The sequence below is a fragment of the Macaca thibetana genome, chromosome 1 (assembly GCF_024542745.1).
Source record: "Macaca thibetana thibetana isolate TM-01 chromosome 1, ASM2454274v1, whole genome shotgun sequence".
Taxonomy (NCBI): Eukaryota; Metazoa; Chordata; class Mammalia; order Primates; family Cercopithecidae; genus Macaca; species Macaca thibetana.
In genome coordinates this window covers 67699325-67771413 of record NC_065578.1, presented here as the reverse complement: position 1 = coordinate 67771413, position 72089 = coordinate 67699325, and the positions used below count along the sequence as shown (strand labels likewise).

Here is a 72089-nt window from a genome sequence, read left to right as displayed (position 1 = left end):
GGCCACTTTCAGCACATGCATAGAGAAGCAGAAAGAAAAAAGAAACACTAAACAAGGAAAAAAAATCAGAAGGTTCGTAGAACAAAGCCAAGACAGCCCATGGCATCCTATATCTACAAAGGTCTGCATCACTGCCTTGCCAGTTACTGGCTTTTCTGTTTATTTCTCATCTCTCATGAAGGCCAGTGATCTTCCTGCTCCCTGCTTGTGTAAAATATTCTGGATCCATACGTAGTAAAACATGTTTGCTCCACAACACGACTCCCTACGGTTTCTGATTCACAGGCCTGAGGTGGGGCCTGATCATTTGTATTTCTGAAAGTTTACAGGTGACTCTGATATGTGGAGAGGTAACCACACTCTGAGAATTATTACCCTAAGGTCATGTATGTGTCTTGGATTGGAGTTAGGGGGACAACGTGATTACATAGTTCAACAAATTAGGGGGGAAAAAAGGACCTCTTGTTTTCAATTCTAGATAATTCTAGTTCTGTGATGTTAATTGTCTTCTAGTTCTATGAGGTTAATTTTCCAATCATCGAAGTACCCCTTTGTAGATTAGTGTTTCTACTTCCTCTGTGGTAACACGGGACTTCAGGAACTAAGTGTCCCAAGCCATGGCTTGCAGTGGTACCACAATCCACTCAGCCTTATGGAAGAACTATCATTTCCAAGAACTATGAGAAATGGGGATATAAGATGTTGGTCCCTATTTTTATTCCCAATGAGCCATCCAATATCTGTGACACCCAAACTGAAAAACTCTACCCCATTTTCTTTCTCGGCATGGACCACTTTCATTGGAATCTTTCCCAGTCTAAAACAATCAATTTACATCACCTTGATGAGTCTAACTTTTTTTAAAAAAAGCTTCTGTTTGATATCCTGTGAGGGCAAGAGGCTAGGTTGCTGAAGAAAGATGGGAAATATCTGAATATGGAATGAAGATACTTTTACAATGCATAAGCTTCATAAAGTACAAAGTCTATCTCCCAGTCTTGGGAAAATCCACCCACAATTCTCTAACATCAGAAGCCTTTTGGCTCCAAAACTTCAGGATGCCAAGTTACCTTGGCATCAAAACTGATTCCAGACGATGCTTATTCATTCAACAAATATTTACTGAGCACACGAACTTTCAGCAGAAGACCTAGCCTTTATGACACCTTAATCTTAAACAATTTGAGAGAGAAAGAGACCCTTTAAATACATATATATAAATTATAAATGCAAAACTAGGTATAAAATATTTATTTGAAGTGAGAAAACAAATCCCAGCAAATAATACATTTTATTAAGTTGCAATCTCAAAAGCATAAAATCAGAAAAGTCACATATTTGTATTAATTAACTTTTTTATTAACTGCCAAATTACAAATTTGTCATTGGTAACAACATATAAAATTTTCAGATTGTTGTGATACTTAGAAAAACCTCTATCAAGAGAACTGTTTCACTAGGTGTTGATGAAAAACCATTTCTATACTTACATTTTACTTATCTAATATTTGGAAGAATTTTTTTTATAAATTAGCTTCTGGTTCTGAACATTTCTAACTTTGTTCTCCTCTACCAACGTACTTGAGGAACTGTGGCTGTAAGATTCACATTTATAAAGTGACTGCCTGTACTATATTTTATGTTTCAACACAAGTTGAGTCAACACAATGGGATACAGTAATATTTGAGTAAACATCCTTGTATCAGGATGGCTAACAATTATTTAACTATACAAGGAGATAACTGAAAACCACATAAATAAATCTCTCTAAATAAACTGTATTGCTAAATCAGTTTCCTCTAAGTCAGATCCAAAAACTGTCTATAGCTAGTTAAATGCTAACTCATCACATGGGGAAGTAAGACAGAGGTGAAGATGAAGTGCAAAGACTGCAGTTTGAAAAAAATCTTCCTTTTAAAAAATAATATAAAATTTGCCAGGCCGGGTGGTTCATGCCTACAGTCCCAGAGTTTGGGAAGCCAAGATGGGAGGATCAGTTGAGGCCAGCATTTGAGACCAGTTAAGGCAACATACTAAGGCTCTGTCTCTACACAACTAAAAATAAAAAATTTAGCCAGATGTAGGTGACACACTTCTGTAGTCCTAGCTACTCAGGAGGCTGGGGCAGGAGAGAGGATTGCTTGAACCCAGGAGTTCAAGGTTTCAGTAAGCTGTGATCACACCACTGCACTCCAACCTAGGTGACAGAGCAAAACCCTGTCTCTCTCTAAAAAAAAAAAAAAAAAAAAATATATATATACACACACACACACACACACACACACACACACACACGTATATATTTATGTAAATTTATATGCACATATATTTAGATTAAAATTATGTAAATTTTTATATGTATAGTATAAATTTACATGAATATATAAATACATATATACATATATTTGTGTATATGTGTATAAGTTTGCATGAATATATGAACATTATTAGGGCCACTCCAAAGACATTGGAATGGGCTTATGCTGGTAGGGGGCCTGAAACTATACTTCCTTTAATTCATGATAAATCTACCACTGCATCTTCTTACTAGCAAGAACAGGAGTTAACATGATTTTAGAAAAATGAGTAATATGTACAAGGAGTATGCACTAGAATCAATAAGGTTGAATACAACTTCTGGGCTCTTGATTAACCCCTGTATGACCATGGATAATGCACTTGACTTTAGTTTTCTCATCTCTATTATGAGACTGATGGAAATAATATCTCCCAAAAGACATAATTCAAAAGAGTACAATTTTTAAACTATAAAGCATGTTATCAAATGGTTGTGTCCCCCCAAAATTTGTATGACAAAGCCTAATTTCCATTATATGGTATTACAAAGAAGGGCCTTTAGGGGGTGATTAGGTCATGAGGGTGGAGCCCTCATGAAGGGATTAGTTCTCTTCTAAAAGGGACCCCAGTGAGCTCTCTCAACCCCTTTCCACCACTTGAAAACATAGCAAGGGCCAGGCACAGTGGCTCATGCCTGTAATGCCAGCACTTTGGGAGGCTGAGGCAGGCAGATCACTTGAGGTCAGGAGTTCAAGACCAGCCTGGCCAATATAATGACACTCCGTCTCTACTAAAAATACAAAAATTAGCCGGGCACGGTGGCAGGCACCTGTAGTCCCAGCTACTCAGGAGGCTGAGGCAGGAGAATCACATGAACCCTGGAGGCAGAGGTCGCAGTGAGCTGAGATCACACCACTGCACTCCAACCTGGGCAACAGAGCAACAGAGCAAAATTACGTCTCAAAAAAAAAAATAAAAATAGAACACAGCAAGAAGACGGCCATCTATGCACCAGGAAGCAAGCCCTCACCAGACACTGAATCTGTGTACACTTTGATCCCAGCTTCCAGAAATGTAAGAAATAAATGTTTGTTGTTTAAGCTACCCAGTCTATGGTATTTTTGTTACAGCAGCCCAAGTGACTAAGACGGAGTGCTTCGTAAGTGTTCATAATTATTTTTGTTAATAGTTTAAGCACTATCATTAGCATTATTAATAGCATTAATAAGCAACTTAAAGTTATAAAAATTGCTCTTGCCCTTCTGCACTCTTAGCTTGTAGTCTCTACAGTGTTTTCTCCACTGTGGCTAACCTAGATAAAATTTAAGCATAGCAAGATTACAGTCTTGCCATCTGTGGACTCCAAGTACACATTTATCCTTTTCCAGTGAGGAAAAGGTTTCCCTAGTAACTTGCCTTTCTAAGCCCACTCCCTATAAGCAATTGGCTGAGTTTGACAGTTGTTTCTTTAGCAATCTCTGTAAACTACCAGCAATTTTTTGAACAAGACTTCTTAAAGAGGTTCATGTCTTTTTTCCTGTTCTAGGCATTGGAATGAAGTACATTGGAACAGAATGATTTTATTATTTATATTTGTATTTTTAATAAAAATATGTAGGGATTTGCTCATATCAAGTATTCCTGTTAATATAACTAAATGTTGCTCATGGCTGATCTCTCAGGTATTATCAATCTACTTGGGAACCTAGAATGTTCCCAAATTTTCTAAGGAATTATAAAACACAGCATTCAGTACTTTTTATTAAATTGTATTCATATTTGTCTGAACAATTGAATTTAGATTTAAGTTTTCTCAGAATATATTGCTTAAAAATAAAGTATTCAGAAACTTTAAATCTTAGAAAAATAATCTGGTATTTATACAGCAGAACTCTCTAAAGAAACACAGTAATGTTTTAAATTTATCCCCACAGTTCTTATAATTGTTTAACTAATAGGTAGAAAATGAAACCAAAGCATAAAAGTATAAAAATACAGACAATAAGCACAATGGTATTAAGGGGACCAGTTTAAGAACTTTAGATGTTATAAGGTATGAAGATGATGATAGCAATTTCTCAGGGTGCACATTTCCTAGATTATGTTTTGTCTGTCTATTGTGTACCAAGGAATTTATGATCAACTTTTCTACATATTACATTTGGCTTTTCATCCCTTCATTCATTCAACAGATACTTACTGAGTATCAACCATTTTGCAGCTGCTTTGTTAGATATTGGGTATACAAAGTTAGAATGAGAAAACAATCGTCCTGTATCTCTGGTACTGATAATTTAATGGAATATAACAGAATGTTCATATGGGATTTTGTCCTGTTTTAAAAATCATTGTGGAAGCTCAAAACTAAATACAAAACATACCAAAAAATGCATCATAAGCTTAGAGAGTCACCAGGAGTTGAGGAGAGACACATACATATTTTTAGGGACTAATGAGAGGCACTAATCCAAGAATTTTTTCTACCACATCCAATGCTCATTCTTGTGACAGTCTAAACACATACAAGACTGTGAGGTAAGAGAAAAAGAATACAAAAAGAAAAAAGACAAGTCCAAAAAAAGTAAAAGAAAGAAAACTGTGAGACAGGAGAGCACATGGCCTTTTCAGAAGCCCAGTGTCCAAGCAGGAAGACTCCTCTTCCCTTCTCAACAGAAGCATACAGAAATGCTTCTCCTTCCAAATTCCATGGGGAATAGGAAGCTTCATGAAGATCACTTATGCAATAGTAGGATTTCTGCAAGAAAAGAAGAGTGTTTTGTTCTCTAGTTGTATACTTGTGGAACCAGCAGACTCACTAATCTGCCCCTTGGTCACCATGTGCTGAGAAAAGAGAAGGAAGACAAGGCTCAAAGAGAGAGAAGCAGTGGGACTGCCCTTACACACTTAAAGCTGGGGCAAGCAGACACCCCAGAGGTAGCTGAGTTTGAGCTATCTTGCAGGAACTTCTCCCAAGAGGGACCCCAGCAGCAAGATGCTGTGGAATAAGGAAGGAGCTGAGGGAAGGAGGAGGAGGAGGACAATACCAAGCCAGAACTAGATCTCCTATATCAGATAATCAAGCAGGAAACTTGACCGGGGTTCTCCTGTGCTCCATGACAGAAATGACCAGTGTGAGCTAGAGACTTCTCATCAATTAACAAGTAACCACTCCTACTCCCAGTTTAGAAAGGAGAAGTTTGACTGTTCCCTCTCCTTCCTCTCCACCTGAACCTAAGAGAGGATCTAGCACCTAGAAGATAAAGGGGGCTGGGGGAAACTCTACTCCAAGCCACTGAAGACATGAAAATTCTAACTATCCTTTGAAGAGAAAAGAGAGCTTTAAATGGAGTTTGAGGCCAAAGCCATAAAATATATAAGGGTAAAGATTAAATATTGAAACAGAGCTGCTCTAATAACTGAAAGAACCTGGAATATTAAACAGCCCATTCATGATTCCAAGAGGCAGAGTGAATGGCATTGCTTTTTCCAGAGTTTAGGCCAAGTCATGAGTAAAGCTAACAGTCACAGAAATAGAGATGAGCAGATGCATTGTTTTGAAAGATAGAGGCAGGTCTGGACCCCAAAAAAGGGATCTGAACTGAAGGTACAGACTTGGAAGCTCCCAGCTCTTCAAAATAATAACACTGATAAATAATGATATTATCAAAATATAATATTATTAACAATAACAGTTAACATCTATTAATCTCTTACTACTTGACTAGTACTTTACTGAGAGTTTTATATGAATTATATAATTTAATCTTTCAGACAATCTTATGAGGTGGGTCTGAAAAACCAACCACTTTAGGCCCATTTTACTTAGAAGGAAAGTGAAAATTTTAGAAGCAGGGTCCTCATGCTTCACTTTCCTAGCTGGTGAATAACAGAACTGGTATCTAAAATAGTTCTGACTACAATGGCCACATGCTCAATCCAATTTATTAAACTACATTCTTAACATTTTCTCTTTTTTTTTTTTTTCCTTAACTGGGTTTGTATTAGGGAAGGGAAGTGAAGAACATGAGAAATTTATTCATTTTGTTTTATTTTTTCTTCCAACTTCTATTTTAGGTTCAGGAGGTACATGTGTGGGTTTGTTATATAGGTAAATTGTGTGTCGCAGGGATGTGATATACAGATTATTTCATCACCCAGCTACTAAGCGTAATACTCAACAAATAGCTTTTCAATTCTTACTCGTCTTCCACTCTCCACCCTCATATAGACCCCAGTGCCTATTGTTCCCTTCTTAGTTGCTTTGTTAGATTGTGTATTCAACGTTTAGCTCCTACTTAGAAGTGAGAACATGTAGTATTTTGTTTTCTGTTCCTGCATTAATTCGCTTAGGATAATGGTCTCTGGCTCCACCCATGTTTCTGCAAAGGACATGATCTCATTCTTTTTTATGGATGGGTAGTATTCTATGATTTTATGTACCACATTTTCTTTATCCAGTCCATTATTGTTGGACATTTAGGTTGAATCCATGTTTTTGCTACTGTAAATAGTGCTGTAATGAACATACACATGCTTGTGTCTTCATGACAGAATGATTTACATTCCGTTAGGTATATAACCCATAAGGGATTGCTGGGTCAATTGTTAAGTTCTTTGAGAAATTTCCAAACTGCATTCCACAGTGGCTGAACTAGCTTATATTCCCACCAGCAGTGTATAAGTATTCCCTTTTCTCCACAATCTTGCCAGTATCTGTTATTTTTTTACTTTTTAATCTGACTTGTCTGAGATGGTATCTCATTGTGGTTTTTGTTTGCATTTCTCCAATGATTAGTGATGTTGAGCATTTTTTCATATGCTTGCTGGCCATGTGCATGTATTCTTTTGGGAAGTATCTGTTCACATCCTTTGCCCATTTTGTAATGTGGTTGCTTATTTTTTGCTTGTTTTAAGTTCCTTATAGATTCTGGACATTAGAACTTTGTTGAATGCATAGTTTGCAAATATTTTGTACCAGTCTATAGATTATCTGATCACATTTGATAGTTTCTTTTGCTATGCAGAAGCTCTTTCATTTAATTAGGTGCTGTTTGTCAATTTTTGTTTTTGTTGCAATTGCTTTTGTCATCTTCATCGTGAACTTTTTGCCAATGTTTATGTCCAGAATGATATTTCCTAGGTCTTCTTCTAGCGTCTTTTATGGTTTTTGAATTTACATTTAAGTCTTTAATCTATCTTGAGTTGATTTTTGCATATAATGAAGGAAGGGGTCCAGTTTCTATAATCTGCATGTGGCTAGCCAGTTAGCACGGCACCGTTTATTGAATAGAGAGTCCTTTCTCCATTACTTGTTTTTGTTGACTTCATTGAACATCAGATGATTGTAGGTATGTGGCTTTATTTCTGGGTTATCTAACCTGTTGCATTGGTCTGTGTTTGTTTTTGTACAAGTACCATGCTGTCTTGGTTACTGTAGCCTTGTAGTGTAGTTTGAAGTCAGGTAGTGTGGTACCTCTGGCTTTGTTCTTTTTGCTTAGGATTGCATTGGCTATTCCAGATCTTTTTTGGCTCCATATGAATTTTAGAAGAGTTATTTCTAATTCTGTGTAAATGTCATTAGTAGTTTGCTAGAAATAGCATGAAATCTGTAAATTGCTTAGGGCAGTGTGACCATTTTAACAATATTTATTCTACCTATTCATGAGCATGAAACGTTTTTCCATTTTTTGTGTGGTCTCTGATTTCTTTTAGCAGTATTTTATAATTCTCATTGTAGAAATCTTTCACCTCACTAGTTAGCTGTATTCCTAGGAACTTTATTTTTTGTAGCTATTGTGAATGGGATTGCATTCTTGATTTGGCTCTCAGCTTGCATATTGTTTCTATAAAGGAATGCTACTGATTTTTGTATCCTGAAACTTTACTAAAGTTTTTTGTCAAGAATAGGAGTCTTTTGGAGGGTCTTTAGGTTTACTAAGTATACAGAGACAATTTAACATCCTTTTTTCTTATTTGGATAATTTCATTTTTTTGTCTTGCCTGATTGTTCTGTCTAGGACTTCCAGTACTATGTTGAATAGGAGTAGTGAGAATGGGCAGCCTTGTCTTTTCTGGTTCTAAGATAAATGTTTCCAGCTTTTGCCCATTCAATAGGATGTTGACTGGGGGTTTGTCAGGGATAGTTCTTATTATTTTGAGGTATATTCCTTCAGTGCCTAGTTTGTTGAGAGTTTTTAACATGAAGGGATATAAAATTTTATAGAAAGCCTTTTCTTCATCTATTGAGATAATCACGTGATTTTGGTTTTTGTTTCTGTTTATGTGGCAAATCACATTTATTGATTTGTGTATATTAAATGAACTTTGCATCCCAGGAATAAAGCCTACCTGATCATGGTGGATTATCTTTTTGATATGCTGCTGGATTTTATTTGCTAGTATTTTGTTGAGGATTTTTGTACTTATGTTCATCAAATACATTGGCCCCAAGTTTTCTTTTGTTAATGTTGTTGTGTCTTTGCCAGGTTTTGGTATCAGAATGATGCTGACCTCATAGAATGAGTTAGGAAAGAGTCCTTTCTCCTCAAATTTCTGGAATATTTTTAGTAGGATTGGCACCAGCTCTTCTTTATACATCTGGTAGAATTCAGCTGTGAATCTGTCTGGTTCAGGGCTTTTTGTGTTGGTATGCTTTTCATTACTGATTCAATTTCAGAACTTATTATTGGTCTGTTCAGGCTGTCAATTTCCTCCTGGTTCAATCTTTGGAGGTTGCATGTTTCCAGGGACTTATTAATTTTTTCTAAGCTTTCTAGTTTGTGTGCAAAGAGGTGTTTGTAACAGTAACTGAGGGTTTTTTTTTTTTTAATTTCTGTGGGGCTTGACAGTAATGTCCCCTTTGTCATTTCTGATAGTGTTTATTTAGATAATCTTTTTTTCAATTTAGCTCTGATGTTGGTTATTTCTTTTCTTCTAGCTAGCTTTGAGGTTGATTTGTCTTGTTTTTCTAGTTTCTCTAGGTGTGGTGTTAGGTTGTTAGTTTGAGATTGCACTTGACTTTTCTATTAACACTGTTTTAGCTGTATCCCAGAGATTTTTTCTTTTCTTTTCTTTTCTTTTCTTTTAGACAGAGTCTCGTTCTGTCACCCAGACTGAAATGTAGTGGTATGATCTCAGGTCACTGCAACCTTTGCCTCCTGGGTTCAAGAAATTCTCATGCCCCAGCCTCTCGAATAGCTGGGATTAAGGCATGTGCCACCACACAGAGTTAATTTTTGTATTTTTAGTAGAGATGAAGTTTCACCATGTTGCCACGGCTAGTCTCAAACTCCTGGCCTCAAGTGATCTGCCCTTCTTGGCCTCCCAAACTGCTGGGATTACAGGCATGAGCCACTACAACTAGCCTATCCCAGAGATTGTTATATGTTGTATCTTTGTTTTCATTAGTTTCAAATAATGGCTTGGTTTCTGCCTTCATTTAACTGTTTACCCAAAAGTCATCCAAGGGTAGGTTAATTTCAATGTAATTGTGTGATTTTGAGAGATATTCTTGGTATTGACTTCTCTTTTTATTGCACTGTGGTCCCAGAGTGTGGCTGTTATGATTTTGGGTTTTTAAAATTTGCTGAGAATTATTTTATGGGTGACTATGTGGCCAGTTTTAGAGTATGTGCCATGTGCAGATGAGAAGGATGTATATTCTATGGTTGTTTTGTGGAGTGTTCTGTAGATATCTGTTAGATCCATGTGATGAAGTGTTGAATTCAGGTCCTGAATATCGTTGTTAGTTTTCTGTCATGATGATCTATCTAGTTCTGTCAGTGAGGTGTTGAAGTCTCTCACACTTATTGTGTGATTAACTAAGTCTCCTCATAGGCATCTAAGAACTTTTTTTAATGAATCTGGGTGCTCCAGTGTCTGGTGCATATATATTTAGAATAATGAAGTCTTCTTGTTGAATTAAACCCTTTATCATTATGTAATAACCTTCTTTGTCTTTCTTGATTGCTGTTGGTTTAAAGTCTGTTTGTCTGAAATTAGCTCCATCTCTTTACTTTGAGCATATGGGTGTCACTGCATGTGAGATGGGTCTCTTGAAGACAGCATACAATTGGGTCGTGCTTCATTATCTAGCTTGCTACTCTGTGCCTTTTAATTGGAGTATTTAGCTCATTTACATTCAAGGCTAATATTGATATGTGTGGATTTGGTCCTGTCATCAGGTTGTTAGCTGGTTGTTGTGCAGAACTGATTGTATAGTTGCTTTATAGTGTCAATAGTCTATATACTTAAGTGTGCTTTTGTGATGGCCAGCAACAGTCTTTCATTTCCATGTTTAGCACTCCCTTAAGGACCTCTTGTAAGGCTGGTCTGGTGGTAACAAATTCTCTTAGCATTTGCTTGTCTAAAAATAAAGTTATTTCTCTTCTGCTTATAAGGCTTAATTTGGCTGAATACAAAATTCTTGGTTAGAATTTCTACTTTTAAGAATGCTAAATGTAGGCCCTCAGTCTCCTCTGGCTTGTAGAATTTCTGCCTAAAGGTCCACTGTTAGCCTGATGGGGTTTCCTTGCAGGTGACCTGCCCCGTCTTTTTAGCTGCCTTTATTATTTTTTCTTTCACATTGACCTTGGTGAATCTGATGACTATGTGTCTTGGGGATGGTTGTCTTGGATAGTATCTCACAGGGATTCTCTACATTTCCTGAATTTGTCAAACTCTCTAGAAAAGTTGGGGAAATTTTCTTTCTGTTCCTCTCTTTGAGGGACACCAATAAGTCACACATTTGGTCTCTTTACATAATTCCATCTTTCTCAGTGGTTTGGTTGATTCTTTTTACTCTTTTTTCTTTATTTTTGTCTGACTGAGTTGATTTGAAGAACAAGTGTTTGAGCTCTCAGATTCTTTCCTCACTTTGGTCTATACTGCCATTAATATTTGTGATTGTATTATGAAATTCGTGTAGTGAGTTTTTCAGCTCTATCAGATCAGTTTGGTTCTTTCTTAAAATAGCTATTTTGTATTTCAGCTCTTGCATCATCTTATCAGTTTCCTTAGATTCCTAAGATTGGGTTTTGACTCTCTCCTTAATATTGATGATCATCATTTCTATCCAGATCCTGAATTCTATGTCTGTCATTGCAGCCATTGTAGTCTGGTTAAGAGCCATAGCCAAGGAACTAGTACAATCACCTGGAAGTAAGAAGATACACTGGCTTTTTGAGTTGCCAGAGTTCTTGTGCTGGTTCTTTCTCATCTGTGTAGCCTCGTGTTCCTTTAATCTTTGAAGTTGCTGTCCTTTGGGTGGGGTTTTTGCTTTTATATTATTTGAGGCCCTTGAGGATTTGACTGTGGTATAAGCTAACTTCAGTTGACTGGCTTGTTTCTGATAGATTTTCGGGGGCTCAAGGCTCACCTCAACACTCCTGGGCTTCATACTCTAACCCTGGGGGACTGGTATTAGGCCCACTGCTTTGTTCTTTGGCCCCTCAAGGTTAAGCACCTGCTGCACTGGAGGGGCTGAGGTATTCTTGGTCTGCTGACAAAAACACTCCAATGGGAGGTGCCAGCCAAAGCTTTCCATTGGCGCAGTGGCAGGGCAGCAGCATCTGCACCCAAGTGTGCATGCCAACATAGCAGCAGCTGAACATTTTCAACAGTATGAAACTAAATATTATCGTCAGGACATAAATAAAGTAAAAAGAAAGACAAACTCCAAAAAACACTTAAAGCAGAGAAGCCAGAAAGATGGGTGGAAAATCAAGAGGGGTTAATTTAGATATTTTGTAAGATGAGGCTAGCATGATGATTACAGAGATATAAAAGGCTTCTTTTTTATCTTAACTATTGTTGAGAGCCCAATTTAGGCTGAAAATAATGAATTTATAATATCACATTCCTTTGCTGGTGGTTCATATGTTTTCACAGGTAAAATGCTTGTTTTCTTTACAAAATAACACTTCATTTAACAGCTCTATTATTTGATAACAGCTGCATAAAGAAAAGTACATAATTGATAATTTCATCAGATGTATATAACTATATGGAAAAGGTACTACATTTTGTAGAACACATTCTCTAAACATGATTATTTTCATGGATTGAAGAACATTCTCTGTTTACAGTTTGATACAGAAACTGAACTAAGACTGTTGTGGTTCATTTTGTAACTAAATATCCAAAGCTATTGTATTCACTATCCCTCTTATTTTATATAGCCACACTTCATTTCACTGACATTGCTTAGGAATAAGATACTCAACATCGATCAATTTTTCAGGTAGCTGAAGCTTATCCACTATATGAGTGAACTGACTTTATTTTAATGAATTTGGTGGAAATCTAAAATATATCATACACTTTCAGTCCTTCTTACAGAAAGTATATTATATAAAATTTATCTTTTTCCTGATAGTCTTGAATCGTTGTTATAAACTTCAGTGTTTGCATTGCGCTACATGTAGCAATGCCCTGAGGGGCAAGTCGTGTGGAGTTGTTACCTTTAGACATAGATCACATCATGATTGGCATAATTATTCTGAATAAAACAAAGCAAAACTAAGAATGCCATGTGCTTTGAATCCAGCCATATGCGGTTTAAAATATTGGGTCGCTCATTTAAGGTCAGGATTACTCTTTAGGTAAGTTAGTAACCACTAATAATTCTTTGTTTTCCTATTAGTAACATGGGTATAGAATTAAAAGATAATATTTAATGTGTACTAATTGTCAGATACTGTACTACAGCATTGACTCCACAATGTTGAGAAATAATATAGTGAGATTAAAACTCAGACTTTGGAGTCAGACCACTTCCTATTTCTTTGTCCATATACAGATTATTTAACTTTCCATTTTCCTCATTGGTAAAAATGAGATCATAAAAATACCTTTCTTATGGAGTTATTGTTAGAGTTGATATATTAGTTAACACTTAGAGGAGTACCAAGATTGCAGTAAGCATTGAGTAAGTGATGATGATGATGATCTCATTTTATCCTCATGGCAGTCCTGAGAGTTCGTTAATATTATGACCTCCTTACCTAGAAATAAGGAAACTAAGGCTTAGAGATATTAAGCAACTTTTGAAGGTCACAGCACTAGTAACAAAGTACTGATTCCAGACCCAAGGACTCATAGGCCACTAAGAGGACAATCCAAGACGTATTGCTCACACTGTCCGAGATGGCTTTGTTGTTCTTCAGGGTACAACCTGCACGGCTCTGTGAAACAGCCCTGCCACTAAGATTGGCTGCCTCCTTAATTCATGCAACATTTTTTGAAGGCTAACTGAAACAAAGTGTATAGAGGCAGCCAACACAGTTTCTTGTATACAGACTTAATAAATGGCAGGTGCTTTTCACCCCTTCATGCTTCAGTTTTGTTTAACCCTTTTGACTGCATCCAATCTGGTACATTCTTCACCTAACCAGAAATGAGATAATTTGTCAATTCAATAATTAACTATAAGCTACTTTTAGGCCTGAAAAATATACTCTTATCTTCTTTTAGAAAAATTTTAAGGATATTTTGAAAGATGTTTTATTCTGGGTGTCATAGGCAGCTTCCAAAACAGCCCCCACTGATCCTTACCTCCTGTTATTTATTCCCTTGGGTGATGTCTTTTTTTTTTTTTTTTTTTTTTTTTTTTTTTTTTTTTAGTATAGGCTGAACCTAGTGACTTGCTTCTGACAAATATAATATGGCAAAAGTGATGGATGACACTTCTGAGATTGTTATAAAACTATGACTCCTTGCTTGCTTGCACTCTCTCTTGCATACTTTTACTTGCTTACCTGGGTGAAGCCAACTGCCCTGTTGTGGGCTGTCCTACAGAGAGGCACACCTGATAAAAGCTGAAGGTGGTCTCCAAACAATAGCGGCAAAAAACTAAGGCCTTCAGTCCAAGAACTTGCAAGGAACTGAATCTTGCCAACAACTACCTGAGTGTGCCTGGGAGCAGATGCAACCCAGACAAACCTTGTGATGACTACAGCCTCAAGGTTGATGAAAGCATTGTTAGTAAGAGGACCCAGCTAATCCAGGCCCAAATTCCTGGCCCGTAGAAAATGCCAACTAATAAATGGTTTTTTAGGTCACTGAATTCTGGGGTAATTTGTTATGTAGCACTAGAAAAGTAATACATTAGGGCTTTTTCCACTTAGTCTCAAATCTCTGCTTGTCTTTTATATGGTTAACCAGGATCACACTACTAAAAGGAGACATAGTACCAACAATAATTTCTAACATAACTTTTGCCACACAATATTGTCATTTTCTGATTCCTTTCTTGCCAGTCATGCTAGGCGGTGAGCTCCTCGATGGCTGAAACTGTATGTTTTATCTCTATTTTCTAAAACTATGACACTTGTTATCTACTAATTGAAATATCTGGAGCCAGAGATGAAGTACAAACTCAAAAGAAGCAAAAATGTGGGAGGATATGGGGAGAAAGAAGAAAAGACTATAATTCAAGAAGGGATTTCTAATTTTTAAATCCTAAAGAAAACAAACCAGGAGAATAAAGTGTGAAATGTGACAGTAATTTTGCTTGGCACACAAGCCATTTTTAACTAGCCTAGGAGTAGTACCTTATGATAGGCAATAACCACATGTGGAACAATTAGTGGTGGGCAAAGCTCCCTCCTTGCTTTTGAGAAACATCTAGAGTTAATTGCTAACAACCTAACCCCTCTCTAACACTTCCTGGCCTCAGAAATGAGAGCCCAGGACCAGAGCATCACATCTAGTTCTATTTCCAGATACATCATGGCAAAAGGATGGGGAAAACACCTCGACACATCACTTAGATCTGGCTGCTGGTCAACAAAACAAATTGTCTATATGGAGTCTCATGAGGAGAACTTTAAAAAGCTAATATTGCATTGCCTTAAGAAAAGCCACTTGCTTCTATTTCTCCACATCCTCTCCAACACCTGTTGTTTCCTGACTTTTTAATGATCGCCATTACACTGTTGGTGGGATTGTAAACTAGTTCAACCATTATGGAAAACAGTATGGCGATTCCTCAAGGATCTAGAACTAGATGTACCATATGACCCAGCCATCCCATTACTGGGGATATACCCAAAGGATTATAAATTATGCTGCTATAAAGACACATGCACACGTATGTTTATTGCAGCACTATTCACAATAGCAAAGACTTGGAATCAACCCAAATGTCCATCAGTGACAGATTGGATTAAGAAAATGTGGCACATATACATGGAATACTATGCAGCCATCAAAAAGGATGAATTTGTGTCCTTTGTAGGGACATGGATGCAGCTGGAAACCATCATTCTTAGCAAACTATCACAAGAACAGAAAACCAAACACCGCATGTTCTCACTCATAGGTGGGAACTGAACAATGAGATCACTTGGACTCAGGAAGGGGAACATCACACACCGGGGCCTATCATGGGGAGGGGGGGGGGGGGGAGGGATTGCATTGGGAGTTATACCTGATGTAAATGATGAGTTGATGGGTGCAGCACAGCAACATGGCACAAGTATACATATGTAACAAACCTGCACGTTATGCACATGTACCCTGCAACTTAAAGTATAATAATAATAAATAAATTTAAAAAAAAAAGAAAAAAGAAAAAAAAAAAAAAAAAAGAAAAGCCACTTGCAGGCCAGGTGTTGTGGCTCACTTCTGTAATCACAGCACTTTGGGAGGCTGAGACAGGTGGATCACTTGAGGTCAGGGGTTCAAGAACAGACTGGCCAACATGGTGAAATGCCCATCTTTACTAAAAACACAAAAATTAGCCAGGTATGGTGGTTTGCACCTGTGGTCCCAGCTACTCAGGAGGCTGAGGCAGGAGAATCGCTTGAACCCAGGAAGCCAAGATTGCAGTGAGCCAAGATCATACCACTGTACCACTCCAGCCTGGGCGACAGAGTGAGACTCTGTCTTTAAAAAAAAAAAAGGCCGGGCGCAGTGGCTCAAGCCTGTAATCCCAGCACTTTGGGAGGCCGAGACGGGCGGATCCCGAGGTCAGGAGATCGAGACCATCCTGGCTAACACGGTGAAACCCCGTCTTTACTAAAAAATACAAACAAACTAGCCGGGCGAGGTGGCGGGCGCCTGTAGTCCCAGCTACTCGGGAGGCTGAGGCAGGAGAATGGCGTAAACCCGGGAGGCGGAGCTTGCAATGAGCTGAGATCCGGCCACTGCACTCCAGCCGGGGCGACAGAGCAAGATTCCGTCTCAAAAAAAAGAATACTTGCTTAGTATACTTTATCTGACCAAGTTGACCTGATCTTTGATAAGAATTCATTTTTCCCTAATTTCTTGGGATTTGGTCATAATTGGGTTTTGTATAATTACTCTAATAGCTTAACTAGTTTGTGCTTTTAAATTAATAGTAAAATTATTAGAATTATCCATATTTTTCTAGTCTATTCCTTGTTACTTATATTATCAGGGACAAAATAGGAAAGAGAAGACATCCCCAACACAGGGGATTTGGCCTCAAGTCCCAGATATCCAGCTAATCAAATGTATCCTTAGATGATATTTAACTTCTTTATGGCTTAGTTTCTTTATTAATCCAATTATTATGGAAACTGCTATAGAAATTTTGTTGAGATAAAGTGAGATGCTCAAGGTGAAAAGCCTTTGACAAGGTTAAATGAGTTGGTCAATACAAATTAAAACATAGATGTCAATCTGTATCTATTACATCCCTCCAGAAAGAACTAACCTTCTATACGAAATTTTCTTTAATTCTAGCTTCATCAGCAATCTCCTTTCCCTAGAGTTCTTCTGTACTTTTCGCATGTTTTATATTATCATGTGCTTATTTCTAATTATAATAATTTTCATTCAAGATGACAGTACGAAAGTCAAAAATATTGTAAGATAAATATCAAAGTGAACTTCCACTTGCCCATTAGCACCAAACCAAACTAAACATGTGCCCTTGTGTAATTTTTTAACATCTCCAACATCTAGAATATTCCACAACACCTACTTCCACCACCAGCAACAGTTGGCCAATGCCTTCAGAATCACATTTTTCAGGATGCCTTATACTATTATTCTAGGATATACAAAGTATTATTTCCAGGAAGTTGGAGTTTATAGAGAACCAAATCTCCCAGTTTTAGGAAAACCCATGCCTGAGACAAGGCCCCTTAAAAATTTTTTTTTTTTTTAATTTTCATTTTGGTCCTAAGAAGCCCAGGTTACTCTCTCCAACTTTACCTGATATCTGATTGGAACCAGGTCGTGGTACACCCTTTCAACATGCAATTCCAGTACTTGTGCCTATAATTCTAGGTAAACATCAAGATAGACACTTTGCTTGCTACCCCCAGGCCAGTGAGGTAAGCCTTGCTGGATTAGAAAGCCCAATACCAGCATGCCTTGTTCTGCTGCTGCTGTAAGAGGAGCTCCTCTCCTCACCATTTCTCCAAAACCCATCTCCCTGGCATCTAGGGAGTTCCTCCACATTTGGCACAGGTAAACTGGTTATATACATGTCATAACATAATTCTTAGTTGATTAATATATCATCTCTATTTTTTCTTAGGTTCTCTACTCTCACTGCTCCATTGTACCAGATTCACTTTTCCTTGTCTTTGGGAGACTGGAGTAATGGGAAGGAAGGTGAAGAGGAGGCGTTCACTGTCTCCACAAGAGAACCTATCTGAGGGTCCTACCTGAACAAGAACATTATAGAGATGCTCAATCACCATGTCACCATGGGGTTGGTTAGCATTGCAGTCCCTCAATTATAATCATGGTGCCCTATTCTGGAGTTATTTCTGTGGCATGAAGGGATCTGCCAATGCCTTCAAAACCACCCAAACTACCAGGGTAAGCATTCTTATTTCCCAGGGTACACCAGTTATTCCTCACCATTATTCTGAATTTTAGAGAGTATATAGTCAAGAGCCCTAAACCGTGCTCTTTTATAAGCAGGAAGCTAGTCCTAGACCAAACATCACTTTCCATCCAGCTAATGTTAAGTTTCCTCTTATGTGCATGCTGTGCATGCCATTATCAAAGCACCAAACACAGCATTGTATTGAAGTTATCCCACTTTTTTGTTAAAGTGTACATTCTTTACAGAAAACCATCAGATCACAGCATTTTTTTTAGAGCTATATGTCTGCATATGTCTTTTGAATTGAATTGCATTAAGTCAGGGATGTGATCCTAGGAAATTCTGAATCTGAGTTCTCTTTGCTATATTTTATATTATCAACATAGAAAATGTTCCTAAAAACCTCATAATAAAAATTTTAAGCAATTTTCAACATGAATTTTCTAGAACATTGAACTTATAATTGTAAAAGTTATTTCTTATTCTTTAGTGTTGCTGTCATTAAATTTTTCAAAAATACATATGTCTCAATATCAATGTATATTCATATTCTAATTCTATGACTTAAGTCAATGTTGCTTTATTCGACTACCACAATAAGATTCTGTCACTATAACAAAAAATCCAATACTTTTCATTTTAAAATAAATATGGTAGTACAAAATAGTGTTATAAAAGATTGTGGATGCTTGGATAAGCAGTGGTTAGGAAGTAGAAAAGCATCATATTTCCTATATTGATCATGATTTAAAGACATAATAAAATCTTAAAATTAAGCGACTGAGTAATTGAGTAACAGAATAGAAATTGCTTTCAGTGAAAAAGCTAGTCCATCATTTTCAGCTTTAGATCACTAATTATAGAGTATTCTTACTTACTGCTTTCTATTAGTAATAGATGGTTTCATGGTAATAAAGGCAACGTAAATTTAGCTCTTTATGATTCCTTATGACCTCTTGATTTTAAAGTTGACAAATCTCCTTAGATTATAATGTTCTGTAAAATATTCCATGTACATAGGAGTCAAATGCTATCCAATGTATTTATCTCTCCAAAATTGCCCCAAACTACCCACTCCATCACAAATACCACAAAGAACGTATAGGGGTATGATCTTTATTTTCTTTTGTATGATAGTACAATCTCACTCTCTCTAAAGTGGCAGATAATGTTGCCTTTTGTGAAAAAGCACAATATTGCAGTTCATATCATGTTTCTTCACTTATTCTACAGCATTTATTGATAGACACAATATGGCCTTTCATGGAAAATACAGTCCAATGGGCATATATTAACACTCGAGCACATTGTATTCTTGAGACTGTGTCCATTCAAGCACAATCTGGGCAATGTGAGTAGTTCTTCTTTAAGTACTCCATTTAATATAAGCCCACCGACTCATACATTTTGTAATACCCAGGTTCTCCATCAGAGCATCTAGGACCCCATGTGCTGTCACTCACAGAAGTCTGAAGTTCAACTGCAAATAACCTGAAGTAAATTATCATGATCCGAAATACTCTTGTCCATGATTACAAAAATATTTAGTTATACCACCACCTTTCATTCTTGCTCTTTCTCTCTTGAACACTTTGGACCCTACAGTCTGGTCTACACTCCATTCATCACCATTGGCCAGCCAAATAAGATTGTTTTTCTCTTACTATGCTATAGAAGAATATTCAGAAATTAACTTGAAGGCATGCACTCAGAAATGTAACTTCCAGTGATGAAAGGAGGAAAAGAAAACAGAAGTTATCTGAGAGCAAGCTATCAGAGGAATTAAAATAATATATTATACACTTCAAAGACATGGTGATTTGTCTGGAAAAGTGAGGATAAAATGGGTAATTAATCTAACAGAAATGGTGTTTATATTTCACAAGGGCAGAATGATCGCTGAAGAATAAGAAATGTGGAAGGAACCTGGAAATAAAATGGTAAGACAAGCAAATATGTAAATGGATCTGCTGTCAGACAAGATAACAGCGAAGGTAAGCTGTTAACAGATGCCATCAAGAAGCATTGTAATATGCTTGGCCTAGGAGACAATATACATATAAAATTATTTATTAGTAGTTGACAGTGATGTATGAGAACATTAACGTTTCTTTATGATTGATCACTGTTTTTATTCATTCGTATCTGATCAGAATTGTGTATTAATTAGAACTTCAGCATTATTTAATGTAGAGAAAAAGTGTAAATTTTGCTGGGCACTCACTCTTTAGAAGAGACAAAATAACCTTGAAGTGGGACCATAAAGCATCACAATTTACAGGCTACATGTCTCAGGCGAGCCTCTTATACAGAGTTTCTCACAAGGCAAAAAGCGTTTCTAACACCTCTTCACTTGGTTGATTCCTACTTGGTGTTGAGTATTATTCTAGGCCTTCTTTGAGCTAAATGTCCCTCCAATATACCTCCACAAATTGTATACCTCTCTTATCAGAGCAACAATTAAACCTTATTTTATTGGCTTGTATTTCCTGCTAGACTGTAACTTGGAGTGAAACTGTATTTTGCTGACTAATACAGATCCAGATCTAACAAAGTTACCAGAATATAGTAGGCAGTCAACAAATATTTATTGAAGTAATGAAAGAACACTTAGATAGGAGTGATGACTTACAAAAGAGTCAAAAATATCTAGTTTTTACACTAGATTTATTTTAAGAAATTTGTCATTTCTTGATAGGCACTCCTAAAGAATCTTAAAGAGGGTTGATGTTATGGCCTCTAGGAAATGTATGCCTGTTAGAAGCTTAGGCTTCTAAGAAGTAGACATCCAACCTAATTACATTTTCATTATGGTGACAAAGGAAGGCAAATATGCTAGACTCATTTCTATCCAAGCCTGATTCTCAGAGTCTAGCAGTTCATTTTATAGTGTCCATGATACCATGTTTCCTATATTTAGAATTACTTCTAATAACTGAAACCCAATAAGACAAAATTCTGCAGTGAAGATAAAATTACATTGAAAGTTCATGAGCTTTAAAGTGCCAACTGCAATACAACCCCATTGCAATTGCTTGTGACTGTACCATAACCATGTTTTATGAAGAGACAACCTATAAATAAGTTAGCATTTTGATCATTATTTGGTACGTATGAACACTTTATTTTTCCCCTCTATTTTTTAATAGTTAACATATGCCTTGAATGGTAGTTTTTCAGTTATTAATAACTTCTTTTAATATAAAATTTAAAAAGATTTTTAGTCCTTGTATCTGATTATCCAAGAATTTCATTGTGGATAATTTTATTTTAAAATTTATTTTCAAGTTACAAAAATGAACATATTAATTTTAAGGGAAAAGGAAACAAGTATAATAACACACAAAATGTTATATATTACATTTAAATTTTTTAAAGAACAAACACTACTAAAATGGTTGGGATGATTTGATAGGGTATTTTTGTACTGTGGTGATTGTTTTTACTACATAGTGTAACAGTTTGATTATTTCTACAGAAACACTGAAGCTTTTTTAAATTTTGAATTATTCGAACACAAAGATCTACAAATAAGAATGTACAAAAATGTAAAAATATTTTAAAAATCAATTACATACTGAGCCTGCAGCAAACACTATGAGAACTAAACAACAATGTGATGAAGATCATTTCTTTCAGGATAACAAAAAACAATTAGTTTAACAACTAGAAAAGGAATTTTACAAGAGAGAAATTCAATTCTCCCTCATAAAAAATATTGGCAAAAAAATTCATTTAAAAATTCTTAATTTGATAAGTTATGATATCCTCTCACTCAATAATCAAGTAACTATTTATTAGTAATTCACTATTGTACCTAATACAGGTGTAAAACCTGAACAGAATGCATCCAGCAGCTGTTTGAGAACTTTGAAAAGTTAAGTGGCAAGGAGACTGGGAAGAAAATCAGAATTCAAAGTACCACTGAAAGGGCAGTGAGCTTTAACTTTTATTTTACTCTAGCATCTCCTGGCCTGGGCTCAATTCAGCAGGAAATCTGGAAATAGAATTTGATTGTAAACAGATAAAGTGCCAGGAGAATTCCTCCAGTTCTGGCTTAAGAAGCTCAAGGAGTGGAAAAGCAATCTCCCAACACTCAGAGAATGCAGGAACTCCCTTTTTCTTTCTTGTTCTCCATTCTCTCATGTCCCTGCACCCAAGCAATCCAATAGTGGCTCAAAGACCATGGCTGAGGCAGCAATGGGAGGTACAAGAGCTGAAAACTCTAAGGAGGAAAACTTTCATTTCCAGTCACAGGAGCTGTAATTAAAGCAAATAAGGTAATTTTTCCCCACCCTCTTTGAAATGGTTTGGCCCTGTGTCCCCACCCAAATTTCATATTGAATTGTAATCCCCACATGTCTAGGGAGGGACCTGTAATGCCACAGGTCAAGGGAGAGAGGTGATTGGATCGTGGGGGTGGTTCCCCCATGCTGTTCTCATGACAGTCAGTGAGTTCACAAGAGATCTGATGATTTTATATGTGTTTGTAAGTTCCTCCTTTGGTCTTCTCTCTCACCTGCCACCCTGTAGGAAACACCTGCCTCCCTTTCCACCAGAATTGTAAGTTTCCTGAGGCCTCCCCAGCCATGCAGAACTGTGAGTCAATTAAACCTCTTTTCTTTATAAATTACCCAGTCTCAGGCAGTTCTTTATAACAGTGAGAACATGGACTAATACACTCTTTTATTATCTTGTTGCTTTGTACCAGATGTGGAGAGAGTCACAAGAAGCATGTGGCAGAGTGGAGTAATAAAGATACAGTAAGACGACTAATGAGGGGAGCCCCAGGAAACAGGAAAGTACAGGAAAGAGTGCAGATACAAAATCTTGAAATCTTGAAATAAAATACAATTGATATTTGAACAACAAAAGATTGAACTGCATGAGTCCACATAGTGGATATTTTTCAATAAATACAGTCAGCCCTCTGTATTGGCAGGTTCCATATCCACAATCAAACATGAACTGAAAGTACAATATTCATGGAATGTGAAACCTGAGTAGTACAAAGGCAACCTTTTTGTGTCTGAGTGTCCCACAGGGCTGACTGTGGAACTTGAGTATGCACAGATTTTGGTATCCACAGGGGGGGTCTTAACCAATCCTCTGCAGATAGGGAGGAATGATTATAGAAAACATAAAGAAGAACCAGATGGATATTTTAGAACTAAAAGATACAATAACAAATTTTAAAACTTTGGCTCACTAGCAGAATACAGAGGACAAAAAAAAAAAACTAATGAATTTGAAGATAGAGCAATAGAAATTATCATCGTCCCCCCCTTATGCAAGGTTTTGCTTACCCATGGTCAACTGCAATATGAAATATTAAATAGAAATTCCAGAAGAAATAATACACAACTTTTAAAACATGTGTGGTTCTGAGCAGCATGATGAAATCTCACACCATCCCACTTTGTCCCAATCAGGACATGAAATCATCCCTTTATCAAAGCATATCCACACTGTGTATTACATGTGCCCATTAGTCTCTTAGTGGCTATATTTGTTGTCACATCAACTGTTGTGGTATAGCAGAGCTTGTATTCAAGTAACCCTTATTTTACTTACTATTGTCCCCAAGGTACAAGTAGTAATGCTGGCAATTCGGATATGCAAAAGGGAAGCCATCAGGTGCTACTTTTAAGTGAAAATGTTGTTAAAAGAAAGACTTCAGTGGAATTAAATTTGAAAGAGTTTAATTGAGCAATGAATGATTTACCAATTGGAAAGCATCCCAAGCCAGGGTATGCTCCCCAAGCCAGGGTATGCTCCCCAAGCCAGGGTATGCTCCCCAAGCCAGGGTATGCTCAGAGACTTCAGCATAGCCATGTGGTGGAAGAAGATTTATGAACAGAAAAAGGAATGTGACCTACCGAAATCAGAAGTAAGGTGCAGAAACACCTGGATCAGTTACTGCTTGGTGTTTACCTTATGTGAACGTGGTTTGAATAGCTGGCTGCATTTGATTGGCCAAAACTCGGTGATTGGCACAAGAATAGGCTATGGTCTGTTTACATCTCCACTTGTTATAGTTCACGATGTACAGAGAACCCTTTAGGCTGAACTTAGAATATGTAAGGATGTAGCTTTAGGCTAAACTTGATTTAATAAGGTGAAAGTTTTCAATTTAATAAAGAAATCAAATAAATCATATGTCGAGATTACTAAGATCTACGGTAAGAATGAATGTTCTATTTGTGAAATTGTAAAGAAGGAAAAGGAAATGTGCACATAGTCTACACAGGGTTTGATACTATCTGCCTTTCAAACATCCACGAGGCGTCTTGGAACATAACCCCTGAGGATAAGAGGGAACTATGGTATATGATCTGAAAAGCAGGGGGAAAATGATTGAGAAAGTTAAACAGAACCTCAGGAACCTGTGGTGTAATCATGAAAGAACTAATATTTGTGTTATTTTAGTCACAGAGACAAGAAAGAATATGTTAACGTTTAAAACTTTGAAGAAATAAGGGCTGAAAATGTGAAGAAAAGGCATTAAGCTACAGATTCAAAAAATTCAGCAAACTCAAACAGAAAAATAACAACAACAATGAAAAATGCCCAGAGCCATCCTATTCCAACTGCTGAAAACTAGAGACAAAGAGAGTATCATGAAAAAAGCCAAAGAAAAATGATGTATTACTTATAGGGAAACATTTATTCTAATGACTGCAGCTGTTTCATTGAGGCCAGAAGGAAGTGAAACGACATTTATAAAGTGCTGAAAGAAAATAATTTTCAACCCAGAATTCCATATTCAGAGAAAATGTCTTTTAGGAATTAAGATAAAATATTCTCAGATGGATAATAAACTAAAAAATGTGTTGCCAGCAGATCTGTTCTACAAGAATCATTAAAGGAACTTCTTTAGACAGAAGGAAAATAATACCCAAAAGATGCCTGTAGCATCGAGAATGAAGGAAGAACAACAGAAATGTTAAGCATCTCAGTAAATATAATAAAGTCTTCTTGTCTTCTGTAGTTGTTTAAAGTGTGTTTGATCTTTAAAAGCAAAAATTGTAACATTCTCTCATGCATTTTGAATGTACGTACATATAATACATTATGGTAAATACAACTGAAGAGGGAACTATATGGTGAAAAGGTAACTGGCTGTTTTATGCAGGATAAACTATAAGAAAACAAAAATAGATGTGGGAGCTACAATTACAATGTGACTGCCTGCCTACAGGAAAGTGATCTTTAAAGTCAGAAGCAAGAATTATCAGGAATAGATTTGAAGTGGTGTAAAGTGAAATTCTTAAAATAGCAAATAAATTCTCAGAATCTGATCCATACTCACCATTACAGCTTCATATCACTCTCCTTTTCCTTGTACTATATATTCTGCTTATGCAAATTACCTGCAATTCTCTGTGTATTCTACACTTACATGCCTCTATGACTCTTGTATAAGTTGCTGCTTCTTGTGAGATTGACCTCCTTCCTTTCTTTCTCCACCTGGCTAATTAAATTCATTCATCAAGATTAGCTCAGGTGTTTCCTCCTGACATAATTCCCTCCAAAGTTAGGTTTCATGACGTTCTTAAGCATTCCACATAGTTTATTACAGGGGCCATGGTGCTTTAAAAAATATACTATCTGTTCATTTGCCTTCATATTTAATTAATAAAGAAATCTGTGCCCAATATAAAAATTTCAAACAAGAGAATAAAATGCATCTTACAGAAACAACGAACACAAATTTTACATGGAGTAAACATTTGCTTCATGTATCTTTGCCTCCCCCAGATGAGCGTGTGTTTACCCAGTTTTTTTTCTTTTTACTTAAATCCTTTCTCTGATGGAGCTTTTCATTCCAGTGGGTGAAAACAGATTATATAAAATGTAAATATAATATGTTGATGCTGATAGTATCTAAGAAGAAAAACTAAACAGGATAATGGGACAAAGAAGGAGTAGGATTTATAATCATTCCAAAACAGTGTCCCTTTTGCCACATTCTGCCTTACATATTATAAATCTTGTAATGTGCAAAAACTGGAATATACTATTTAATTAGAATTTCTCTGATTATTAGTGTATGCAGATATTTCATAGGTTAACTGACCATGCAACTGTCAGTTTACATGATTATTTCATTCAACAGACCATAAGCTCTTTGCAGCCAATAACTGCAAGTTTCATGTCCCTGGATCCTAGCATAGTACCTGGTATAAAGTAGGCTGAATGAATGTAAGAAACATTATATATGTTTGTGTGCATGGCATGTGCATGTATATGTGTGTGTGTGTATGTATGTGTACAAAGCAAAAGTTCTCTTAAATCAATGCATCATAAAAGCAATTTGAAAATAAATGAATATATTTAAAATAAATTTAGATTAGTTTAAAAATGCATTTAATATGACCTCTAATACTTCTCCTAGTTAGTTGTACCTTAGTACCATTATTAGAATGATCTTAACTAATGTATTAAATTAAATGCCCAAAGGTAAAATTACTTTTATAAATAATGTTTAATGATCCTAAATTAAACATTTAGGATGTTAATTATCCTAATATCATAGATTTTAGGATAATTTTCAAAACATATTTCTAAAACTTAGTATTTTAAAGTCACTGTTGAATAAGCATGTGTTCTGAAATTTGGTTAATTTATTACAAATTCCTGGAACTGGAAGAATCTTAGACATCTACTTTAACTCCTTCATTTTACAAATGACAAAATTAAGAACCAGGGAAGGGATTTGCCAAGGTCTCATAGCTAATTAATGGCAGAGCCAGGATGAGAATCAATATTCTTTGACTCCTTCCTAAAGCAGTGCTCGTTCTAGCACACTACAAAACCTTTCATAGATGCAGTAAATTCTAAACTTATGAATGGATTGTACTTTAAATATTCATTTATGAATCATTTGTGGCTTGAACTGGGAATTCATTTCCCCTGGAAATAATTCTTAAAATTTTACAGAATTTCTAATATAATACCCACATAAAGGAACTAGTAGTTTTTAATTCAACAGCCTGCACAATGGGGAAGAATTAAAGTTAAAGGGAAGGCTAGTTTTACGTGAAAGTCCTTACACATCATAGATGAAGTTTCATGAACACATGTTACTAATGATTCTTGCAGTTGAAAAATGCAGGATGACTTTCTAACCAGGTATTATTGTGATTCTAGAACACTTTCCCACATTTAATATCCAACTTCATAAGGATTAGATTATTTTTTCCCCTGTACTTAGAATATCTGCCAGATGTCTTATAGTTGCCAGCCATCCTCAGCTGTGTGCCTTCCTGACTCCAGAACTTTTCTATGGGAGCTAGAAAGACTTGCATTAAATATGACAGTTTCAACATACTTTTGGCGTAAGTCCAACACTGACTATCCAGAGGAACTAAATGTTCATATTATCTTAAGTAATGTAGGCCTACCCTAGATACGGCAGCAATGTGACTATCTCCCTAAACTCATAGGAAGTATGTAAGAGGGATGAAAGACCTAAGAAAAATCTGGGTATTATAAGGGAAATGGACGCTGAGTGATCAATCAATAAATGTCCACTACAGCAGGAGAGAATGTTCCTTGTTCTATGAATTTTCTTCTAGACACAGGGTCATTTTCAGATTTCACGGCAGTCTTTCCTCAACACAAAATTCACAAACTACCTCCTCCTCTACAAATCTCCTTCTACCAGTCATTTTCATACCCTGAGTTTATCAGGTTTCCCATGTACACGCTATAGTTACAAAGCAGTCAGCCAAATAATTTTCTGCTTTGTAAATGAACATAAACATAATGCATATATACGTATCTGTGTCTTAGACTTGTATAATTGTATAGCTAAAGACCAACTGATTTTTAATAATCACTTTTTTTTTTTTTTTTTTTTTTTTTTTTTTGAGACGGAGTCTCGCTCTGCCGCCCAGGCTGGAGTGCAGTGGCCGGATCTCAGCTCACTGCAAGCTCCGCCTCCCAGGTTCACGCCATTCTCCTGCCTCAGCCTCCCAAGTAGCTGGGACTACAGGCGCCAGCCACCTCGTCCGGCTAGTTTTTTGTATTTTTCAGTAGAGACGGGGTTTCACTGTGTTAGCCAGGATGGTCTCGATCTCCTGACCTCGTGATCCGCCCGTCTCGGCCTCCCAAAGTGCTGGGATTACAGGCTTGAGCCACCACGCCCGGCCTAATAATCACTTTTATTGAAAAACATACAAAATTACATTAAACAAGGGCAAATCCACACATTTGATGGTTGTATACTAAAATAGCATTTTTCATGTATAGAATTGAAATTCATTAACTGAAATTCATAGCTTATCTCCCTGCAGATAAGCTCTGACTGAGCAAAGTTAAAAGAGAATAAAAAGTTGGCATTAGAGTTCAAAGAAAAGTAGAAGACTATAAAATTACATGTGATATGAAGCCTAGAATTTCTGACAGCTACATCCCTTACTTCCATCTCTCTGCAGAAAAGACAAAAGATATAGAAAGAAAAGCAAAAAGCAGACAGAATGAAGGAAGATATAAGAGGAAACCACTGCATGTGAATGATTATAATGGAAAAACTAAAACTCTGTATTAACCATGGAATATAATTTACAAAATGGCATTACTTTTATTATCATGCACTAAATACACACACACACACAAATAAGAATTATTCAGAGAGAAGAAATTCAAGGGAAGCTAAAAATAATAATATTCAAGGATAGTAAAACCCAGGCAAAACAAAATTAAGAAGTGCTTAATTAAAAACATTTTCACATAACTTTTAATACACATATTAAGCATTAACAGAACATCAAAGGAAGTGATTTATTTTAGGAGGATTTTCAGCAATTATGTTGAAACCAATAGTATTTTCATTAAACAGAAAATTCTGATAAACTAGTATACCTCATACACACTTAAGTATTATTTTAACCTGAATTTCAAATATATACATATATGATATACAAAAATAGATATATGGATATATAGTTAGGATGCTTAAACAGTTTTTTTACAGAGAATAAACTCTAAAATGCAGTATTTACATTTGGAAAGTCTAAGATATTGGTATTCATCTTTTAGAAACAGTTTGAATTCCCTATCTCTGAAGACTTCTAAATGGGGTATGAGTTAAAAGTAGTCAAGCTTAAGTGAGTACATTGATGTGCTACTACAGAGAACTCCAAAGACAGTCCACTAAAGATCTAATATGCAAAAAGCTCAGCCTGGTGCTTTGGATTCATTTCTGTCTATTCTTACAGTTTCTAGTCAGACCCCAACAGCCAAAATGGTGAAGCATATTGAGAACAAGTATGCTTTTCAGGAGGCCTTGGACAATCCAGGAGATAAACCTATAGTAGTTGATTTCTAAGCCATGTGTTGCAAGCTTTACAAAATAATTGAGACTTTCATTCCCTCTCTGCAAAGTATTCCAAGATGGTGCTGCCTGAAGTAGACATGGAGGACTGTCAGGAAGTTGCTTCAGAGTGTGAAGTTAAATGCATGCCAACCTTTGAGGTTTTTTTTAAAGGACAAAAGGTGTGTAAATTTTCTAATAAGAAAAAGCTTGAAGTCACTACTAATAAATTAACCTAGTCATGTTTTCTATTTCTTTTTTGTTTATACAGGGTCTCACTCTCACCCAGGCTGAAGTACACTGGTGCAACCATGGCTCACTGCAGCCTCCACCTCCTGGGTTCAGGTGATACTCCCACCTCAGCCTCCCAGGTAACTGGAACTACAGGCATGTGCCACCACACCTGGCTAGTTTTTTGTATTTTTTGGAGCAATGGGGTTTCTCCATGTTGCCCAGACTAGTCTCAAACTCCTGGGCTCAAGCAACCTGCCTGCCTTGGCCTCCTAAAGTGCTGGAATTATTTTGTCATAATACTTTGTGGTATGAGCCACTGCACCCAACCCTAATCATGTTTTCTGAAAACATAACCAGCCATTTGCTGCTTAAAATTTGTAATGTTTTATTTACAGGAAGTATGAACTATGGAGATCCAGCTGCCTTCTGATTATGAATGAGAATAAAATATTAACTCTACTTCTAAGAAAATAATGTGCAATTATGTGAAAGCATTCATATAAACCAAGGGAGAAAAGTGAAAAGTAATTTTCTGTGTTGTCCCATATGTGAGTGAGGTTTCTTAGACTCATCATTTATCATCATTGCATTGCAGTTTTTATTATCACAGCTATCCTTAACCAGCCCAAATATAAATTTCTGCTTCTCCTTCTAGTTGTCATTAAACATTTCCATGAAGTCTTTCTAGTCTCTCCTGAAAAGGTATGGGTCCTTCTTTTCCCATAACGCTTTGAACACACATCCATTATCACAGTTAAATAACTGCAGTTCAGTGCTTGTTTGCATGACCATTTCCGAAGTAGGTTTTAATTTCCCAGAGAAAAATATTATATTATCTTGCCAAAGTAACTTCTACTTTGGGGAGTTCAATATATACTTGTCAAATGAATGAATAATTGAAACTTTGTGCCAAAGAGTAATTTCTTCAATAAATTATATAATAGAGGTAGGAGTTAAGACACAAGACAGTTTTTCTGACCCATTTTCCATTCCCACACTCTTTCTATTACAATAGAAAAGGCGTATCACTGTCTCCTTAATACAAAAAAGGAAGTATTTCCTGCTTCTTTAAAGGCCAGTCTCTCCACTTCTACTCCATTCTCAGTTTCTCATAGAGTTTGCATTATCTCTCTGTACATTATCAATTATTCTCTTAAGCTTAATTATTCCCATCTTTAAATAATGACTGTCACAGTTTTCATAAGTAATGTAGGTAAACTATTTTAAAAATTAATTATTAGGTAAATATAATGGAATAAATGCTTATAAGTAAACATGTCAAATAATTTAGAATCTAAAGTTATAGTAAATTAAGTAATAGATATTAATTAAATATCTGGGCTATTTCCCATCTAAAAAATTATAAGAAAATATTTTTCTCAAAAAAAGTGTTCTTAAAGGAAAATGATTTTTTCTTATTCAAAGTTATGTAAATGTTATTTATAAAACAGGGCAAAAGGTACCAGTAAATAAGAGACATATAAATAAACTTATAAAGAGCTACTTTGGGTAAGAAAAACTGAAGGAGGAATAATTTCATATGAAAAAAAAAAAATCCTGTATGGTAAACTTTTGTCCTAAAATAAAATGACTAGGATGTTTAGGATAAAATGAAAAACCCAAGCATGTCATAAATGGATTGTGTAAGTCAATAAAATTTATAAAAAGAGGCTTCATGAAAAAAAAACTTTATGTGATCAAGCTGGCTATAATTAAAAGAAAATTATTGATAATGGTCTTTCTAGAGATTGGGCTTTGATATTTAAAATACACTAATACACTAAATAATTGGTTAGAAGTACAAAATTTTCTTAAGGTATTATCTCTTAATAAAATTACAAGAGGGCTGGATGTGGTGGCTCACACCTGTAATCCCAGCACTGTGGGAGGCCAAGATGGGAGATCACTTGAGTCCAGGGGTTCAAGACCAGACTGGGCAACATAGTGAAACCCAATCTCTACAAAAAACAAAAAGAAAAAATTATCCAGTATGGTGGCATGCACCTGCAGTCCCAGCTACTCTGAAGGCTGAGGTGGGAGGATCTCTAGAGCCCAGGAGATCAAGGCTGCAGTGAGCCATGATCACACCACTGCACTACAGCCTGGGCAACAGAGTGAGACCCTATGTCAAACAACAAAACAAAAAATAATTACAAGAAATTTTAATTTATTTTTAACCCAGAAGTTCAACTTTTATTGCATCTTGCTGTTTTGAGCTTTCTTTCCTTTTTGAGAAGGGCTGAGATAATAACTCTCTCTTTCAACTTTTTAATCAGCTCCTATAACGTTTTCCTCAGGTTCTAACTATTGTTGTAGACTGATGCTAAAAATGTTTTATCCTAAAGGTCTAAAGCAAATGTTTTCTTCCAATATAACATCCTGTGCATTGGCTTTAAATTGTTCTATTAAACTAAAAATTTTCACTTATGACCCAGAATACATTCTTCCTATGTCTAAGTAATTCAAATACCATTTTCATTAGTTTTCGATTTGTAGGTTATCTAAGCGGACTTCCCATAGGGGAAAGGAATCACACTGCAGAAGGTTTTTTTTTTTTGTTGGCGGGGGGGGGTTCTTTGTTTTTGTTTTTTCACCTTTTGGTACCTGGACTAACAAACAGATTTTACATTTTATCAAAATTATTACTATTTAATTATTATTAAGTTTTGATTTGCTTAGGAAAACTGAGGTTTTTAAAAACTTTTTAAAATTAAGTTTATTACATCCATGTAACTTTCTGTATTCCTTTTATTTTTTACCTTAATTTAAAAATACTTTATTACTAAAAAATGCTAGCAATTATCTGAGCCTTCAGTGAGTCATAGTCTTTTTGCCAATGGAGTGTCTTGCCTGGATGTTGATGACTGCTGACTAATAAAATTTGTGATTGCTGAAGTTTGGGGTGGCTGTGGTAATTTCTTTTTCTTTTAACTTTTGTTTTAGGTTCAGAGGTACATGTGCAAGTTTGGTATAAATTTGTGTCACAGAGGTTTGTTGTACAGTTTATTTCATCACCCGGGTACTAAGCCTTGTACCCAATAGTTATTTTTTATAATCCTCTCCCTCCTCCCATCCTCCCACCCTTCACCCTCAAGTAGGTCCCAGTGTCTGTTATTCCCTTTCCCTTCTTTGTATCACTGAGTTCTCATCATTTAGCTGCCACTTACAAGGGAGAACATGCAGTATTTCTGTAATTCTTTTAAAGTCCTTATGCTGTTAAGTTACAGGGCTTTGATTCTTGGGTCTAAAAAGCACATCAAGTCCTGCTAAATCTTAAACAAGGGCAGTAGTTAAAGCATCATCTTCAGACTTGGGGGAAGATGATAATCAAAACAAACTGTGTTCATAAGACACAGGGCCAAGAATTAAAAGTATTTCACCCCTCTAGGCCTAGAGACTATTGTGGAAGAGGTGGGCAAGTGAAATTGTAAGGACCAATTTTGAGAGATAAAATTAATTCAGTTTCTTTATAAATTAAATGTTAATGTTAAAGGCAAACTGATGCAAGACCAGCATCAGGGCCTCTGTGTCAGATTAACAAGGTTTTCTTGGAGCATTAACCTGCCTTTTTAAAAACTTATAAATGGTTACAAAAATGTTTAATGGACACTATATCTTATGGTCAAGATTATTTAAATTTTATAGATGTTTATAAGATTTGAGAGATAGATTTAATTGGCCTCATGCCGTCTTTGTTAGGGCTTATTGTTTGGAAAATTAAGCCTCCTCTATCAATGAGTAAAAGCTTTTTGCCTTTTCAAAATTTTTGAGTTTTGATTTTTGGTAAATAAATGACTTATAGTGACCTGAAATTCTATTTTGTAATATCAAGTGTTTTAAACTTTGATATTTGACAAACTTTCCATAATCAAATTTTAAATTATGTTTTTTGGACCTAATTAACCCTTTGAGATATTAGGTCCCCCAAAGACCAAAAGAGATATATTCAGCTTATTTGATACACTAAAATCATATAGGAAGCATTGTCATATATAAAATTTTGTTTAACTTTCTTTCTTTAAGCTATAATCATATAAATGTTATTAATATGCATTATAAAATCATATAAAATTTCTACATTCTGATATGTCTCAGTATATATTATCAGTAATAATTACAATTTTTATGTTAAGTTGCTGTATACCACAGAGGCGACCAGGCCAATTGTATCTTTAACTGTGGCTGTTCTAAGACTTTTGTCATCCACAGACAATTGTTGTCTTGTTTTAATCCTCTTCAAAAGGCAGTTTATATTCAGCTATAGGACTCCTGTACTCTCTGATAACTTTGAAAATTGGGCCACTGAAGTAGAAAAAACAAAACAGACAAAACAATTTCCAGGACTCTCATAGAAAGCTAATATATCCCTAAGGATTCCTGGCATGGACTAAATTAATAAAAGGCTGAAATAATCTTTTAATTTTTTTTTTTTTTTTTTTTTTTTGCTTAAAGTGTTGCTGATCCTTTTCATTTTGTTTTTCAGAGTCAAGAAAACTTTTGTTTTCTTTTGAGCTATTTACAGCTTTTAGCAAGTGAGTAAAGTATACTCCTGTAAGAAAAATTTAGAGCATATTTCTTTCTCTCTACCTGATTTCTCCAGAATTTGGAAACTATTGGTGAATATTCTTAACTTATGGCAATATAGTTATTTGCATAAGTGCAATAAGAGTCTGTTTTCTTTAGCACAGGACCCAATTGAAGACACTGGTTATTTTACCAAGGCTTTGACTGGAATGGTGTATTTTCAAATATAAAGAGACCGCTTTAAATAATCAAAGGTGACTTATAAAGTCAATAAAAGCCCTTTGAGAAAACTGGCCTCATACCTTGTCTACACAGTCCCTGTACAGGGTTCCTGACCTGTGGTAAGCAAAGAATGTCACTTTCTGACAGCCTCAGGAATCCCAAGTTATCTTGTCACCTTGAGAGGAGAGCAATTTACCCAACTCATATAAGTATTTGAAAGCACAGATAAATCTGTGGCTGGGCTCAATGCTTTGAAAAATCTGAGATTCCATATGGAACAAACTTCCATCAAAGCCAATTTAAAAAGAGCCTATGTGGCAAATAATTTATTCTTGCTGTACTTTATTCAAATAATCAGGTCAAGTATAAAACTAAAACTTATTTCACAATAAATTGGTCCTACTATGATTTTGTCTCTAATAAAGTTGGGTAATTAGAAAAAGAAAAATCATGTTTCAAAATAAACTATAGTACACCGGTTGTTAGGTTCTGGCCTTGCCTAATGTTTTTTAATTTTTATTATTTTCTATAAATTGGACAGAATTCTAAAGATTTTCCTGGCTGCAAGTTCCCAGAATAATGTCTTACATTTTTTCTTTCTTTCTTTTCCTTTTTTCATCATTTTTCCTGATTTGAAATCACTAAAAGTTAAACTGAGAAAACTGGAACTAGACAACTTAAACTTCAGAAGAAAATAACAGCAACATATGTATATGTACAAACACACACACTTACATATATGTATGTGTATATATAGATTGTGTGTATATATATATTACATATATATAAAATATACCATTTCATACCTTCCTACTGATGTATGGACTTTAGAATAATATGGCCTTTATGGGTTTTCCAGGATTGCTCTCCCTTTTTTTGTTCGTTTTTAGTTTTATTTCTCTCTTCCTCCCCCTATTTTTTTTTTCTTTGTAGGAGGCGAAACTGCACAACCTGTTAATAATGAGCTTTTCTAATAACATGAGACCTTTCTAGAAATAAACCATCCTACCCATGAGAGATGAGACAAAACTCAAGACCACAGACTCATTTTCTTCTAAAACATTTTCTCTAAAGATTTTAAAAAGAAAAGGGGAGAGAAATTCGAAAGAAAATTAAAAAAATGTGGGAGCCCAATTCACTATGCCAAAAGGAAAAAAAATTACCTGAAAGCTGAATCATGCAAGAAGCTGCCTTTCCTTTTGTTCCTAAGCAAATATTTACAAATAAAAGGTTAAAAATCTTCACAGGAGGCCGGGTGCGGTGGCTCATGTCTGTAATCCCAACACTTTGGGAAGTGGAGGCGGTCGAATCACCTGAAGTCAGGAGTTCGAGACCAGCCTGGCCAATACAGTGAAACCCCGTCTCCACTAAAAACACAAAAATTAGCCAGGCGTGACAGCAGGCACCTGTAATCCCAGCACTCGGGAGGCTGAGGCAGGAGAATCACTTGAACCCAGGAGGTGTAGGTTGCAGTGAGCTGAGATTGCACCATTGTACTACAGCCTGGGTAACAAGAGCGAGACTTTGTCTCAAAAAAAGAAAGAAAAAATATTCACAGAAAGTTACTATGTTCACCTTATCTTATGTAAAGTGCCAATATACTGAGCCTGAGGTGAATACATAATTAACTATTCCCATACCTGTTCCTTTTCTCTTGCAACATATGAATTCAGTAATGTGACCACATTCTCCCTCTTTCCCCTCCAGCCTGCTTTTCCCCTGAAACCATCAAAATCACCTATGGAGAAAATACAGACCTGTCTCCTGGGCATGTCCTCAACTTTGGCAAAATAAACTTTGAAAGTGATTGAAACCTGTCTCAGCTACTTTTTGGTTTACACCCAAATGATTTTTTTTTCCTGTAAATCAACCTATTACATACAAATACAGCACAGAATTATATGGGATATGGCAACATGACTACAAGTACCTGTCACTGTCCTACCAGTTTTTCTCAGTAGATGTGGATGGTCCATTTCATACCATAGGCTTTAACAGAATCTTTGGAGAACTTCGGGACTTTCATCTACTTGGTACTAGGTGGGATATCAGTGGTCTCTGAAGGTAAAACTCCTCACAAACACTCAAAGATCTCAAGAACGCTTAGCTGTCAAACATCTGCATTTCTCAGGAAGAGAGCACTTTATTGTGAGCAATTGTATTAGGCCATTCTTGCATTACCATAAAGAAATACCTGAGACTGGGTAATTTATAAAGAAAAGAGTTTAAATTGGCTCACGATTTTGCAGGCGGTACAGGAAACATGGCACGGGGTATCTTCTTGGCTTCTGATGAAGCCTCAGGAAGTTTACAAGCATGGTGGAAGGCTAATGGGGAAGCAAGCATGTCATATGGCCAGAGCAGGAGCAAGTGAGAGAGAGTGGGCAGTTCCATACACTTTTAAATGATGAGATCTCCTGTGAACTCAGAGAGGGGATGAGCCTAAACCATTCATGAGGAATCTGCTCCCATGATCCAAACACATCCCACTAGGACCCACCTCCAGCATTAGGAATTACAATTAAACATGAGATTTGGGCAAGGGCAAATATCCAAACTATATCAGCAATCCTGAAAAATCTCCCAAATACAATTATATAGTTGCTCTGACATCTATATAGAGTGTTGTAACGTACCGGAATGATATAGAACCTTACCTAGGAGCTCAATGGCATCCGGGCCCTTGAGAAAAGTCATTGTCGTTAGCATTCTTGAAAACATGTCTTTTACTGGAGACCTTTGGAGGGTAAATGAGAGAAATCTAAACTGACTTGTTTAAAAAAAAACCTGTTATTCTCTCATTTAATAAAATTTCAGGATTCTAAGCGAACCACAGAAAGACTAAACTTAGCACTCTCTACCTCTCCTTTCTGCTTCTCTTTGGTCATCAGTGCATTTCACCTGACTAGAGAGTCTCCATTCGGGTGTAACTATAACCACATTGGCTCCTGGCTCATAGCCTCTCATCTTAGTCACCAGAAAGAGAAGGCTTTTCCCTCTTAATCCAGTTTTTAAAAATCTTATTGACTCAGCTTGGGTCATGTGACAACCTCATTGGACTGGGTTGAGCAGAACACTGTGACTCAGTTGGAGTAGAACACTGTGACTCAGTTGGAGCAAGTGTTCACTCCTAGATCCCTGAGACAAGAAAGAAAATTCTCTCAGAATACATTTTAGAGCTAGGGAGGGCCAGACGCGGTGGCTCACACCTTTAATCCCAGCACTTTGGGAGGCCATAGGTGGAAGGATTACTTGAGATCAGGAGTTTGAGACCCGCCTGGCCAACATGGTGAAACCCATCCCTACTAAAAATACAAAAATTAGCCAGGCATGGTGCCACACACCTGTAGTCCCAGCTACTCAAGAGGCTGAGACAGCAGATCACTTGAACCTGGGAAGTGGAGTTTGTAGTGAGCCAAGATCGTACCACTGCACTATAGCCTGAATGACAGAGCAAGACTCTGTCTCAAAAAAAAAAAAAAAAAAAAAAAAAAAGCTAGAGAAGTATTTTCCCAAATGAGGCTATTTTTCCAAATGAGGAGGTATACTTTTCCCAAAGGAAATGAGAGCTGATTGCCAGACAAGACAATACATGTCAGTTGTACTTCTAATCCTAAACTACACCAGCTGTCTGAATACTTGAGGATGCAGGATTTGGGGAATGATGGTTGAAAAATAAAAAGTCATTATCTGGGAAATACTTACATGGACATAACTGATCTTTACTGAGGCTTATCTCAGTTGCTGATGTTAAATTTTAAAAAAAGTCCTCTATAAGAATACATAAATTTAAATTAAAAGCAATGCAAACAATAAAATAATCAGCGGTTCAAAGAAGAGGGTCATTCTGAGCATTTTACTGTGAGTTAGTTTAAGACAAAAGGGAAAAATAATTAAAGTCTTATACATAATTCGTATTCTCAAGCCTAAATCAAGAGGAGGCAATACAGAAATAAATAATAATGACAGAATAGAAAAGTCTTCCTGGAGATGAATGAAAAACTGGGCATAAAAGAAAATTAAATAGAAGCTCAGCTGGAAGAATTATCTCAGAATTTGAAGAAAAACATAACAAAAGGAAAATTATAGAAGGAAGGACATCAGAAAAATAAGATAGATCTGGAAGATCAAATAATAAATAATAGTTTCAGAAGCAGCGGGGACAAGAGGCAGGAGCAATTTAAAAGAAAAAAATAAAAATTTTCAGACCAGACCAAATATTAGATGAAATTCGTGAAATAAGACTCATAACTAGACATAGTATGGTGCAATGGCTAACTTCAAGGATAAATAAATTTTAAAGACTTTCAGGAATTTTTTTTAAAGGTTACCTAGAAAGGAAAGAAAATTAGATTATATTGTCTTTCCTTTTTATGTTAAGAAAAAATTCATCCATTCACCAAATATTTATTACATTCCTACTATGTGTTATTTAGGGGCTGGAGATAGAGCAGTAATCAAACTGAATAAAGTCTTGGCCATGGAACTTATTTTCTAGTGGTAATATATGAACTCCATGGGCAGAATGAGGAAAGCCTACTAGAATAGATAATTTCTGTCTAGGTGGAAAAATTTTGTCTCACTATATATAATACAGGGTACATGCAATTCATTTCCTTTTTAAAAATTTTTTTTATTTCCATAGGTTATTGGAGAACAGGTGGTGTTTGTACACGAGTAAATTCTTTAGTGGTGATTTGTGAGATTTTGGTGCACTCATCACCCGAAGAGTGTGCACTGCATCCTATTTGTAGTCTTTTATCCCTCACCCCCTTCCCACCCTCTCCCCTGAGTCTCCAAAGTCCATTGTGTCATTTTTATGCCTTTGCATCCTCATAGCTTAGCTCCCACTTATGAATGAGAACATACAATGTTTGGTTTTCCATTCTTGAGTTACTTCACTTAGAATAAGTCTCCAATTTCATCCAGGTGGCTCCAAATGCCATTGATTCATTCCTTTTTATGGCAGAGTGGTATTCTATCATATATGTATGCAGTTGTGCTGCTACAAACATGCGAGTGCAAGTATCATTTTCATATAATTACTTGTTTTCCTCTGAGTATATATCCAGTAGTGGGATTACAAAATCAAATGGTAGTTTTTATTTTAGTTGTTTAGGGAATCTCCACACTGTTTTCCATAGTGATTGTACTAGTTTACCTTCCCACCAGCAGTGTAGAAGTGTTCCCTATTCATCGCATCCACACCAACATGTATTATTTTTTTATTTTTTTATTATGGTCATTCTTGCAGGAGTAAAGTAATATCACATTTTGGTTTTGATTTGCATTTTCCTGAACATTAGTGATGTCAAGCATTTTTTCATGTTTGTTGGCCATTTGTATATCTTGTTTTGAGAATTGTCTATTCATGTCCTTAGCCCATTTTTCGATGAGATTATTTTTTTCTTGCCAATTTGTTTGAGTCATTGTAGATTCTGGGTATTAGTCCTTTGTCAGATGTATAAATTGTGATGATTTTCTCCTACTCTGTGGGTTGTCTATTTACTCTGCTGACTGTTCCTTTTGCTGTGCAAAAGTTGTTTAGTTTAATTAAGTGCCAGCTATTTATCTTTGTTTTTATCGCATTTGCTTTTGGGTTCTTTGTCATGAAATCTTTGCCTAAGCTAATGTATAGAAAGGTTTTCCAATGTTATCTTTTAAAATGTTTATAGTTTCAGGTCTTAGATTTAAGTCCTTGATCCATCTTGAGTTGATTTTTGTATAAGGTGAGAGATGAGGATCCAGTTTCATTCTCCTACATATGACTTGCCAATTGTCCCAGTACCATTTGTTGAATAGGGCATTGTTTCCCTACTTTATGTGTTTGTTTGCTTTGTCAAAGATCAGTTGGCTGTATTTGGGCTTATTTCTGCATTCTCTATTCTGCTCCATTGGTCTCTGTGACATTTTTATACCAGTACCATGTTGTTTTGGTGACTATGGCTTTGCAGTATAGTTTGAAATCAGGTAATGTGATGCCTTCAGATTTATTCTTTTTGCTTAGTCTTGCTTTGGCTATGTGGAATGTTCTTTGGTTCCATATGAATTTTAGGATTCCTTTTTCTAGTTCTGTGAAGAACAATGGTGGTATTTTTATGGGAATTACCTTGAATTTGTAGATTGCTTTTGGCAGTATGGCCATTTTTACAATATTGATTCTACCCGTCCATGAGCATGGGATGTGTTTCCATTTGTTTGTGTCATCCATGATTTCTTTCAGCCGTGTTTTGTAGTTTTCCTTGTAGAGGTCTTTATTCTCCTTGGTGAGATATATTTCTAAGTTTTTTGTTGTTGTTGTTCGTTTTTATTTTTTGCAGCTACTGTAAAAGGGGTTGAGTTATTCATTTGATGCTCAGCTTGGTCACTGCTGGTGTATAGAAGAGCTACTGATCTGTGAACATTAATTTTGTATCCAGAGACTTTGCTGAATTATTTTTTCAGTTCTAGGAGCTTTCTGGAAGAGTCTTTAGGATTTTCTAAGTAAAAAATCATATCATCAGCAAAAAGTGGCAGTTTGACTTCTTCTTTGCCAATTTGGATGCCCTTTATTTCTTTCTCTTGTCTGATTGCTCTGTCTAGGACTTCCAGTACTATGTTGAAGAGAAGTGGTGAGAGTGGGCATCCTCCTCTTGTTCCAGTTCTCAGAGGAATGCTTTCAACTTTTCCCCATTCAGAATTATGTTGGCTATGAGTTTGTCACAGATGGCTTTTATTATATTGAGGTATGTCTCTTGTATGCCAATTTTGCTGAGAGTTTAATCATAAAGCAATGCTGGATTTTGTCAAATGCTTTTTCTGCATCTATTGAGATGATCCTGTGATTTTTGTTTTTAATTCTATTTATGTGGTGTATCACATTTATTGACTTGTGTATGTTTAAAACATCCCTGTATCCCTGGCATGAAACCCACTTGATCAAGGTGAATCATCTTTTTGATATGCTATTGGATTCGTTAGCTAGCATTTTGTTAAGGATTTTTGCATCTATGTTCGTCAGGGATACTGGTCTGTAGTTTTCTTTTTGGTTACATCCTTTCCTGGTTTTAGTATTAGGGTGACACTGGCTTCATAGAATTTGGGATGATTCCCTCTTCCCCTATCTTGTGCAATGCTGTTGATAGGATTGCTACCAATTCTTCTTTGAATGTCTGGTAGAATTCTGTTGTGAATCCATCTGGTCCTAGATTTTTTTGTTGGTAATTTTTAAATTACCATTTCAATCTCACTGCTTGTTACTGGTCTGTTAAGGGTATCTAATTCTTCCTGATTTAAGCTAGGAGGATTGTATCATTCCAGGAATTTATCCATCTCCTCTATTTGAGGTTATTTGAATTTTCTCTCTTCTTTTCTTGGTTAATCTTGCTAATGGTCTATCAATTTTATTTATCTTTTCAAAGAATAAGCTTTTATTTCATTTATCTTTTTTTTGTTTGTTTGTTTCAGTTTCATTTAGTTCTGATCTGATCTTGCTTATTTCCTTTCTCTGCTGGGTTTGGGTTTGGTTTGTTCTTGTTTCTGTAGTTCCTTGAGATATGACCTTAGATTATCTGTTTGTGCTCTTTCAGACTTTTTAATATAGGTGTTTAGGAATATAAACTTTCCTCTTAGCACTGCCTTTTCTGTATCTCAGAGGTTTTGATAGGTTGTGTCACTATTATTTTTCAGTTCAAAGAATTTTTAAATTTTCATCTTGATTTCATTGTTGACCCAATAAAGGATGCAGGAGCAGTTTATTTAATTTCCATGTATTTACATGATTTTGAAGGTTCCTTTTGGAGTTTATTTCCTGTTTTACTCCACTGTGGTCTGAGAGAGTGCTGTATATAATTTTAATTTTCTTAAATTTATTAAGGCTCATTTTGTAGCCTATCATATGGTCTCTCTTGGAGAAAGTTCCATATGCTGATGAATAGAATGTATATTCTGTGGTTGTTGGGTAGAATGCATTTTGTTAAGTCCATTTGTTCCAGGGTATACTTTAAATCCATTCTTTGTTGACTTTCTGTCTTGATGACCTGTCTAGTGCTGTCAGTGGAGTATTGAAGTCCCCCACTATTATTGTGTTGCTGTATATCTCATTTCTTAGGTCTAGCAGTAAGTGTTTTATAAATGTGGGAGCTCCCGTGTTAGGTGCATATATATTTAGAAATGTGATATTTTAATGTTGGACAAGGCCTTTTTATCATCATATAATGTCCCTCTTTGTCTTTTTTAACTGCTGTTGCTTTAAGGTTTGTTTTGTCTGTTGTGAGAATAGCTACTCCTGTTTACTTTTGGTGTCTATTTGCAAGGAATGTCTTTTTCCACCCCTTTACCTTAAGTTTATGTAAGTCCTTATGCGTGAGTCTCTTGAAGCAGCAGATACTTGGTTGGTGAATTTTTATCCATTCTGCAATTCTGTATATTTTAAATGGAGCATTTAGGCCGTTTATATTCGATGTTAGTATTGAGATGTGAGTTTCCATTCCCTTCATCATGCTATTCGTTGCCTGTATATATACCTTACCTTTTTTTTTTTTTCTCAATTGCATTTTTGTTTTATAGGTCCTGTGAGATTTATGTTTTAAACAGGTTCTGTTTTGATGTGTTTCCAGGATTTGTTTCAAGGTTTAGAGATTTTTTTAACAGCACTATAAGTGCTGGCTTGGTAGTGACAAATTCTGTCAGCATTTGATTGTCTGAAAAAGACTGTATCTTTCTTTCATTTATGAAGCTTTGTTTCACTGGATACAAAATTCTTGGCTGATAATTGTTTTGTTTGAGGAAGCCAAAGATAGGACCCCAATCCCTTCTAGCTTATAGGGTTTCTGCTGATAAATCTGCTGTTAATCTGATAGGTTTTTCTTTATAGGTTACCTGGTCTTTTGTCTCACAACTCTTAAGATTCTTTCTTTCGTCTTAACTTTAGATAATCTGATGATAATGTGACTAGGTGATGATCTTTTGGTGATGAATTTCCCAGGTGTTCTTTGAGTTTCTTGTATTTGGATATCTAGGTCTCTAGCAAGGTCAGGGAAGTTTCCCTCGATTATTCTCCCAAATATGTTTTCCAACCTTTTAGATTTGTCTTCTTCCTCAGGAATGCCAATTATTCTTAGATTTGGCTATTTAACATAATCCCAGACTTCTTGGAGACTTTGTTCATACTTTTTTTTTTTTTTTTGTCTTAGTTGGATTGGGTTAATTCAAAAACCTTGTCTTTGAGCTCTGAAGTTCTTTCATCTGCTTGTTCAATTATATTGCTGAGACTTTCCAGAGCATTTTGCATTTCTGTAAGTGTGTCCATTGTTTCCTGAAGTTTTTATTTTTAATTATGCTATCTATTTCATTGAAAATTTCTCCCCTCATTTCTTGTATCATTTTTTGGATTTCCTTAAATTGTTTTTCGCCTTTCTCTGGACCTCCCTGATTCGCTTAATAACGAACCTTCTGAATTCTTTTTCAGGTAATTCAGGGATTTCTTCTTGTTTTGGATCCATTGCTGGTGAGCTAGGGTGATTTTTGAGGGGTATTAAAGAACCTTGTTTGGTCATATTACCAGAGTTGGTTTTCTGATTCTCATTTGGGTAGGCTCTGTCATATGGAAGGCCTAGGGCTCAAGGCCATGGTTCAGATTCTTTTGTCCCACGGAGTGTTCCCTTGATGTCGTGCTTTCCCCCTTTTCCTAGGGATGTGGCTTCCTGAGAGCCGAGATGTAATGATTGTTATCTCTTCTGGATCTAACCACCCAGCAAGTCTACCAGGCTCTGGGCTGGTACTGGGGGTTGTCTGAACAGAATCGTGTGATGTGAACTGTCTTTGGGTCTCTCAGTCACGATACCAGCCAGCACAGTATTTGGGGTGTCTCCCGGGTCCTGCAGGAGCAATCTGCTTCCTTCAGATGGTCTATCAATTCTCTCAGCTTTCCTGATTTATTCCTACAGTCATTCTGGAGCAAAAGTTCACAATGCAAGCCTCCACACTCTGCTCTTTCCATCCAAGTGGGAGCTGCCGTCTAGTCCTGCCTCCCATCCACCATTCTCTCTCCAGCTACCTGAATTAAGTTCTGTGTGGCTGGAGATGCCTCACAATCATGGTAGAAAGTGAAAGGCATATCTCACATGGTGGCAGACAAAAGAAAAGAGCTCATTTTCTTTCGTGATACTCATTGTATCACAATGAGTAGGTTAGGTTAGGTTCAGCTAGAAGAGTAAATTAACAGAGGCTCATATTTCTTTCATATATAAGTCCACAGCTAGGCAGTTCATGGGCATTACAGCATCTCAGCTGCATAGCCTTCAGAGATCCAGGCTCCTCCAACCCTACACATTTACCCTGTACTTTCCCTCCCATGACACACACACACACATACACACACATGCACCCCTGATTAGGATTTGGGGAATCCCAGGAATCAGTATTTTAACAGGTATTGCAGGAAATCCTAAAACATGTAGTTTGTAACCCACTCTGAGAAATTCTGATGTAGAATTAGGAAAAGGGTGATAAAGTGACTCTCACAGAATTGGTAATGAGAGGAAATAAAATTACTTCCAGGATATAAATTATGCAATCAATGAATAATTGTTAAGAGCAGAGGTATGCAACGTTACCTTAAAGAAACTCAGACCACCCAACAAAAACCTGACTTTTGAATATTTTATCGTCTAAAGACACTATAAATGTGAAAGTGGATGGTGCAGAGTGAATCCATAGCCACAGTGGATTATTAAGGTACTATTAAGCTGTGGCTACTTATATCAAAGGCTATATGTGAGATGATTTTCAACTTGGGGAACTGGGCAAAAATAAATTTTGGCTTCCACAGTCTCATCTCCGTTTCCTTCTGAAAGGAAAAAGAAAAGAAAAAGGAAAAGCCTGGGACAATGTATCATAAAGCCAGGTAAGAAATGGTTAACATTATTTTGTAACATCAATCATTTTACTTTTCCTTAACATAAGTGGAAAACTGAGTAGATTGTTCCTGGTTACCAAGTGTGTTTTGAAAATTCCTACCCCCTGGTTCTGGTAGAAAATAGATGTGTTTCTGCCTAAATAACCCAAATTAAGGAAAACTCCACAGACCTACACTACCACTCCCTGAACATTTTCCTTTATCTCTTCTTTTTACTGCATCCTATCCTCTTAAACTGCTACTTAATTTCCAAGTGAATTCTTCCACAGCTTCAAATCACTCAAGCAATCTCCCACTGTACTAAGGGATTCTTAGCATCAAATAGTTTCAGACTGGTGACAGGGTATTTATTAAAATCATGAAGTCCGTGCTCTGCCAAGGAGACCTAAGACTGAGTAAGTCTATTCAACTTTCGGAATGTAGTTTTTGTCATTTGAAAACTGACTTCTATTGAAGATTTATTTTCTAAGATCCCAGTGAAATTTTAAGTGTATAATCATGATCCAAACATAACCAGGATTCTTATACAGTGGTAGATTTTAAGCCAAGCAATTTGGCAAGTTGTACACAACCTTTCCCAAGCCCCACATTGTATGTACTTAAGAAAGTCTACCTATGATTCACTTTATTACCCAGTCGGGGGGGTTCTGAATGATCCATTTTACTGCACAATTAGGGGGTTGTGACCCTGCATTTTAGCACTTCAGAGAATCATGGCCCCTGCTGAGAGAGAGGATAGAGAGAAAAACTGCGATATATATCCAGCAGGCTGCTTTGCTTTCTAAGCTAACTGCTGAATATCCTGTGGGGCCAGGCAGAAAAACCGTATTTTCTTGTCTTTTCAAATTTCCTTAAACCAAAGGCTGGACTCCAAATAATTTCGTTTGGAACTAAACAGCTCATCCCTTCTGAGTACGAAAACATGACTCCGCCTCGCCGTAGACCGGAGGAGGAAGAAGCAGCGCCAGGGAAACCCGAACCTGTCTCACCGGGGCGGTCCCAGGCCAGCCCAGCCCACCCCAGCCCGCGCCAGCTACCGGAGCTCCGGAATGCTGCCGAGCCTCCTCCGCCCCAGCCGACTCAGTCCCAAGCCTGGCTGCGGCATCACGTGACCCGCGGCGCGGCCAATCCGCGCAGCCCTCTATGCTATTCAAATCGGCGGCGGGGCCAACGGTTGTGCCGAGACTCGCCACTACCCGGGCCGCTGGGCCTGAGTGTCGCCTTCGCCGCCATGGACGCCACCAGGCGCTGACAGACCTATGGAGAGTCGGGGTGTGCCTCCCGGGCCTTATCGGGCCACCAAGCTGGTAAGACAGCTCGGATAGACGGGACCGGTCAGCGAGCTGACGGCGGTCACCACTGTCCGCAGTTTCACCTGGACCGTTCGCAGTTTTACCTCGGTTGGAGGGATGAGTCCCAGGAGCCCTAGGTTCAGTGAAAACGCTGGCGAGGAGACGTAACGGGTATGCGACCTTTGCCAGACTCACCGCTCCCTCTGTTTTGAGGATCTGGGTCTCAGGTCCGAAAGGAAGCACCGCGCGTAGACCGCACCAGACTCGCTTTGAGGAGCAAGTCCTGTGCCCTGGGGGCGTCTTAGAATATTCCGATTTCGCCGCTCACCCCGTCTGATTTTCTGCCCGCCTCACAATTAGGGAGCAATTGGGAATGAGCGCCAAAGCTTTGTAGGGTTAGGTTGTGGGCAAGCCCGAATGTGACAATTTTGTTTATTGAACCCATAGAATTTAAAGCAGGATGTACCGGCCGAATAGCACTAGGAGAACAGCTGCCTGTTTCAAAACGGTATTTCTGAGTACCCGTCAGTAACCACTGCTGGCGGCTCCTGAATTTGCATGTATAGCACTCCCAACGCGTTTCGTGCCGTTGGGTCTTCGGTTCTATGGGATACTGTGGTACTGGTTATGTGACGTTAGGGGAGTCCCCTACCTTCTGCGAGCCTGTTTCCACACTGGTAAAGGTTACTAATACATGCTCGCCTTAAGGGGTTTCCCAGGAGGATGCTGTTTTTGAAAGTGTGTTGTGATCTGCAGAATAACAAGCATTTTCCTCTTAGGAATGCCCTTCAGGCGAGCATGTATTATTAGCCCTACTTTACCAGTGTGCACACTGAGGCTCACAGACGTTACATGCCTTCTAAAGTCACATCAACAGAAAATGGCAGAGGTAGAATTCAGATCTTCCTGGTATGGCAATCTCACATGGATTCTGCTACTTAGGAAGTTATTGGCCATATTTACCAATATGAAGGGTGGAATTTAGGACAGGAAGGAACCTCAATCAGGTAGTCCTGCCACGTAATTTAAAACCCATTAGATGAAAGTAGTATAAACCCGCTGAAAAAGAAAACATGCACTGAATGCTTACTAGTACTTCACATATATTACATCATGTTATCATTCCAATAAGCCCATTCGTTAGGTCCTTTTGTCCCTGTTTCGTGGTTAAGGAGATTGAGGCATAGAGATTGAAGATAGGCCCAAAATGTCATAAACAGTAGTGGCAGAGCTAGAACTGGGAAACTAACCCTAGTAGTCTTAACTCCAGAGCCTGTTCTTAAAACCACTACCCTGTACTACATCTCAGGAAAGCCATTCTGTAATCTCCCTTAGTACAGAGACCCTTTCTGTCATTTTTATTACTGTATCCTCAGGCCAGTACAGAGTGAGCAGCTCAATATCAGTTTCTTGGATAAATATATAAAGTGGGAAAGTGTGGAAAGAAAACAATATAATCATCAAGTTTTCAGCCCTTAAATTCTGTCTTGTGGTATGGGGGCCACATAGGTTAGAAAAGCAGTAACATAGCTAATAGTGGCATAATGGGTTGCAAATTAGATTTGACCGCTAACGTAGGATTTTTCTATTAAAAAGTGATGTGTTTATTCTATACCAACATCACCTCCATGCTCCACCGTTAGAGTGGTCATAAATGTAGAGGTCTGGCTGATTTGAGGACAGTTTAAAAAATATCATATCTTTGCAAAATGTACATGTCACAGGGTCATTAAATATGCAATGGACTTTCATCTTACTTAATGTATCCCATCTGTTCTATGTTCATTACAGGAATCTTCACAAAAGAGATGCTATAGTAAATACATAAGCCATTTTTCATGTTAAAGATACTTCACCAGTAAAACTATTGCCTGCCATAAGTTTTGTTTGGCCAGCACAGTAGTTGAGAGTACAGGTTCTAGAGTCAGTCACACCTGGATTTGAATGCCTACGTTCATCACCTAGCTGTGTGACCTTGGTCATTTTATTAATCTCTCTGCTTTATTTTCCTTATGTGAAAAATGAGAAATTAATAGTACCTTTTCATAGAATTGTGATAATTAAAGTGAAATAATGAATGTGAAGCACAGTGCTACCAACATTAATATTAATTGAGGTAAAAAACAAGGATGAATGTTTTCTATATTGATTGTAGTTCTTCCTTATTTCTAGGTTTCTTAAACAAGCTGATAAGCCAATGAAGTGCTTCTAATAAAAAAACTATTACATAAAAATATTACTACAGCACTAGAATTAATAAAAAGAAAGCAGTGTAAGATGTACTTTCTTTTTTTTTTTTTTTGCTCTTGTTGCCTAGGCTGGAGTGGAATGATGCGATCTCAGCTCACTGCAACCTCCACCTCCCAGGTTCAAGCAATTCTCCTGCCTCAGCCTCCCGAGTAGCTGGAACTTTAGGCATGCGCCACCATTCCCGGCTAATTTTGTATTTTTAGTAGAGATGGGTTTTTACCATGTTGGTCAGGCTGGTCTCGAACTCCCAACTTCTGGTGAGCCACCACGCCCAGCCAGATATAAAATTTTATGTGGCACAAATAAGATGAATGATTCTTCAAGAATTTTTATGATGTAATCAGATGTGAATTAAAGAATTATCTTTACCTAATGTACTTCAAATCAATATGAGATTTAATTTTTCTTCAAATTTTTAAAAATATTTTCCTTCTTTTTACAGTGGAATGAAGTTACCACATCTTTTCGAGCAGGAATGCCTCTAAGAAAACACAGACAGCACTTTAAAAAATATGGTAATTGTTTCACAGCAGGAGAAGCAGTGGATTGGCTTTATGATCTATTAAGAAATAATAGCAATTTTGGTCCTGAAGTTACAAGGCAACAGACTATCCAACTGTTGAGGAAATTTCTTAAGAATCATGTAATTGAAGATATCAAAGGGAGGTGGGGATCAGAAAATGTTGATGATAACAACCAGCTCTTCAGGTAATGAACAGATATGTAACTGTAAAACTGAATTACTGTAGTTTTATCTCTACTTATATTTTTACTATAACAGCAGCTTCTTCAAAGAAGTAATATTTCTTTGGAAAACTATTAATGCTCTCAGTTCAATTAAAATCATTTAGAAAAATTGTAATGTGAAAGTTAATTGCTACAAAATTTAAAGTTTTTAAGTGTTAGCATATATAATAAAGTAGGGAATTGGAAGGGAAATAGTGAGATATTATCACTTCTGCATATTCTGAACACTTTATAACGTTTTAAGGACATATTACTGACCTTAGTTGCATAGTTTCTAGATTTATAAGTTCACAGATCCTTCCCTTCGAACATTTAATTTAAGACTACATGTAATATAGTAATAGCAAATCTTACATAACAAATAGCAGGGCCAGGTGAGGTGGCTTATGCCTGTAATCCCAGCACTTTGGGAGGCTGAGGTGTGGGGATCAACTTGAGGCTAGGAGTTGAGACCAGCCTGGCTAACATGGTGAAACCCTGTCTCTACTAAAAATACAAAAAATGAGTTGGGTGTGGTTGTGCACACCTGCGACTGAGGCACGAGAAGTGCTTGAGCCTGGGAGGTAAGAGGTTGCAGTGAGTTGAGATTGCACCACTGCACTGCAGCTTGGGCAACAGAGCAAGACTCTCAAAAAATAACAATGATAACAGAAGAAGTATACCACAGGTTAAAGAGAATATTTATTAAGCAGTTAAGATATAACAGAAACTCCATTTGATGATTTACATATGTGTTCCTACTTAATTGCTGTAGTAGCCAAGCAGGGTAGATATTAACCCCTTTTAACAGATGGGGAAACTGAGACCATGCTTCAACAAATCTTGTTCTGTCTGCCTGAAATGTTTTTCCACTGTACACATTTGTCAGGCTAGTAAACTTATACATTTATTTTAATCTCAGCTCTTTCATAACCTCTTCTGTGGAGATTTTCTGACTCCCACAGGTCAGCATAATTGCTTTTTCTCTTATGACTTACGGTTCTTTGTTATATAGCCATTAAAGTAGGCCTGTGGAATCTAATGTCCATGCTTTTTTTTTTTCTACAACATTAGGTACTTTTCAAATGAAATGTCTAAGAATTTATTGTTTCCTATGTACTAAAAATGGTTTATGTCGTACAAGTAAACTACAATAACAATCATGAGTAATCCATTTTGTATAGCACTCTACAAATCTTTCCTGTCTTAACTACTGCTCAGTTATCTTTGTGGGCTCCTTTACTGCTGCTCATCCTTTAACTCGCCCATCTTCAAGTTCCTGCCCTTGTCTTTACTTCATCTTCTCCCTAGGCAATCTCATGCCATGTCTTCACCTACTTTTCTTAAGACTTTCAGGCCTCTCCTGAAATATCTCTCCTGAGCCTTCGGCCCATTTTTTTCAACTGCCTCCTGGAAAGGCACTTCAAATATACCATATAGAAAAATGACTATCACCCCCTAACCTAAATTTTGTCTTCTTAGGTTTCCTATCTGAATAAATGGCATTGCCTTCCCTCTGGTTGCCTTGATTCTTTCCCTTTCTTCTCCTTTAAATATGATTTAGTCTATTGTGCTGCCTAAGTAGTTCTCTGATCTTTGCACATCTCTCTCCAAGATGAATCTTCTTTTTGTTAGGCTATAATTCTTACCTGGATTTCTCTTTATTTGTTTTGTTTTTGTTTTACTTGGATTTCTGCATAAATCCTCAACTAGTCTCTCTGCCCCTAGTCTTTTCTGCCTCCCGGGCTCAAACGATCCTCCCACTTCAGCCTTCCAAGTAGCGGGGACTACAGGCGCACACCACCATGCCCAGCTAAGTTTTGCATTTTTTGTGAACATGGGGTTTCACTGTGTTTCCCAGACTGGTCTCAAACTCCTGACCTCAAGCAATCCACCCACCTTGGCCTTCCAAAGTGCTGGGATTACAGGCATGAGCCACCACGCCTGGCCTCTCCTAGTCTTTTATGATGGTAACAAAACTATAAAGTATGTAAAAATAAAGTTTACCAAAAATGTGTAAGACCTTATTGGAGAAAAGTATTAAATTGTATTAAATAGAATAAATGGAGAAAGATACCCTGTTCATGAATGAAAATACTTAGTATCATGTATATACAAGTCAATTCCTCCCAAAATGAAATAGAAATTCAGTGCATTTTCATTCAAAACTTCAATATAGTTTCTTTGTGGAACTTAATAAGCAGATTCTAAAAGTCATTTGGTAAAAGTCTAAGAGAATTTTGAAGACCAAGGTCATACTTCTGAGGTCTTCAAACTTTTGAGATCACTACAAACTTTTTGAATAAATTTGATGTATGAGGCCAGGCAGGGTGGCTCACACCTGTAATCCCAGCACTTTTGGAGGCCGAGGCAGGAGTGTCACTTGAATCCAGGGATTAGAGACCAGTCTGGACAACATAGGGAGACCCTGTCTCTACAAAAAAAAAAAAAATTAGGCATGGTGGCACGTGCCTGGTGCCTGTTGACTCATCTGCTTGGGAGGCTGAGCCTAGGAGATTGAGACTGTAGTCAGCCGTGATCATACTACTGCACTCCAACCTGGGTGACAGAGAAGAAAAAAAAAAAGATGTAAAAGATACAATAAAGTGAAAAAACACCAAATCACATATTGTTTATTTACATTTATTAAAAATATAAAAGCATGGAAAAGAAATACAACTATAGGCTTATTTTATGAAACTATAAGTTTATATTTTACTCTCAGGAAGAGGGGGATATGAGTGAGCAAAGAATTTCAGTTTTTTAGAAAAAGGAGTTATTTACACTCCCACCAACAGTGTATAAACATTCCATTTTGTCTGCAACCTTGCCTGCACCTGTTATTTTTTTATTTTTTAATAGTAACCATTCTGACTGGTGTGAGATGGTATCTCATTATGGTTTTGATTTGCATTTCTCCAATAATCAGTAATATTGAACATTTTTCATATGCTTGTTGGCCACATATATGTCTTCTTTTGAAAAGTGTCAGTTCTTGTCCTTTGCCCCCTTTTCAATGAAGTTGTTTGTAAATTTTTTTAAGTTCCTTGTAAATGCTGGATACTAGAGCTTTGTCAGATTCATAGTTTGCAAAAATTTTCTCCCATTCCATAGGTTGTTTGTTGACTCCATTGATAGTTTCTTTTTCTGTGTAGCTCTTTCATTTAATTACATCCCATCTGTCAGTTTTTGCTTTTGTTGCAGTTGCTTTCGGCATCTTCATCATGAAATCTTTGCCCATTCCAGTGTCTAGAATGAGATTGCCTAGGTTTTCTTCCAGGTTTTTTATAGTTTTGGGTTTTACACTTAAGTCTTTAATCCACCTTGAGTTAATTTTTGTATGTGGTGTAATGAAGGGGTCCCATTTCAATCTTCTGCATGTGACTAACCTGTTATCCCAGCACCATTTGTTAAATAGGAAATTGTTTCCCCCATTGCTTGTTTTTGTCAGCTTTGCTGAAGATCGGATGGTTGTAGGTGCATGGTCTTATTTCCGGGCTCTCTATTGTGTTTCATTAGTCTATGTGTTGGTTTTTATACCAGTACTATTTTGTTTTGCTTACTGCAGCCCTATAGTATGGTTTGAAGTCTGGGAGCATGATGCTTCCAGCTTTGCTCTTTTTCCTTAGGATAGCCTTGGCTATTTGGGCTCTTTTTTTGGTTCCATATGAATTGTGGACAACAGTATAGTGATTCATTAAAATCCTAAAACCAGAACTACCATTTAACCTAGCAATCCCATTACTAGGTATATACCCAAAGGAATATAAATCATTCTGTCATGAAGACACATGTACACGTATGTTCAGTGCAGAACTATTCACAATAGCAAAGACAAAGAGTCAACCTGAATGTCCATCAGTTGTATACTGGATAAAGAAAATGTGTACATATACACCATGGAATACTATGCAGCCATAGAAAAGAATGAGATAATGTACTTTGCAGGAACATAGATGGAGGTGGAGGCAAACTAACTAAGGAACAGAAAACTAAATACCACATGCTCTCACTTACAAGTGGGAGCTAACTGATGAGAACACATGGACACATAGAGGAGAACAATAGACACTGGGGCCTATTGGACGATGGAAGGTATGAGGAGGGATAGGATCAGGAAAAATGACTAATGGGTACTCGACTTAATACTTGGGTGATGAAATAATCTGTATAACAAACCTCCACAACACAAGTTTACCTATGTAAGAAACCTGCACATGTACCCCTGAACTTAAAATAAAAGTTAAAAAAAATAATAAAGGAGAAGTCGCAAAATGTCAACAATTACATTGGTTGCCAGTTACATACATGGGTATTGTTTTATTATATCTTTGAAATATTTTATATTAAAATAAAAGGAGGCCAAAATATTACAATCAAAAGAAGCAACAGAAACTAAGTTCCACAATGTAGGACAAGCACAAACAAAAGGGGGAATATACAAACTGGATAACTCATCAAAGAAATTTAGAAAATGTAGCACTCTAGAGCCATTTTTTGTGTAAGCAATACCCCTCTACCAGAATTGACCCTAGTAATAACCCTGAATTATCCAGAAATAAAGTTAAAATATGCACAATATACTAAAGAAAGAAGAAACCTATTTTTAATGGGAAAATTTATTTGTCTAGAATCTTTATTACTTGGTAGTATTAATAAATCAGGCTCTTTATGTGAATTTTGAAATAAATAGACTCTAAAAGTTTGTTTCTAATCTCACCTTATTTAATTGCTTATTATTTTTAAACCAGATTTCCTGCAACTTCGCCACTTAAAACTCCACCACGAAGGCATCCAGAGTTGCAAAGAAACAACATAGAGAACTTTTCCAAAGATAAAGATAGTATTTTTAAATTACGAAACTTATCTCGTAGAACTCCTAAAAAGCATGGATTACATTTATCTCAGGTAACACATCCTTTTACTAATTACTAGTTTAAATATGATTATGGTATACTCAATAATAGAATCATTAAAAGTAAATGATTCTTTAATATTTAAATCCAGAACTGAAACCTCCTAACCTACATTACGTTCTGAAAATGTATGTATAAAATTGTTTGTGACCCATAGAAAGAATAACAAAAATGGTAGTGAGACATAATTGAAAACAATAGTTATATAATTTAAGTGTGTTTTGGTTTAAATTGATTTGAGGGTGCTAGGGACAACTGCAAAATTAAAAACCCCATTACCGTGTTACATTATTTCTTTGGGAGACACTTTATAGCTCCACAATGGACTGATAGTAATAGAATTATTGTTGCTTTCAGTATTTAAAAATTTGAGCATACCAGATTAAACCAAAATAATCCTTTTTTCAGGAAAAGGCCGAGAAAATAAAGCATAAAATAATCAATGAAGATCAAGAAAATGCAGCTGATAATAGAGAACTAAGCCAGGAAGATGTTGAAGAAGTTTGGAAATGTGTTATTCTGATCTAGTAAGATAAAATTAAGCTTTAATGAAGTTCCTGAAGTGTTCTGATTATTATTTTGACATTTACATCAAAATATGCAAATGAATCAGAACAGATTAATTATCAAAGGTTAGAACGCAACCTGTATATGTGTTTTTAAATAAATACTCTTGTTATAGCTTAATAGAGTAGAAATTGAATGCTTTGGTATGATTCACCTTTTCTTTGAATCAACATTGTGGCCATAGTTTGGGATATATATTGTAATCCTTTTAAGATTACTGAGATAAATACATTTGAAAGGGGATACTAAATATAAGTCTTTAGAAGTTAAGAAAAATAAAATATTCTGATGGCTTTGTTTACTAGTCATATTCATTCATATGTATAATCTATCCTATTTACAAAGACAAAAAGTTAATATTCTTTCTTCTATTTAGCCTGCAAACCATTTTAGGTGTGCCATCCCTAGAAGAAGTCATAAATCCAAAACAAGTAATTCCCCAATATATAATGTACAACATGGCTAATACAAGTAAACATGGAGTAGTTACACTACAAAACAAATCAGGTTGGTATTAATAAAATAATTAGAACTTTTAAAAACTTGCCAACAAGGTTGCAAGTAGTGTAAAGAGAGACCCAAATGTTGAAAGTAGAATACTTTCATGGAGCATCAGAGGGGCTATCATAAGTGCTTTAGTAATAACAGTGGAGTAATTTATAAGTGAGTATTATTCATGCTATTATAAGAAATATTTTATCTGCTAAGATAGATTTATGCATGGTATTAAAAAAATGACAAAGTTAAACATCCAAAAGGTATACAAGTATAAGAAAAGTTTTGATTAAGCACATTTTTGTTGAGGGCTTCCAACATGTCAGACATTGTGCTAAAGTTTAATGATAGGATAGAAATGGTCCATACGCTCATGAGGCTTACATGAGTAGTTATGTACAAATTAACAGGAGTCAAACATATATACAAAACTGTAATAACACAACAAAATAAGCTCAGACTTTAAAGATGAGGATTCTAGGATTCCTAAAGATGAGGCTTTTTTGTTTTATATATTTATATAGTTGATTGATTTCAGATTTAGATACAAAAATCAGGGAAATAATTCAAGCTAGATAGATGTATTAGAAAACTTAGATTATGAGAAAGGTATCAATAAATCTCAAAATTGTAGCTAATGTTTTTGTGCTAAGTTTCTGGCTGTGGAATTAACTGACATATATTACTTTGATTTTCTTTTTATGGGCAAGAACTTTGAGTTTTTAATTGTAGGAGCAAAAGGTAAATGTTAAAACTGATGAGTTTGCTATGTGGCTTATGCATGTGGCTGTAGACCAGTCCCTTCTTCCATTATCTAAAATAACATGGTTAACAGTATATGCCCTCATTTAAGATTTCTATTCTTTGTAACCCTGTGTAAAAAAAGTGCTAGATTTCTATGGAACATATTTTATTCAGTAGCACTTGAAAGATTTTAAGCAAGCTTCACTATTAAAGGAGCATAATAACGACATACAGTTCATTTCAATCATAGGTCTCACCCAAATCATTAATATTCAAATAGCATAGCAATAGGCAGAATAGAAACAAGGATGAAGCAAAGGTAGTGATAGTAGATAAAAATGAATGTGGAATTTATATCTAAACACTCCCTCAAAATAATTAATCCTCAATTTGGCAGTATTTAATTGTTATATGTAATATGGATCAAACTCAGAATCTCTATAATTTTTTCAGACTTTTTCTATTTTAAAATATTGACTCGATCCTGTGTCTTATTAAACATATAATACTTTTTAATCCTGGTAATACACACATATACAAATGTAACATGTATGTGTATGTGTATAGATACATTTAATTGCACATAAGCGTGATATTTTGAAATATACTGTCATAAAAATTGTATGGTTTACTTAGTAATATTTTTCTTTTTGTGTAGATGACCTCCCTCACTGGGTATTATCTGCCATGAAGTGCCTAGCAAATTGTAAGTTAAATGTGTGTGTGTGTGTGTGTGTGTGTGTGTGTGTGTGTGTGTGTTTTTTATATTGATAGTATTTAACAAGAACCAAGGAAATTTTTAAAATAATTTATTAAAGTCCTGATAAAATTAAAGTATATCATTTATCTTGATATATAAATCAAAGTCTAATGGAATTTATTACATTATGGAGCCCTTAACTTTTTCTGTTTAGAAAGAAGGTGATTTTTTAATTCAAGCATATTATTTATGGTTTAGTTCACATAAATTATAAAGTCATAGCCTAGAGGATCTCAAAGGATTTTTTAAGTGAAATCCACACTAATCGCATGAATAAGGCACAGAGTTCAAATGGCTTGAACTCCATGGGATTTCTATAGTGTAGAAGCATAGAATACTAGATATATTAATGTGACTTTATGTTATGAAAAAAAAGGTTATCTGTTATTCTATTAGTTTGTTCTCGTGCTACTATAAAGAAATGCTTGAGACAGGGTAATTTATAAAGAATAGAGGTTTAATTGGCTCATGGTTCCACAGGCTTTATAGGAAATATGGCTGAGGAGGCCTTAGGAAACTTACAACTTACAGTCATGGCAGAAGGCGGAGGAGAAGCAGGCACGTCTTACATGGCTGGAACAGGAGGAAGGTTGTGTGCGGAGGTGGTACACACTTTTAAGCAACCAGATCTTGTGATAACTCACTCAGTATCACAAGAACAGCACCAAAGGGGAAATATACCCCCATGATTCAATCACCTCCCACCAGGCCCCACCTGCAATACTGGGGATTACCAATTTGGCATAAGATTTGGGTGAGGACAGATCCAAACCTTATCAGTCACTAATCCAGAAATTTTTTTAGCATTTAATTGATCGAGCTTTTTCATCATGATCAGTGATAATTGATTTTTGTAACATAAAACCCTAGTATGAGTACAAAATCCTAATTTTTTCAAAGTTAATTTTTTAAATGTACAAAGGTATAAGCTAAATCATCAAAAGCTAAATTATGTTTTAGTTACAAATATAATTTTCTAGTTCATATAAAATTAGCGTTTTCTAAAATGCTAATAGGGATTTATTAATGTTGAGGGTAACTTTATATTCCTTTGTTGTCCACTGGCTGTCAATATGATAAAATGACATTGAATAAATAGCAATAAAGTAAATACATTTACAGAAACATTTTATTTGTCAAATTAAGATAAAAATCTTTATTATGAACTTAAGACTTGAATTTGTCTTTCTACTTTCCAAGTATAGTTAAGTATTCTTCTCTTTCATTCCTTTGCTCACGGTTAGGAATTCAGATAGGCATACTGACAGGGATTTCTCTGACATCTGGTCTTTAGGGAGCCTGTCTTCCTTCTCTTTCCAGTCTATGTAATACCTAAATGATACCAATTATATAACTTACTGGATTCCAAATTAGCAACAATGTATTTAGCCAGAGGCACAGTTAAGACTTAACTTTACTTGTTATTGGATCCCCTAGAGTAATTCTGTGAGATGTAAGAATTAGTAATCAGTATACCATCCCAATTTTTCCAACAGAGAAAACCAAAGCTTAGAGTATCTTCTTTTAGTGCAAAGGAGCTACAGCTCAAACCTAGATTCTCTATAAATTCTATATTTTTAATATTTTAATTCCTGTAAACATGTATTTTCTTAGAGAACTTTCTAATGATTATCAAATCTTTTATTCCACATACTATTTCTTATGTCCTTAAAAAAATATCTATTTTGCTCTATTGTTAAGATTGGGAATTGTTTTCTTTAATTCTTTTTAGTGTGTTCTCACATTTGTATGTCCATACAAAAGTTTGGAAACAGGGAAGTAAGAAATAGTATTTGGACTTGGGAAGAGAAACATTTTAACTTGAAAGATAGTATAATGGCTCTAAAACCTGGATGCACACCACAGTCACTAAAGAGACTCTCCAGAGATTCTGAAGTGGTTGATTTAGTAGGTCAGGAATCTTTTAAAAAAAAAAAAAAAAAATGCCCCCAGAAGATTATTATAGTGAAGGTTCTCAGGTTAGTGTTTGGAAACCACTCAGTTAGTGAACTAGAAGCGAACATTTCTAGGTCAGTAAATTTCTGGCCCCACCTTCATGGATTCTGGTCTCCATAGAGGAGTTTGTATTTTTAATAGGTACATTGGATGATTCTGTGATATAATCCATGAACCACACTTTAAGTGTTGTTGGAGCTAAAAGTCCTGGTCCTTGCTCTTATTTTACACTGCTCTAACTTCTAATTCAAACTTTGCTACCAAAGTCTTTTTCATCTTGGGCAAGGTACTCTTAGCCTCAGTTTTCTTATCTATAAAATGAGATCAGATCTTATTTTTGAGGAAAAAACAAATGAGTAAGTATGATTATTTCAATAGTTGTGTAAAGCTTAAGAAACAACAATGTAAAGATATTATTTAAATTCATTAAGGCTATGTTTCATGTCAGACAAAATGTATTCATGAAAATGTAAATTTACACAAAGACAATTTGAAGGAATTATTTGTATTATCCAAATATTCTTTCCTTTACAAAATGAATTACAGTAAAATCTTAGTAAACTAAGCTTCCCTAATGCTTTTAAAATGATATTAAAATTTTACTTTTTGTATGATTTTTCAGGTATACAAATGTTAAAATAAAACAAAATACTAGCAATTGACTGCTTCTAGTGGAAAGATAATGAGGAAGAATGAGATATGCCCTTTAAATTTTTGAACGGTGGCAGAATTTGTTGTTAAACATAACTCCTTCATGAAACACAGATTTTATACTTTTTGTATTTAAAAATTGTATTTAAATTAAAATATACTTTACCTTTTTCTTTTGCCTTCTACTTCTTAGGGCCAAGAAGCAATGATATGAATAATCCAACTTATGTTGGATTTGAACGAGATGTATTCAGAACAATCGCAGATTATTTTCTAGATCTCCCTGAACCTCTACTTACTTTTGAATATTACGAGTTATTTGTGAACATTTTGGGTATGTATGGATTTTACTGATTTTAGTTCATTTTGTTAAAGTTTTCACATTTCTTATAATTTAGAAGATCTAAAACCATAGGTAAATATGAAGGTGGCAGCCTACAAATTATTTTAAAATTCAGTGAAATAAGGTCCCCAGGTTACTCATACTTCCACCCAGCCAACTACCAATTCGGGACTTCCCTCAACCCCCTACCAGATTCAATAATTCACTATAATGATTCACAGAACTCAGAAAAGCACTTTATCTATAACTGTTAGTTTATTATAAAAGCTAGATCTCAAGAATAGCCAAATGGAAGAGTTACACAGGACAAGGTATGAGGGTAGGGGTGGCACAGAGTTTCTCTACCCTTTCTAGTCATGTCGTGATCCCAGCACATCCATGTGTTTGACCAAGCTAGAAACTCCCTCAGCCTGCATATTTTAGAGTTTTAATTGAAGTTTAATTACCAAGGCATGACTGACCAAATCGTTGGTCACTTTTGTCAATTGAACTCAATCTCTAGCCCATTTCTCCTCCCACAAGGTTGTAGTTGGTGATGAAAATTCCAACCATGGCCAGCCCTCAGTTACCTTAGCATGAACTCATATATGCTGAAATAGGCTTGTTATGAATAACCAAAGACCTTTATCATTCAGGAAATTCCAAGGATTTTAGGAGCTCCATACCAGGTACTAAGGACAAAGATCAAATATATGTATTTTATAACACCACAATTGTCTTATATTTATGAGGTTTCTAGTACTTGCAGACTGAGAACAGATATTTTTAAACGTATTCTGGCTCAATCCATTTAATTAGGCTCTTGAAATAATTTTTTAAAGTTATATTACAAGTGGGAAAACCACTCATCTGTCTTGCACGTTTGTAACCGAATGTTGCATGTGTCCTATTTAAGTGGCTTCTGAATTAAGCAACTCCTATGTATACTATACTAACAACATACACTGTAGTAATGCTTTATTTTTTAACTTTACTATTGTTTTTGTTTTATTTTTGTCCACTGTCATACAGTTGCATCTTAATTTTTGTTTCATTTCCTGGTAGTTGTTTGTGGCTACGTCACAGTTTCAGATAGATCCAGTGGGATTCATAAAATCCAAGATGATCTACAGTCTTCAAAATTCCTTCACTTAAACAATTTGAATTCCTTCAAATCAACTGAGTGCCTTCTTCTCAGTCTGCTTCATAGAGAAAAAAACAAAGAAGAATCAGATTCTACTGAGAGACTACAGATAAGCAATCCAGGATTTCAAGAAAGATGTGCTAAGAAAACGCAGCTAGTTAATTTAAGAAACAGAAGAGTGAGTGCTAATGACATAATGGGAGGAAGTTGTCATAATTTAATAGGGTTAAGCAGTATGCATGATCTAGCCTCTAACAACAAACCAAGGTGCTGTTCTTTGGAAGGAATTGTAGATGTGTCAGGGAATTCAAGTAAAGAGGCATCCAGTGTCTTTCATCAATCTTTTCCGAACATAGAAGGACAAAATAATAAACTGTTTTTAGAGTCTAAGCCTAAACAGGAATTCCTGTTGAATCTTCATTCAGAGGAAAATACTCAAAAGCCATTCAGTGCTGGTTTTAAGAGAACCTCTACTTTGACTGTTCAAGACCAAGAGGAGTTGTGTAATGGGAAATGCAAGTCAAAAGAGCTTTGTAGGTCTCAGAGTTTGCTTTTAAGAAGTAGTACAAGAAGGAATAGTTATATCAATACACCAGTGGCTGAAATTATCATGAAACCAAATGTTGGACAAGGCAGCACAAGTGTGCAAACAGCTATGGAAGGTGAACTTGGAGAGTCTAGTGCCACAATCAATAAAAGACTCTGCAAAAGTACAATAGAACTTTCAGAAAATTCTTTACTTCCAGCTTCTTCTATGTTGACTGGCACACAAAGTAAGGCTGTTGCTCTCAATGCATGCAATATTAACTTTTAGTGTTTACTAACTCTGTGTTTTGCTTACCTGGCTTTTATTCCTTGAAGTTGCTTAATTTTTTTTCCTCCAAGAGGAATTATTATAAAAGACTTTTGTCTATGATGTAACCAAGATTTATTCTATTTACCTAAAGCACTTATTTTCTTGTTTGCAATTTCATTTATTCTGAGTCACTTTATTTGTAATAAGTGAAGAATTTTTATACTTAGAAATAAGTTGTAAAGAAAATGAGAATCTTACCATGCTTTAGAGGAATGTAATTTCTAGAAATAGTTAAAAGAAATGAAATACTAAGATATTATTTTACCTTCTTTCTATAGGTGTATATACTGGTAGTATGAAAGCAACTAGTGTCATTGATGATTTTTGGGGGGGGTATTTTTGTATTCTAGGTTTGCTGCAACCTCATTTAGAGAGGGTTGCCATCGATGCTCTACAGTTATGTTGTTTGTTACTTCCCCCACCAAATCGTAGAAAGCTGCAACTTTTAATGCGTATGATTTCCCGAATGAGTCAAAATGTTGATATGCCCAAACTTCATGATGCAATGGGTACAAGATCACTGGTAAGTTGATTTCTTACAGAAAGAATAAATCTGATTCATAAACCAAAATAAGAAGACCAAACTATGTAAAAGTACTACTCAAATGATGTCTTAGTCTTAAAGTGCTAGATTCTTAGGTTGGAAAGGCTCTTTACCCTTTCCTAACAGCAGAATTTTAGTGTATTAATCTTTTGTACACACTCATTATACTTTCACATGCTGGTGTTAATCTTGACTGAGGACTTTGCCTGCTCATTCATCCTGAATCACTTCATAGTGATTGACCAGTCAGAACATGTTATGTTGCCTTGTGCCAGTTTTGTTTGGTGGATAAGGAAGAGGAAATGTAGGTACTGTTGAAAGCTTAAGGAGACTGTAACTGTGGAAGTAGAGAACTAATGAACTTAATACAGTAAGTCAGTGTTTCAAAGAATATAGTGATAGGAAAGTAGGTCATTGTGGACAAGAAGTTGGGAAGCACTATTGCCAAACAGCCTTAGGCTCCTTGTGAGAATGAGGACAAGGGCATTCATATGTCCTTGACATATGAATTGATAATTGATTGGAAATGAACTCTTGAAATAGTATCTTTAGCCGGGCGCGGTGGCTCAAGCCTGTAATCCCAGCACTTTGGGAGGCCGAGACGGGCGGATCACGAGGTCAGGAGATCGAGACCATCCTGGCTAACACGGTGAAACCCCGTCTCTACTAAAAAATACAAAAAACTAGCCGGGCGCGGTGGCGGGCGCCTGTAGTCCCAACTACTCGGGAGGCTGAGGCAGGAGAATGGCGTGAACCCGGGAGGCGGAGCTTGCAGTGAGCTGAGATCCGGCCATGGCACTCCAGCCTGGGGGGCAGAGCGAGACTCCGTCTCAAAACAAACAAAAAAAAAAGAAATAGTATCTTTAATCTCTCTCTCTCTTTTTTTTTAAGTCACCACTTCCTCAAAATGCAACTTCAATTGACAAGAGGCTTTTATAGCAAGGAATCTAGAGTTATGCTTTCTTCTACTTGTTATTAAAGATAGTTCTTTAACAATGACAGTCCTAATATAAAGAAGAGGAATTATTCTTGAGAAATTATAGCACTATTAAAAAGCATAGAAAGTTTATAGAGGAAGACGTTTTCAGAGACATGACTGGGAAGGTGATAATTTTGGTTTTGCACTTTTAGGATTTGAAGTCATAGGAACTCTAAGTGAAATTTATCCAGCAGAATGTTGGAATTATGAGCCAGGTGAAGAGAGATCAGGGGAGAAGGCAAATTGTTTTGGTCTTTTACATAGGGATAGTACTTGAAGCTATGAGAGTAGATGATCTCTACAAGGCTGAGAATGTGGAGAAAGAGCAAAAGGCTGAGGTCTAAGCCATGGAAGGAGACAGGAAACCCTGACTGATGTGTAGGAATAAAACTGAAAATCTATCAATTCTGTAAATATGCTAATCCTCTACTATGTATGAAATATTTAAAACAGAATTCTGATTTCTAAGTATTTTAGAATGAGGTGTGTGTGTGTGTTACAGTTAGAGGGTTGCATAGATATAAGTGAGAGTAATGAGAGTAATAAGTGATAGTAATTAATTTTATCCCAGGATTTGAAGATCCCATAAGATGGAATTGAAAAATGTGTGTTTTAAATTGCTGTCTAAAGACTGACAGAATAAGCATTTTTAAAAACTATTTTCCAGCATTTCAAAAGCTAAGTGGCATCAACTTTGCAACCACTTATGAATATAAGTGTTCTATATGTTATACATTCTCCTGTTTTGTGTTTTTTTGTGGGGTTCATTTAATGTAATTAGTTATTGTTCTCTGACCATCTTTAAGCTTAAGCAACATATATATGTGGTATTAATAGAACCTATGGTGTTTACTGATAAAATTGTGACAAAATTGTAGAAAAACCAAAGCCTTTATAATTCTTGGGAATTACATTAAGGATATACTTTTTTTTTTTTTTTTTTTTTCTGGTTACACAGGATCATGCTCTGTTACCCAGGCTGGAGTATAGTGCTGTGATCACAGCTCACTGCAGCCTGGAATTCCTGGGCTCAAGAAACAGGCACGTACCATCATGCCTGGCTAGTTTTTTATTTCTTTGTAGATACAGGGTTTCACTATGTTGCCTAGGCTGGCTTCGAACTCCTTATCTAAAGTGAGCCTCTCACTTCAGCCTCCCAAAGTGCTTAGATTACAGGTATGAGCCACCATGCTCAGCCATGGAAAAACTTTAAAAAGGATTTAAGTATAATCAAATTCTTACATTTCTAACTGTATAAATCATTGTCCTCATTTTTAAACTGAGGGCTGCTTATCACTTTATCCCAATACTTCACATAATGCTACCTGGAAATTACTGATATTCTAGTTTGTATGCAACCTTAGCTTTTTAAATTCACATCTTTTAATATTTTTCTAGATGATACATACCTTTTCTCGATGTGTGTTATGCTGTGCTGAAGAAGTGGATCTTGATGAGCTTCTTGCTGGAAGATTAGTTTCTTTCTTAATGGATCATCATCAGGAAATTCTTCAAGTACCCTCTTACTTACAGACTGCAGTGGAAAAACATCTTGACTACTTAAAAAAGGGACATGTAAGTATTGTGAGTCTTAAAATTCTCTGCAGTAGTCAGTTGCAAGTGGCAAACTCATCTCACAGTAGCTTAATCAAAAAGGGAGACTTTTTCAGCTCCCGTAAACAACCTCTAAAAGTCAGGAATGTAGACAGAATCTGGGACTCAAATAGCTGTATGACTCTTTCCATCCCTCCATCTCTTATTTCTGTGTTGATCCTGTGTTTGACAGTGGCTCCTTCACATGATGAGGAATGTGGCTAGTTGAAGTTCATGAGTTAGAGCCTTACATTTGCAGTTCGAAGGAAAAAGAGTCATTCCTCCATCTCCAATTTTAAAAGCTCTGAATATAAACTCTTAGCCTAGTTGAGGTTAAATATGCATCGTTTAGGTAAGAGTGAGTAGGATGGAGATAGGGCCTTACTCTGATTGGTTCTACACAGATTAAAGGAGAATTTATTATTCACAAAAGGTGAAGGTAGAGGGGTTAAAATGGAAAGGAATTATTAAGAGAAGGAAAGAAGGAATACTGAGCAGCCAAAATAACAGACATCTACTGTATTGTCTTTGGCTGCCCAATACATGTTTATGTTTTTCCCATACATACCATTCTAATATTGCCCTGGCTTATAATTATAACTATCTCCTAGAATTTCTTTCTCTTATCAGAAGATGTTAGAAGCTCTGCCTATGTCCCTAGGCCTCAAAACAAAAATACATGAAAACTAAAAATATTTCAGTAAATATGCTGATCATCTACTATCTGCACTGTCGGAACATTAAAGTCTTAAGATGAATTAGAATAATACTTAGATTGTTATTTTATAGTTAAAAGAATAAAATCCATAGTTAATGGTAATAATTATAACACCTGTCTTTATTTAATGCTTATAATGTGCTGAGCCCTTTATATACATTTTCTTATGTAATTTCCATTTTAATGATGAAAAAACAGACCAAGAAAAGTTAAATACATTGTTGAATGCTACAGACGAAGTAGATTATGGAGCTGGGTTTAGAACCTACTGACTTACACACCTCTACTGCATAATACATAGTTTTTTTAATGTGCTGAATGTTTGATTGGTGGTAACTTAATAGGTGCTAGATCCCGTCAAAAGAATACTTTATCATATAAGAACATGACCAGAATTAACAGAGTTATATCATTTTGTTCACTACAGATTGAAAATCCTGGAGATGGACTATTTGCTCCTTTGCCAACTTACTCATACTGTAAGCAGATTAGTGCTCAGGAGTTTGATGAGCAAAAAGTTTCTACCTCTCAAGCTGCAATTGCAGAACTTTTAGAAAATATTATTAAAAACAGGAGTTTACCTCTAAAAGAGAAAAGGAAAAAACTAAAACAGGTAAGAGAATGAGCAAGTTCTCAATTATGTAAATATTTTCTAATCTGCTATTCCTGGTTGTTAATAACATTTAGAATCTACTTTCTTATTTTAATATTTTAGATTTTAAGTTTGAGGTATATGGACTATATATTATGATGTATTGTATATGTGCATTAACCTAAAACATGTGAGTACCTACCTGATTTTGCTCTTTATCCTGAATTTTGAAATAATACTAACAATAATAATATATACTCTCCTTTTCCACTAGTATTTTGTATAATTATAGCTTGGATTAGCCTGGGAAAACAATTATAAGGTATGGATAGGTATCTTTGAGTGACTTACCACTATGTTTTAGAATTTTTAGCTCTGAAAGCCCAGTAGCCACATGATTTTGGCACGTCCAATTCTAAGTCTGAGACACTCAAAGAAGTATGAATACTAGATGCCTATGCCCTTCATAGGTTTTACCAGTGGGAAAGAAGATCTGGAATTTAGGGGGATAGTTAACATCAGAAGAGAAAGAATCCTATAATGTTAATGTTAATGAGATCTAAGAGATCTTATAGTATTCACATGAGAAGAGAGAGGGAAAGGCAAGGATAAAATGAAAGGATACTAATCTCTATAATACTTCTTTGAGAAAGACACTGAATTCTTATAAAATGTTGAGCACTGCTTCAGCTGGGGAAATAATGTTAAATACCTTCTAATTTCTCACCTCATCTTTAAGTTTCAGAAGGAATATCCCTTGATATATCAGAAAAGATTTCCAACCACGGAGAGTGAAGCAGCACTTTTTGGTGACAAACCTACAATCAAGCAACCAATGCTGATTTTAAGAAAACCAAAGTTCCGTAGTCTAAGATACTAACTGAATTCAAAATTATGTAATACTTGTGGAACTTTGATAAATGAAGCCATATCTGAGAATGTAGCTACTCAAAAGGAAGTCTGTCATTAATAAGGTATTTCTAAATAAACACATTATGTAAGGAAGTGCCAAAATAGTTGTTTATCAATGTGAGACTCCTAGTAAACTAACTAGATCTCAATTGAGAGCACATAGCAATAGGTGATACCAAATACTTTTTGTTTTTAACACAGCTATCCAATAAGGCTATCATGATGTGTGCTAAAATTTTATTTACTTGAATTTTGAAAACTAAGCTGTGTTAGGGATTAAACTATAATTCTGTTTTTAAAAGAAAATTTATCTGCATGCGTGCAAGTTCTGAAATATTAGCTAATGAATTAGTTGTTTGGGGTTACTTCTTTGTTTCTAAGTATAAGAATGTGAAGAATATTTGAAAACTCAATGAAATAATTCTCAGCTGCCAAATGTTGCACTCTCTTATATATTCTTTTTCTACTTTTGATCTATTTATATATATGTATGTGTTTTTATAATATGTGTATATTTTATCAGATTTGACTTTGCCTTAAATATTATCCCCAACTGCTTCAGTCATTCATTTGTTCAATATATATATATTTTGAATTCTCATTTTCGTAATCTGTTAGAAGATGGGGATATAAAAGTTGTATAAGGCAATCATATATTCATTCAAAAGATATTTATTTAGCAACTGCTATGTGCCTTTCATTGTTCCAGATATGCAGAGACAATGATAAATAAAACATATAATCTCTTCCATAAGGTATTTATTTTTTAATCATGAGAGATACACCTATCAGATGCTTAAAATAACAACACTACCCACTGAAATCAGGGTGTATAGAATCATTCAGCTAAAGACTGACTTCTATGATGATGGAACAGGTCTTTAAGCTAGTGGTTTTCAAACTGGTACAGCACATTAGACTCACCTGAGGAGTTTTAAAACAGTCTATATGCCCAGGGCCTAACTTATACTAATTAAATCTGAATTTTGGGGATGTTGTATAGGGATTAGTATTTTTTTTAATCTAGGTGATTCCAATATTCAGCCAACTGTGAGAATCAATGGCCTAAATGCTTTTCATAAACATTTTTATAAGGGTCAAGATAATGGCACATTGATTTTTTTTTTTCATTGGAAGAAAATGCCTACCAAGTATAAATGACTCTCATCTTAAAACAAGATTATTCAGGTTTCTGCTGATTGACTTGGTACAAAAAAGCAAGTTACCTTCTATTTTTTACTCTAAGATTGTTTCATATGTATTCCTTAAGTGTAAAGAAATATATCATGCCTGGGTTGTAATGAAATCTTAATGTTTAATGACTATTCTTATTTCTCAATGTAAATTCATACTATTTCTCTATAAAACGATAGTGTTCATTTAACATTACTGATTTTTATTAAAAACCTGGACAGAAAATTATAAATTATAAGTATGACTTTATCCTGGCTATAAAATTATTGGACCAAATTGAATTCTTCCTAAGGCATTTGTATACTAAAACTTTTATTGTTTACAGATATGTAAAATGTGGATTATGTTGCAAATTGAGATTAAAATTATTTGGGGTTTTGTAACAATATAATTTTGCTTTTGTATTATTAACAAATATATAAATCATAAAGGCAGGAAACTTCCATTTGCATTAATGTGCATGCAATAGAGATTACAAAATACATGGTACAATGCTTTAATAACATCAACTCTGCCAGTCAGGTTTGAATCCTACTGTGCTATTAACTAGCTGGTAAACTCAGACAAGTTATTTAACTTATCTAAGCCCCAGTTTTGTTATCTATAAAATGAAGATTATAATAGTACCTCTCTTTAGGATTGTGAGGATTAAGTAGGATAATGCATATAAAGTGTTAGCACAGTGTCTCGCATGGAATAAGCACTCTATAAATATTAGCTTTTACTAGAATCGCCTAGGATTATAGCACTAGAAGAGATCTTAGCAAAAATATGGTCCTTTCTGTTGCTTTGGACAGACATGAACCAAAACAAAATTATGAACAATTGATGAGTCTTAGTTAATAAGTTAATAACTATCTTTTCATTATGAGACAAAGTTTCTGAGTATGCCTACTCGTTGAAATTTTTTAATCTAGTCGAGAGGGAAAATTTGATGAGGAAGGAAGGAATGGATATCTTCAGAAGAGCTTCGCCTAAGCTGGAGCATGGATAGATTCCATTCTAACAGAAAGATCTTTAAGTTCAAATATAGATGAGTTGACTGGTAGATTTGGTGGTAGTGGCTTTCTCAGGATATAAGAATCAAAATCAACTGCTACAAGTAAAGAGGGGATGGGGAAGGTGTTGCACATTTAAAGAGAGAAAGTGTGAAGTCTAATTGTGGGAATGCACAGGTTTCACCAGATCAAATGATGTCTGGTTATTCTGTAAATTATAGTTCTTATCCCAGAAATTACTGCCTCTACCATCCATAATATCTTCTAATTGGTATCATATAATGACCCACTCTTCTCACATTATCCAAACAGTTATGTGGCATTTAGTAATGGAATGTACATGGAATTTCCCACTGACTTATCTTTCTGTCCTTGGGAAACTTAAACTCTGAATCTTCTCATCTATAAAATGTGAATTAAAGTATCTACCTAACTGAGTTGTGATTGTAGCGAAAGAAAGGCAATATATTTAAATCTTGAATTTAGCAAGCCCATGCTCAATTTTTATATCCTTTCCTCTTGCTTTGTATTGACTTTAAGATCTCTACTGATTAAAAATTTTTATATCCTTTCCTCTTGCTTTGTATTGACTTTAAGATCTCTACTGATTAAAACTCTTTTGCTATCAAGTTTCTTTTCTTATATTTCACAATATATTTTCTACCCTATCAGGGGTAATATTTTTTACCTCGTTTTTAGTGAAATTAAAAATGGTTATGGAATTTTATATCCTGGTAATCTGTACCACCAAGAGATATACCACCCTTTTATTTTGAAAGTGGAGAGAGAGAGAAAATGTGTGTGTGTGCATGCGTGTGTGTGTGTGTGTGGTGTTATTGTTGAAGTATTTCTGGGAAAGAAATGAAGGATAGCTAGTTTTAATATTAAATTGAAAGAAAAATCGTTTCACCAAAATAAATTTAACAGTTCTAAATACAGTAAGTACAGCAACTCAGACTTACGTATTTACTCCGAATTAAGTTTTATAAAGGATTTTTTTGTTTTCTCAGAACTGGGAGAAATATATATGTTAGTTGTTTTTATGTCTTCTGAAAACCTCTCAGAATGTGTACTGAGGAAACAATTTATAAGACAAGTGAAAGTATTGTTGACTTTTGCTCATTATAAAAACTCACAATTTTTCTATCAAAGCCTAGCTTCATGTATATTAGTGGACTTCCAAATTGTCCTTTCTACCATAAGCAACTAGGAAATGAGATAAAATATATGAAACAACGCTTTTCAAACATTGGACTACAGGTGATGCAGGGCTATGATCCCCAAGAGAGGGAAAACAGGTGATGAGCTTTGTGATTTCCCCAAATTATTGCCTGAAGGCAGTTGCCAGCAGAGGAACCAAACTAAAGCCCAGTGGTCTCACTGCAATTGAGAAACCAAAGATGACTGAGTTCAGAATGACTCAGGGAGCTGCAGAGAAAAAGCTCCAGAGATCTGTAGAGTAGTCCTCCCTAGAGGTTTTTGTTGAGTATTAATTAGCATGGAGTAAAGGAAATGAGTTGAGTGGTAATGTAACAAAGCCAAGGAAAGAATGATTGGAAAGCAGTAAATAGTTCCTGGGTCTCACAGGGCTAAGAATAGTTCACATTCCCATCAGCCAAAATGGAGAAAGCTTGTAACACAGGGGACATTGGGTGGCATCGTCAACATGGTTGTGCTTTAGTAGCAGGGCCAAATTAGTTTTAGAATAAAAGTAATTTGCTATGGATTTATTCTAATATTTAAAAGCAAGCCTTAAAATGTTCAAATTAGTCTTCAAGTAGCACTGTGTGCCAAAACAAGGTTTCCCACTCAAGAAACAGAGCAAAATCCAGCATTCAGCAATGTAAAAATCACAATGTTGATCATCCAATCAAAAATTACCAGACATGCAAAGAAACAAAAAAGATGAGAGTCAAGAGAAAAATGAATCAATCAAAACATACCCAGAAATGGTAGAGGTAATGGAATTAACAGGCAAACTTCCAAGGAGTTATTATAAATATAGGATAAAAAGGAAATCAGAAATAAAGTAATAGAAATGGAAGACATAAAAAAGATCCAAATAAAAAATTCAAGAAATGAAAAATGCAATATCCAAATTGAAAAAAATATATGGAATGAGATTAAGAGAAAATTAGATACAGCAGAAGAGACGTTGGTGAATTCAAAAATAGCAATAGAAACTAAAATAATATATACAGAGAAAACAAAACTGAAAAAAAATGAAAGGAGCTTCAGTGAGCTGTGTAAAAATACGAAACATTAACATGTGCAATTGGAGGCTGAGAAGGAGAGAAGAAAGAGGGAGAACACAAAATTATTGGCCAAAAATAATGACTAATTTTTTTCTAGATGTGATGAAAAACTCACAGAAGCTAAAGTAACCTCAAAAAAAAAAAACCATAAAACCACACCAAGCAACATATAATCAAGTTGCTGAAAACCAGTGATAAAAAAAAAAATCTTAAAAGTAGCCAGAGACAAAACATACACAGAGGAACAAAAAGTAAGAATGAAGGTAGATTTCTTGTCAAAAACTGCAATCCAGAAAACAACTGAGTGATATGTTATTGTAG

At 35.8% G+C, this 72089-nt stretch overlaps 1 protein-coding gene across 2 annotated transcripts; it reads left to right on the top strand.

Moving 5' to 3' along the window:
* The first annotated feature begins 46471 nt into the window (after positions 1-46471).
* Positions 46472-70076, top strand: DEPDC1 (DEP domain containing 1). 2 transcript variants are annotated; one of them, XM_050804572.1, is made up of 12 exons: positions 46472-46611; positions 49289-49554; positions 54324-54480; positions 54897-55015; positions 55432-55562; positions 56953-57000; positions 59855-59995; positions 61049-61900; positions 62334-62506; positions 64905-65081; positions 66245-66430; positions 67149-70076. In XM_050804572.1, exons 1-12 carry the CDS (start codon positions 46564-46566, stop codon positions 67287-67289), a joined length of 2439 nt encoding a protein of 812 aa, XP_050660529.1. In that variant the 5' UTR covers positions 46472-46563; the 3' UTR covers positions 67290-70076. The 2 variants fall into 2 exon arrangements, with proteins under 2 accessions (XP_050660529.1, XP_050660540.1); XM_050804583.1 differs by lacking the exon at positions 61049-61900.
* Positions 70077-72089: the final 2013 nt, after the last annotated feature.

Bases quoted from the DNA above. Each gene is read 5' to 3' on its own strand.
- DEPDC1 (XM_050804572.1), top strand. From the start codon at position 46,564: ATGGAGAGTCGGGGTGTGCCTCCCGGGCCTTATCGGGCCACCAAGCTG. The intron at 59,996-61,048 runs GTATGTATGGAT...ATTTCCTGGTAG, and splicing joins GTTATTTGTGAACATTTTGG to TTGTTTGTGGCTACGTCACA. The intron at 62,507-64,904 runs GTAAGTTGATTT...ATATTTTTCTAG, and splicing joins CAATGGGTACAAGATCACTG to ATGATACATACCTTTTCTCG.